The 72089-nt window shown below is 44.7% G+C and overlaps 1 protein-coding gene across 1 annotated transcript; it reads right to left on the bottom strand.

The window, feature by feature from the left end:
- Positions 1-13437: 13437 nt before the first annotated feature.
- Positions 13438-62508, bottom strand: NT5C1B (5'-nucleotidase, cytosolic IB). The gene is made up of 6 exons (XM_073674120.1): positions 61898-62508; positions 61652-61819; positions 33251-33380; positions 30347-30469; positions 26693-26877; positions 13438-19069 (listed from the first exon to the last, which is right to left on the bottom strand). Exons 1-6 carry the CDS (start codon positions 62036-62038, stop codon positions 18653-18655), a joined length of 1164 nt encoding a protein of 387 aa, XP_073530221.1. The 5' UTR covers positions 62039-62508; the 3' UTR covers positions 13438-18652.
- Between the last annotated feature and the right edge of the window lie 9581 nt (positions 62509-72089).

The raw sequence follows: 72089 nt of genomic DNA, 5'->3' as shown, positions 1-72089 counted from the left end.
GAATCGTGACACAGGCCATGAAGGTTGAGTTCATTACTTATACTTTTCTTTGAAACAATTGCACCTGTTGATTCCAAGTGTTTCTGTAGCTCTCCACAGGAGGTCCTTGGCTCTTGGACAACTCTTCTGATAATTATTGTCACTCTTCTTTCTGAAATCTTAGAGCACCTGGTCCTGGCCAATTTATGGTGAAATTATGTTATTTATACTTCCGGGTTATGGTCCCAACAGTGCTCATCTGTAACCAATGCCATCTGTATGTTTTGCAACAATAAGGTTGTGAAGGTCTTTAGACAGCTCAATGATTTTACCCATCATGAGATGTTTCCTGTGTGGCATCTTGGTAATGAGACACCTTTTTATAAGCCATATTTGAACCAGCTGATATTATGTATCACTAAATGGCAGGATTGCTTTTTAATTATTGATAGATTTAAGCTGGTGTCATGACTTTCCATAGCTTTTCGCACCTTTCTTTCTTCGTGTGTTCAATACTTTTTCCCTGTGTCATTTCTCATTATTACACATAACTTAACTTATGAACATCTATGGTTTGATTTCTTTGCTTGTGAGGATTAGATGAATTGTTACCGACGTCTGGTGAGAATTTCTTGTCAATAGCATCTTTAGAAATATATTTTCTTAGAAAATTGGTGACGTGTTCAATACTTTTTTCACCCGCTGTAAATATCTTGATGTCCTTGGAAATCAAGATATTGGCTTATAGGCAAGTTGGCTTATAGGCTACTTAGGCACATGAGCCAGATATGACTGCTACCTCTGGACCCTATGTAGCTATGTACCAGTGTACATTGTATATCACTATATAATATTATTAAAATTAAATATTAAAAACTATAAGCAAATAGTAAACTACTTTTACAATTCATTGGTGAGAAGTAGAACTTACTGCAGAATTTCTTTCATTCACCTATTTTTATTTTTTATTTTTTACTAGGTATCGGATAGCCTGACCAGTTTTACAAGTTCATTTCAAAACGTCTTCGGAGGAAAGAGGAGAGTTTCATCTTTCCAGTGCATTTTAGAACTTATTTCCTCTGGCTTGGATTTTGGGACTTTAGTGTCATCCTTGCGGTTGCACAAAGGCACATAATAGTCAAGGAAATTCATGTACAATATTGGCCAGGATTCTCTCCCCAGTGTTACTTCTAGGAAAGACAACGCGTGATCTCGGTAACATGCCTTTCTAGCTGGAGAATCTCCATTGTTGACCTTGGAGTGGTGCCTTCATTTCAACAGCTTTATAGGCAATTCTCTTCTCTTTAGAGCAACAGTACAAAGCAATATCTATAACTTCTCTTTGTGTTTAGTTGGTTTTCTCTACCTGTGTTTTTCAGTTATCTTATATAAAGTGTTTATTGTTTTGATTGTATTATATGTATTTTATTACTTTTATTAAAAGCAGGTATATTATATTTTCTACCCAATCTTATCAAAGAGCAGAAAAAAATGGAGAAAATACGCTTGAAATATTAAACTTCCTATGAATTAATTCAGTATTTTATACTTTTTTTAAATAGCTGTATAAATGCCGAAAAGACTGAGAAAGTATATGCGTTTATCATCCCTCGCCCACCTATAAAGAAAGCCTGTCAATTCAACTTTCCCCACCCACTTATAAAGACAGCCTGTGAGTCCAGCTTACCCAACCCACTTAGAGAAAGCCTGTGAGTCCTACTTCACCCAACCACTTATAGAGAAAGCCTGTGAGTCCTACTTCACCAAACCACTTATAGAAAAAGCCTGCGAGTCCTACTTCACAGCACACTTATAGAGAAAGCCTGTGAGTCCTACTTCACAGCACACTTATAGAGAAAGCCTGTGAGTCCTGCTTCTCCTTCCAACTCATAGAGAAAGCTTGTGAGTCCAGCTTCCCCTGTCCACTTATGGTAAAAACCTGTTAGTCCAACTTCCCTGCTCACTCATACAGAAAGCCTGAGAATCTAGCATCCCCTGACCACTTATAGAGAAAGCCTGTGAATTCAACTTTCCCCACCCACTTATAAAGAAAGCCTGTGAGTCCAACTTCCCCCACCCACTTAGAGAAATCCTGTGAGTCCTACTTCACCCAACCATTTATAAAGATAGCCTGTGAGTCCTACTTCACAGCCCACTTATAGAGAAAGCCTGTGAGTCCTGCTTCCCCTGCCCACTTATGGTGAAAACCTGTTAGTCCGACTTCCCTGCTCACTGATAGAGAAAGCCTGAGAATCTAGCATCCCCTGACCACTTATAGAGAAAGCCTGTGAGTCCTGCTTCCCCTGCCCACTTATGATGAAAACCTGTTAGTCCGACTTCCCTGCTCACTGATAGAGAAAACCTGAGAATCTAGCATCCCCTGACCACTTATAGAGAAAGCCTGTGAGTCCTGCTTCCCCTATCCACTTACAGAGAAAGCCTTTGAGTCCAACTTCCTCCTTCCATTTATAGAGAAAGCCTATAAATCCAGCTTCCAACATCCACTTATAGAGAAAGCCTGTGAGTCCAGCTTCTCCCACCCACTTGTAGAGAAAGACTGTAAGACCTGGTTCCTCACCCACGCACAGTAATTGATAGCTTTTTGTGTGTAGCAGCTTTCTGTTACTATACAATGTACACAGAAAGCAGCCAATCAGTGGTGTGCGTGGGGATTTACACTCAATATCTCAGCTCTGCTAAATTTGCAAAAGAGAAAACTGTGATGCTATCACAACTGCTGCACCCAGTAAGCTAAGTGATACCTCGTTGGAATCAGGCTCTCTGCCTCTACATCATGCTGCTGTCAGATTACATAGCAAAAACCTACAGAATGACTCATTTTAAGAGAGTCTCTTTCCTTTTTGTTGAATACTATTGTGGTGACCCGAGGGTTCGGCCGCTACAGGGGTATGCACCTCAACCAGAGGTGTGATATTCCACTCTCAGTTAAGGATGGAGTGTGGACCAGGGCTCAGTTAGCTGCACACACACATACACACTCACCCCATTTCCGGGGGACAGCTCGACGGTGCTCCCATATAATTGCAGGCACAACTGACTATGTCCCTGGCTGGAGTGGGGAGGGGGGGAGGGAACCCAGTGATGTAGGAGCAGTAGGGGACGGTTTCTGGAGCATAGGAGGGAGCTCATTGGGTGCAGGTCACCTGAGCTCAGACACAGAGAAGCAGATAAAAGGTGGGGGCCATGTTAAGTCAGAAGAGAGTGGGAGAGTTCAGTCAGAGCAGCAGAGAGAGAGAGAGCTGACAGGGAGCTGTGGCTCAGCCTGAGCTCAGCTCCACGAGGCAGGCCTGGAGAGAAGGCCGGGGCCAGAGAGGAGAAGAGAAGAAGGAGAAGGAAGGAAGGAGAAGAGACAGAGGAGTAGAAAGGCTCCAGAAACAAGAAGGCAGAAGGGACCCTAAGAGAGCAGAACGGACAGCAACCGTTGCAAGCCCGCGTTATATCGGGTGAAGGGTCAGGCCGTGGAAGGGTACCAGAGTCCCAAGTTGGTGGAGGTAAATCATCCCTCAGCCAAGAACCGGAGGTCGTGATCATTTATTGGTGCGACCCCTTGCTGCACCTGCTAGGAAGGCACCACATAGGGTCAGGGAAACTGGCGCCAAGTTTCACCAGAGAAGGCCCGAGGCAGCCGGACAGAAGTGTGGTCATTGGTGGGGCACGAGAGGCCAGAGAAAGGATAAAAGGGGGTCCTGTGCCACACTCCTGAGTTGCCTGGGGGTTGACTGAGCCCCTCACCTGTAGGACGCAGCACGGCTTGGGCAGTCATTGCTGACAGAGGTGACTTGGATATCAACTGTGAGTAAAAAGGCCTGAACTGCACCATTGGACTCTGCGTGATATATGCTGCGCCTGCACCATCACCCCCAGCATCCTCTTACACTGCCCTGAGGCTACACTCTTCCTGTGGGGAGTTATCCTATCCCTGTGCTGCACACCAACACCAGCCTCAGCGGTCTGCCTTGCAGCAGCGGTCATCCCTGACCGCAATCCACAGGTGGCGTAGTCGGACATTCTCAAATCTATAAATAGACTGCCACAGCATTTGGTCTGACCGCCCTGAGCCACGGGATCGGGTTTCCACTACTACCCCCAGCATCCCACAGAAGCCCGGTTCCGGGTGCCCCACGGCCCAGGGGGCGAGTCACTATATAGTGAGATTTATGCTTAAACCTTTGGTTTTTAAAGGCTATGCTTTAAGTTTTATACTGTTTTAGCTCCTGCTAATGTTTTTTGTTTTTTTAGCTCACTAGTCTTCTCACAGGTTTAGTTAGAGATGCGACGCGACTTATGCACGCACCGTATGCTTGACCACCAAGCCAGGTAAAAAGACATTTGCTTGGGTCAATCAAGGGGATCATTTAATGGGCAAATAACAGGAAAGCTTTGGTAGCCAATCCGTTACCAAGTTGCCCTATTTAAACGGAATCTGTTATGACAATGACTTTTCAAACCTAGCACAAGCCCTTCGTGCACCCCTGCTGTGGCCAAGCAGCTCAGTGCACTTTCTTAACTAATTCTGTGCATCCGTCACCACCATTCTCTTCCCTGACTGACAGCTCTGGCTTCACCGGACCTACAGAAGGGCATAAATAGATAGCAAACAAGTAGGCGAGAAGGTGCACTGAACTGCTCCATCACAGCAAGGGTGCACCATGCGCTTGTGCTTGATTTGAGCAGTCATATTGCTAACTCTTTACGTTTTTTTGTTGTACCCAACACCATCTCTTATATTGTCTTATATTCTATTTTATGCTGCATGGTGAGATATTCTAGACTGTTACCTAGTTTTGTGACCCAAGTGTTTATTCCAAAGTCTGACCCATGACAATAAGTCGGCTATTGGGACTACCTTTTTTTTTTTTTTTTTTTTAAAAAGGTCTTCATCTGCAGTAATAATCTCTTTTTTTTTTTTTTTGCAAATGAGCTCCTAACCAAGGGGCTAATTTGCATGTTTTCCATGAGTCATTGCCAATAAGACTATATACTCAGCTGGCCTTAAAGGGGTTGTCCTTGACTATTTTATTTTTTTATTATGGGCCTAAAAACTAACAAGCAGGTAGTTGCTAACAATAGAGGCAACTACCTTCCTGTTCCATCCGACGCCGGCTCAGAGCATTCACTGATTACCTCTGCTGGTGATTCAGTTGTTCCACGTCAACAGCGCAGCTTTTCCGGGCTGCTCCATCGACGGGGCGTGACTGCTGACATCATGCTGATTAACAGTCCGCTCTTTGCAGTTAGATAGCAGGTAGTGTTGAGTGAGTATGTTCTGTTAACCCTTTCGTCGAGTATGCTCGGGCCGAGCTCCGAGTATTTACAGCTGCTCAGTGTTATGTTTAAATCACTCCCGTGTGCATGATTTGCAACTGTTTGCCAGCTTTAATACATGTGAGGAATGATTGTTTCTTTTGCATTCCTCACATGTATTAAAGCTGTTAAACAGTTGCAAATCATGCACACGGGAGCAATTTAAACATAACACCGAGCAGCTGTAACTACTCGGTGCTCGCCCGAGCATTCTCGGCAAAAGGCTTAACAGAACATACTTGCTCATCACTAATAGCAGGGAATTGGCTGTCAATCAGCATGACATCGGCCGTCACGCCCTATCAACAGAGCAGAGCGGAAGAGAAGCAGCTGCTCTGTCAATATGATGTCAGTGGAGACTGCAGAATCACCGGCAGGAGCGGTCTGTGCCGGCAGATATCAGTGCTGGGCACAACAGGCAAGGTGATTAGCAGCTACCTGCCTGTTCGTTCTTAGTCTCATAGTATTAAAAAAAAATAGTCCTAGATAACCCCTTTAAGGAATGAAAATCTCTGACCAAAAACTTTTTTTGTTACGAATATGTCTTCTTGGAATATGAAATTGTTAATTTTTTTTTTACATGGAACAAGCATCATATGCATGACAGTGATTTATCAAACTTGAGGTTCTCAGTGAAAAAAAAGTCTTACTCCAAATATTGGTGACAGCTCTTGTAGGAAGAGGACGATGTGTTCTGGCATGCCGGATGTGCAACTTGGGCATCAGTAATAGTGGGCTTACACTCTTTATAGTAGGCTTCCGGATAACAGATCCCATGTCTTTCCAGAATTCCTGAAGATTAGACCCTAGAACACAACCCGAAATCACATCATCTTTACAGCCTGGGAAAGCACATTCTCCTGATCCCATATTTCATCAGTAATATTCTGTTTGATATAGTGATTCTGTCACTGATCCATGGGAACGTTTACTTCAATCCTCCACCTGCATCAATAAATTGTGAAAATAATCCTTTGTCTAAATAAGGATTTTCGGTAAAAAAAAAATAAAATTAAATTTTGAAACTTTTTTTTGGTTTTTAGTTGAAGTATGGAACAATGATGAATACATTTGCATGATCCTAATGCTTTTTACTCTCCCCCTGGTTACATACCATTTCCAAAAGGCTGATTAGGATTTGGAAGTCTATTCCCTAATAAATTCTTAAGTGGAAATAATAGTCTAGTGAACATTTTATAAGATAGACGTAATTGAATGTGCAAGTACCTGTTTTATACAGCCAGGTTCTTTTGCTCCAGGTCAACATACCAATGCCAAATAAAACAGAGGTTCTTGGCAGGGGCAATGATCTTGGCTTTTTTTGGTTAACCTCACATAATACCTTTTAAAATATGTGAAAAGAGAAGCCCTACACCTGCTCAGACATCTCCACTTTAAAGGGAATCTATCACCAAGTTTTTGCTATGTAATCTGAAAGCAGCATAACATAGAGATAGAAACCCTGATTCCAGCAATGCATCACTTACTGGGCTGCTTGCTGCAGTTTTAATACAATCATTGTTTTCCTGGCTGCAGATCTAGCAGTGCTCTGAATGCTGAACTCTGTATAACCCCGCCCCCGCCACTGATTGGCAGCTTTTTGCGTACACTGTGTATAGGCAGAAAGCTGCTAAATCAGTGGTGGGGGCTACTCTGACTCCATTACTAGGCTGATTATGTGGGGTGCTGAGAGACCGTTTCTGTGGCTCTCTATGTACCGTTACTCACAAAGTGATTTCATCAGATTGTTTGATTGCAGAGGCAGGTGTGAAAATTTCAAAGACAGATTTCTTATCCAGCTGAAATTTTGTAGTTATGCACAATTACAGTAGGTAAAAAGATCTTTTTCTGAACCAGAGATACATACACGTGTTTTTCTTAACATGGCTGACATACGGAATGAGAAAGATGGGAGGAATTACTGACATCACAGCTACAGGGAGAGAGGAAGGACAGACTTCTAAAAGCGGCAAACCTTGTTGTACAGCAACTAAACAGCAGCACAATGATAATAATAAAATAATAATATACTGTATGATTCCCAAAGTTGCGTAAGCGTGATAAGTTTATATTGAACTCTGTATTGAATGGGCAACCAATACAATGACTGGCACAGGGAAGAGGCATCGGAGTAGCGGTTGGCGAGGAATATGATCCTGGCTGCTGCGTTCAGGATGGATTGGAGAGGGGAGAGTTTAGTAAGAGGGAGCCCGATCAGTAGAGAGTTGCAATAGTCAAGACGAGAATGAATAAGAGCTACAGTAAGAGTTTTTGCTGAGTCAAAGGTGAGAAAAGTCCTGATTCTTGAGATGTTTTTGAGGTGTAGATGACATGAACGAGCGAGTGATTTGACGTGAGGAGTGAAGGAAAGATCTGAATCAAAAATGACCCCAAGACAGCGGGCTTGTTGCTGGGGAGTAATGGTTGAGCCACAAACGGAAATGGCAATATCGGGCACAGGTAGGTTAGTGGAGGGAGGAAATACGAGTAGTTCAGTTTTTGACAGATTCAGTTTTAGGTAGAGGGAGGACATAGTGTTAGACACAGCAGAAAGACAATCACTGGTCTTTTGTAGTAATGCCGGGGTGATGTCCGGAGCAGAGGTGTATAATTGGGTGTCATCAGCATAGAGATGGTACTGAAAACCGAATCTACTGATTGTTTGTCCAATAGGAGCGGTGTATAAGGAGAAAAGAAGGGGGCCTAGGACTGATCCTTGAGGAATCCCGACAGTAAGAGGAAGTAGAGAGGAGGAGGAGCCGGCAAAAGACACAGAGAAGGAGTGGTCAGAGAGATAGGAGGAGAACCAGGAGAGAACAGTGTCCTTGAGGCCAATAGTGCGGAGCATAGTGAGGAGGAGCTGGTGATCCACAGTGTCGAATGCTGCAGAGAGATCCAGGAGAATCAGCAGGGAATAGTGACCGTTAGATTTAGCTGTTAGTAAATCATTAGAGACTTTAGTGGGGGCAGTTTCAGTAGAATGTAAAGAGCGGAAACCAGATTGTAAAGGGTCAAGAAGAGAGTTGTCTGAGAGATAGCGGATTAGACGGGAATGGACCAGGCGTTCCAGGAGTTTAGAGATAAAGGGAAGATTGGAAACAGGTCTGTAGTTGACAGTGCAGTTCTGGTCGAGGGATGGTTTTTTAAGTAATGGTTGTATGCTGGCGTGTTTAAAAGAAGAGGGAAAGATACCAGATGAGAGGGAAAGGTTGAAAATTTTAGTTAGGTGAGTGGTGACAGCTGGAGCAAGGGACTGAAGGAGATGTGAGGGAATAGGGTCACTGGTGCAGGTGGTAGGGCGAGAAGATGCAAGGAGCCTGATCACTTCATCTTCCGTGACTGGTTCGAAGTCAGAAAATGAGCAAGATACAATGTGGCGGGGGAGAGCATGCATAACATTTGGGGATTGGGAGAAAATTTCCTGTTGGATATGGTCAATTTTTTCTTTGAAATAATTGGCCAGATCGTCAGCGCTGAGGTCGGTGGTCGGGGCCCGTGTTGTTTGATTGAGGAGAGAATGAAACGTGTCAAAGAGTCGCTTAGGATTATTGGAAAGTGAGATTATGAGGTTGTTAAAGTAGGTTTGTTTGGAGAGGTGAAGGGCAGAGTTATATGTTTTCAGCATAAATTTATAGTGGAGGAAATCTTCGGGCAGATTTGATTTTCTCCACAGCCGTTCAGCGCACCTGGAGTACCTCTGTAGAAGACGTGTTTGAGGCGTGTGCCAGGGTTGTCGCCGTCTATGCCGAATTTTTCTTTGTGTAGGAGGTGCCGCTTCATCCAGGGCACATAGCATTATTTTGTTATAATGCTTCAATGCAGAGTCGGGACATGAGAGGGAGGAGATTGGGGCCAATGATGATTGCAACCTTTTTATAAATTTCTGGGTGTTAATGGCGCGTAAATTTCTATAAGTGTGGACGGTGGGAGTGTCTTGAGTAGAGTCACAGTTCTTGACAGAGAATGAAAGAAGATTATGGTCAGAGAGTGGAAGGGGAGAGTTAGTAAAGTCATGTACTGAGCAAAGCCGGGAGAAGATCAGGTCCAATGTGTTCCCATCCTCATGTGTAGGAGAATTTGCAAGCTGTGAAAGGCCGAAGGAGGAGGTTAGTGATAAAAGATGCGTGGCAGATGGGGAAAGAGGATCGCCAATTGGGATGTTAAAGTCTCCCATGATTATCGTGGGGATGTCGCTGGATAGAAAATTTGCAAGCCAGGCAGCAAAGTGATCCAGGAATTGACGGTGGGGACCTGGAGGGCGATAGACAACCGCCACTCGCAGGGAGAAGGGCCGGTAGAGTCTGACTGTGTGGGCCTCAAAAGACGGGAAGATAAGGGAGGGTACAGGGGGGATAACCTGAAAAGTACATTTTGTTGAAAGAAGCAGACCAACACCTCCCCCTGATCTGTTGTCAGGTCGCGGGGTATGAGAGAAGTGTAGGCCACCATAGGAGAGAGCTGCAGCGGCGGTGGTGTCTGACTGCTGGATCCAGGTTTCAGTGAGAGCCAGAAGGTTGAGGGAATTAGAGAGGAAAAAGTCATGGATGTAAGAGAGTTTATTACAAGCTGATCGTGCATTCCAAAGGGCACAGTTGAATGAGACAGAAGATATGCAGGGAATATTAATGAGATTAGCAGAGTTTCTGAATGTAACAGGGAAAGAGTTAGTGTTATTATTACTGGAGGGTCCTGGGTTGGGAGAAATATCACCTGCGACTAATAGAAGGAAGATACAGAGAGTGAGCAGATGGTTGAGTGATTTGTGAGAGCGTTTCCTGTGTTGTATGGTGGGAATGAATGGATCTGTGTGGTATAACATTGTGAAGAGAGCATGACAACTGTACATAGGAGAAGAGAGGAGTGAGGGATTAATATGGATGAAGTGTGCCGCATTTGTGGGAGAACGGTGAATGTGTATGATTGTAGCGACCAGAAAATAAATGGCACAGATACAAATGGTGAATACTGTTTTCCAAAAACAAGACCTGAAAGCAAGTTTGTTTGTTTGTCTTGCATGTCTTACCTGTCTCATGCCCTGTCCAACTGCCATTTTCTAACTGCCAGGGCACTTTGATAAATTATGCATAAATGCCCCCACATAAATGCTGCCCCTAGACTAAGTCTCAATATATAGGGACGTATCTGCTTAGATCTACACAGATTTAACTCGTTAGCAATCAATCACTAGCTTAAAAGACAACAGGAGACCATAAAGTGCAGGGAAAAAAAAAAAAAGAAAAGAAAAAAAAAACAGACTAACAAACTCGGCATGGATCATAAACTCTTAAAGTAAGTGTGATGACCTTTACGTATCATGGAATAAAAAACGTAGAGGAGTGGAAAAATATATACCAGAGATTGATAGGCTGCAGAGCATTGCATGGAGATACAAGGCAGTTTTCAGGATAGAACACACAAGCAGTGAAAAATATATACCAGAGATTGATAGGCTGCAGAGCATTGCATGGAGATACAAGGCAGTTTTCAGGATGTATTTATTTTATACACTATTTTTCATCTTTTTTGCACATTTTTATACAGGATGTGGCCAGGCCTCTTTAGTATTGGTTGGGTGAATTTGGGGCATCTGTCCTTTGGGGTGCGCTTATATAATACAGGCCAGCCCGCCTGATCTAATTGTATGGGCGTCATCAATAGGCTGCAAGCCAGACACTGTGCATCACACGTATCTGTGTGACTGGGCCCTTATGCTGACTCCATCGGTGTGCAGGTATAATACTACACAGCCACCCCCTCCATGAGTTGGTAGGTTAGTGAGTGGCTGTCGTATCAGTATTTTGCACATGTGCTGCCCCCGCCTTTATCATGGAGGTCTGCTGCATACAGTTAGTGCATTGGTAATCTGACCTGGTGTTGGTAAGGCTTTATCTTTTTACGTGGTGTTTTTTGAAAGTTTGTCCCATGTTCGCCATTTACGGACAGATTGGAAAACCATAATGAATCATTAGGATTATAAGTGATACATGTCTACAGCCCATAATTCTGATGTGACAACATAAGCTGCATTCACTGTGTACTGTAAAATGATAATAATGACAGTCATAAAAAAAAAATCTGAACGAGCTTCTCTAGTTTCCAAAATATTACAGAAGCATTAAATTTTTTTTAAGGACTGTGAAAAAAAAAAGGGCCCAATTTTTACAGACTGTCCAGGAATTTCTGGACGGTTGGCAATCCTGGGCGAGGTTACACAGAGCAGGAGGACTATACAACACGAGAAAACTAGTCCTCTAGTGATAATCTCTGTTAAGGCTCACCAATTGAAATAGACCCGCTAAGCCTGAGGTCCTGTGGGTACACAGATCCTGGGCATTGATGCAAGCCGGCAGCGAAGACACAGGAGTCTCAGGACAGATGAAGTGGAACAAAGTAGGGATGAATGCAAGCACAAACACAAAAAACACAGATTGTGGAGCACACCAAACATAAGATTAGAGTCTCAATCCAATCCCAAGACACAGGTGTGAGCTTAAATGGGCCTTAAATAGGTCTAGGGAGATACACTCCGGGCAACTTGCAAAACCCAATGTGGAGAACAGCAGATGGAAGCAGACGCAAGGGAAGGAAACCGTATTGTGAAGGACCTAGGAACCTACTGGAAGCTCAAGCCCCCTTGAGACCCAGCGCACACATGGTCAGACATCACCCGTAATAGACATGACCCATCTGCTTATACCTTTTGTCCTACCACTATTGTATTTTCATATCTGACCATTATATATGTATAACCCTTGTGTATATAGTGTATTGTCTAGTGTGCCCTTAAGGTGATTAAATATATAATTTAACCTTGGGCTGCTATTTTATCTCGATTCATCTTTCCACACGTCCGTGTCTCTGCTTAACTTTCCACGCTACCGGGGCTGGTTTCTGGCCTGATATAATTCCCATTAAAGGACCGGGCTTATATCGAACAGGAACTGGTGGCAGTTTTACCAGGCTGATTCACTGGGGCTAGTGAAAGGGGCCTCTCGGTGTTGTGAGCGAGTGTGGTGCCACGTCAGTGACTACTTGGGCCACATCCTCTCACTCCCAGAGCCTCCCTGGGACCGTGTGGACAGGTGGTGTCTGTATAAAACTGAACCAATCTGACCTTATGTGTCCCCAAGGGGTGCGGAACATCACATTGGTGCAAAGTGCGGATCCGTATCACATGATCCGACGGATGTAATAGTGACGTCAGGTGGGGTGGCGAGGGGCAGATTAATCACACACCCACTTGTCAATTAATTTATATATTTCTAGGAGGAGCAACAGAGAGGTCTTACAACACAGAGTTTTTAGAAATAACACTCCAAAATTTGTTATTTTATGAGTAATACAAGTACTTACTATACTATTTACTAATGTTAGAAGTGACATATGTATCCTCTTCAAATTGATCTTTGATTTTCAGAAACATAATCAAACTGACATTGTTGAGAAGTAAAATTATTTTTCCTATACGAGGCAACAATGGTCAAATTTCATCTTCCCAACAAATCTTCATTTTGCCTTTCTGTAAATAAAAGTTAAATTTCATTTGGTCTGTGAAATGGCCATAGTGTGAAAGTGGTCTTACGCATTGCACATATACCAACTTATGCCCCGGCTCATTTCTTTGGTTTTGCTATATTTATTTGTACTTTGCACAAACATGGGCATGACCCTCCCTTTTGAGCTGGCATTTATCTATATAGCTTCCCATGGACAGGTGGCTGAACAGTCGGGTCCCAGTCCTGCTCTGCCCTTATTCACATTGAGGTCGGCTGACACAAGGTGAGGTTTTCATACTAGAGACAGGCTAAAACCATCCCGATTGGGTTCACCTTATCGCAGTGGGATGGCGTTTATGCTTTTTTGATCAAAATAGTGTTAACTAAGTACCCTATGTTATTTACATGCATTATTACGGTTTACTTTTTTTACTTACTATAGTATATATGCGCAATTTGTTTTTTCTTGTTTTTTGTCTGTGAAATGGCCACAGCGTGCATATGCTCTTATGTATTTCACGTATACCAACGAGCTCCGACTCTTTTTTTTTGGTTTTGTAGTCAACTTTCATGTATATGTATATATTTTTTTTCATTCCAAAAACACGAAACACAGAAACCAAAAAAGATACCAGAAAAGTATAGATTTTTCTTTTATTTCTATTTTAAAACAGCATTACAGAAGATATCATGTGATGTAGAAAAATATTTTATTTCCCCCCAAATATTCGCAATATTTTAAGATGAAAAAATATAAGTGTGAAAAATACCAAATCATTGTACGTTAACATTTTTTTGGGATCTTTGGTATTTCGTTTTGTAAACATTACCGATTGTGTCCAGCCCTGGTCAAAAAGATCATAAAATGTTGGGCGATCTGTTACCGAAGGTGTACGCCAACTTGGCCAACTACCGTGCAGGTAGTGCTAGGACCTGCACAATTAAAAAGCTTTGCAGAAAAACTATCCACTAGAAATGGCAGATCCCAAAGAAGAAGCTATATTCTTTCAAAAATATTGGGTATTTATCCTCTTTATAGTTTATGTTCCTATGTTCACCATTTACCAGATTGTATCCACGTATATTTTAAATACTATGAATTTTGGCCAGCACTGCAAATGAATTGCATTGATGCACACAGTAATGAATATTGGAGACTAAGGACCAAAATGTCTCATTGCTACAGTAACTATTCTGTACCATATCAGCGGAGTTACTGGGATGCATTTTGGGACTTTTTTTTCTTTTCTTTTAGGAATAGGTCCTTTAAAGAACATTCAACGTATTTGTACTTGAAACTAACAATTAAATGAACAAAGCAAAAAATATGTACGTATATTTATACTATGTAATGTCAATGTAGATCACAAGGAATATTGAACTTTTACCCATTGATTATCCTAATAAACAGCCCCTCAGTGCAGTATGCGGTTTACTACCAAACCCTCCTAATACATAAACAGAAAATGTAATACAACTTTGAAAACAAATTTACACCATGTTCTCCTCCCTACCCTGTTCTCCATTGTAGCTTGCACCTGAATAGCCGGAAAATGCAATTCAGATGTGCCACTGATGTTTCCATTGACTTAAAAAGAATCTGTCAGAAGGTTTTTGCTAGTTGCTCTGACAGCAGCATGATGTAAGGACAGAGACGCTGATTCCAGCGAGGTATCACTTAGTTTACTTGGTGCAGCAGTTGAGATAGAGTCACAGTTTTCTCTGCTGAAGATCTAGCAGAGCTCGGAAGGCCGAGCTGTGCATAACCCCGCCCACACCACTGATAGGCAGAAAACTGCCAATCAGTGCTGGGGGCGGGGTTGGAACAGGAGGCTCTAGACACCTAGTCCTATATCGATAATCTCCTGCTGATAATAAAACACTGATTTTATTGAAACAGCAAAACACAGCTTAGTAAGTGACACATTGCTGGAACCAAGAGCATTGGCTGCTCTCGGATTCATAGCAAAAAAACTGCTGACAGATTTCCTTTAAACAGGCATATAGACTCTCAAATATGAAACTTTGGACCTAATTTGGCCTTCTATCCTTTTCAGAGATAATAATTTGGTAGATTACTCTACTCAGCCTGGCAAAAAAAATCCAAAAGACCATAGTTTCTGATTTTAGAAGATGGATATGTTAAGGGCCATACCTGCAAACTACTTTTTGGCTAAATCAGAGAGGAAGGTGGCCCGAAAGTCAGAAATGAGCGAAACTAGGTCATCAATAAATAGATAACCCCTTGAGAAAGGCTCACGCCGAAACGCGCGTCGGGGGACGTGTGCTACATGGCCAGTCTGGACTCTAATCTATTAAAGTAATACAATACAATGGTGATACTGAAGTATTTTGATAAATGTTCACATGGAGTAATATAATCTATTTAGAAGAGGGTAACAAAGAATATTTAGCCATATGACCTGTAGGTTAGTACATGATTCATCATATGTACATTATATACCGATTACATCCATTATATTCATGTATAACTATATACAAGTCTGGCACCTGTCACTATGTGCACTTTAGTCATTTTTATTATGTATTTGTCTGATGCACTTTTTTCTACCTACCTGTATCTATGCAATTAATAAAGTTAGTACGGGTTATCTATTTATTGATGACCTAGTGTCGCTCACTTTTGACCTTTGGGCCACCTTCCTCTCTGATAGTGTTTAGAGCAATTGGTTTATATATTAGTCCACATAGTAGCATAAACATATAAATTGATATGGTTATTGCCCATATGATTCTGCTACGTTTTTCTCGAAGTTATCTACTACTTTTTGGCTAATCAGACAGAGTGCTCCAACAGGGTGGTGAGTAGGGAGGGCAACATGCTGTGAACCCAACCTTTAACAGCCAATCCCATCAGCATTTTTATATCTTTAAACAATCAACTAAACCACACGACCTAAACTAAAAATTCTGTAATGGGGGAGTTCACTCTTCAATACTGTTTCCATGTTTAAATAGTTTCTTTTTTACTCTGACAAACCCAGTGCATAGAAGAAATAGGTTGCGCTCATCAAAAGATCACTAAACGAACCTGCCTAAGTTAAAACCAAGGTAGCAATTAGCTGAAAGCACCAAAACTACAGAAACATATTGTAAAAGGCACACACTACAGGGAGAGACGCCACCACCTGGATGGTCCTAATGAAGCTTATGTACTATATTGTAGGGTGTGAAAAATCTAAAAAAACAAAACAAAATATCAATGTCCTACCACCGGGGCCAACTTATTTGGATTTTCGACAGCTCTGTCAACCTTCCTAAGGGCTTGTACAGACTACCGTATTTTCAGATCGAACTCGAACCAATGTCAGTCTATGCAACCATGCACATGTCCGATTTTTTCCTCGGACAGAGCCTGCAGGAAAAAAAAAAAAATCGCAGCATGCCAGAGTTTGATCAGATATTCGGATCACACACACCCATACAAGTCAATGAGTGCATGCAAAACATCGGACTGCACTCGGATGACATCGGAGTGCAGTCTAACTTCTACAAACTGAAAGAATTGAGAAGACGGAGAAATTATTTTCTCCGTCTTCTCCTCATCCGAGAGAATCGGATCACACTATGTTCACTCTCTGATCGTTTGATCAGTGTGATTTGCATAGTTGATCCGATTCTGTTGGATGAGAGAATATACGGTCATTTGCACCTGCCCTAAATGCTTCCCATTGGCCAAGTTAAAATATCCACCCTGTATATGGCCCTAAATCTCCAGGGACCTCATGTAAGCGTGTCTTCTTAGTCCTTGGATCTCCAACCTCCAAATTGGAGTCCACTATCTGAGACGATTAGCATGTTTTTATTTTTTAAACTATATAATTTTCGACTATTTTATTGGCAACAGCCAGATTATAGAACAACCAGTAGTCTACAAATCCACTGGGTACGTCAGAGGCATTTTGTGCACCATGCCTCATTAATGTTTAATTTGAAATTAAAGGATTTTATCTTTTGAAGGAACAAAGTAGAATTTTATCTTCTTGACAGAAACAACTTCAATTACGAATATTTTAATATTTCAAGAAGAAACTCTATATAGAATCCCTTCCCTGTATGTTTGCAGGCTGATTGTACAGCTGACGCCATGCTCTAAAGACCAGAATCAGAGCTAACCCTTTAGATGCTGCAGTGTATGATGACCATGGCATTTAAAGAGGACCTGTAACCAGGTGAAAAGTGACCAGTTTTTGCACTGGTTTTATTCCCGTTGCGCTCCTGAGTAATCTGTATTTTGTTAAATCCACTATACAGTTCCAGAGATATGGACCTTTCTGGTAAGTGCTAATTTTTATGGTCTTTACGAAGAATAGTCCTAACTAGTAATGAGCGAGCATGCTCGTTAGTCGAGATTTACGAGCATGCTCGGGTGTTTTCTGAGCATCTTCGGCATGCTCGAATGTTATGTTTCAGTCACTTTGTGTGCATGATTTGCGACTGTTTGACAGCTTTAATACATGTAAGGAATGCCTATTTCTTTGACAGCTTTAATACATGTGAGGAATGCCTAACAGTCGCAAATCATGCACACGCCGTGACTCAAACATAACATTCGAGCATGCCGCAAATACTCACATGCTCGCCGAAGGGGTTAACAGAACACGCTCGCTCATCACTAGTCCTAGCTAAAAAATGATCAAATCTCTGGAACCATGTAGCGGATTTAAAAACAGACAAATGGTATACTCAGGAAAGCAGTAAGAGTAAAATAAGAACTAAAACTAGCCACTTTTGACCTGCAGCCAGATGGAGAAGGCTCCCTCAGTCATCCGATCATTGCCTCCATGGCACTCTTTCAGGATGCTAAGCACCAAAGAAAAGGCATAATAGGCTGCCTATCAGTGTAAAGTTGACAAGCATAATTTAGCATAAGTAACATTAAGGTCCAACACATCCTTGTTAAAAAAAAAACAATACAGTTTCTTTATTGAAGACATTTCTTAAAAAAAATATCAGCCCAGATCTCTTGATATTCAATAGCTCTCAACATGTGACGTGCTTCGAACTGGTATCTTTCTTAATCAAATTCTTTATTCATACTGGTTCGAAACGCATCTGATGTTCAGTGTTATTGAACTTCATGAGAACTGGGCTGGCTAATTATTTTTAAAGAAACTCTCCAATAAAGAAATTGTCATTTAAGAAATTGCTGGACCTTGATATTTCTTGTAAGTTTGTGAACTGGTGAAGCCAATGAGAGGACTGAGCATTTCAGACTACAAGAAGGCACACGTGTTAAAAGGTTGATGAGCATGACAATAGATTATGCCATATAATGTACACCAGAAATTGACGTAACTTATGGCGCAAATCTACGCCAGCCCATGAAAAACTAATTGAAACTCTATTCGTCCTACTGCTTTTTCTGTCCTTGTTAGGGTTGGTGAATGACTACCGTAATAAACTATTGGCTTCAACTTAAGAAAGGTTTATGGTTTTGTTTCCGTCCAGGCAATTTCCTTTTTTATTAAACATGAAGGACAAGAAGACAAAAACATCACTATTATTTAAGTTGAACTAGTAGAATGATGATGGGTGCCTCCACTAAATGACTGTTTTTGATGTAAGAAGGCAATAGCTGGCCATAAGTGACCTGATTCCCCCACATTTGCCAGATCCCCGCTGTAGTGCCAATACATCTGGGCTTCAAGAATGTGTTGATGTCTTACTAATAGTTGGTGTTGGAGACACATCAGCTCATCCATACCTTCCTCAAGACAAAATGATCAATTTCTTAATTGACTCAAACAGTGGATGGGATATTTTTTTTCCATCATAAACTCCAAATTACCCAAATTATTTACATACAAGAGTGCCTAAACATAGTATCTTTATTTCTTTTCCGGTTCCTTCTTGGCTTCCTCCTTTAAGGCTGGTTTATTTTCCGGTTCCTTCTTGGCTTCCTCCTTTAAGGCTGATTTGTGATACTTTTGACCAATACCGTAGGGAACATGAGCAGCAATAGTACCCAGCTCATGAGCACCTTCGATGTGAAACATCTGGTCATCAAAGAAAAGATGAGGCCGAATTTTGTCTAAAATTGGTCCTTTTGGGGCCCCGGCAAGGAAAAGTGCTTCATCTATCTCCAGACCCCAAGCACGCAAGGTCTTCAAGGCTCGAGCGCCAGAGCTGGCAGCACTTCTGGCGGTGACAAGGTAGGTCCTTATGGGGCACTTCAGACGGGCATCTTTAGCGTAAAACTTCCTTTGCATCTTCCCTAATGCTTCTAGAAAGCATTTCAATGGACCCTGTAGGAGACACGAGTATGTTTTCCATTAAACACTATATACATGTTTTTTGTGGCGACTGCAACATTTACATCTATTGAGATTCTGGGCAACTCGGGTTACAAAATCTCAAGTACATTGCGAGGAATAATCACATTATAATTGTAATATTTGCTAATAGAAGCTGTTTATAGCAGGCAGCTTGGATTGTGTAATCCTGTCTGGCACTGGGCATAGACTTGGCACCGGGCACTGCGGCACTAAAATCACATAACAATTCTGCTCCAGTGTTGTGAAAATGTAGAATAACAAATACTCAAAGCGTCGTATGATACTCGCTACATTGTACAGGTCTCCGCTAAATTAATGCAGCTCGTAGTCACAACATTGCAAGAATTAGCAGCCTGGGCCCTTACAGGACTTGGAACCACGTGCATATTATAAGGCGCCTGAGTCACGGACAGGACACCGAGCAGTGAGAAGTCTACAATGTAGGAACAGGCATTGTCCACATACACCTAGAGAAAAAAAATAACCAGTGTAAGATGTACAGTACACAAGCGTCATAATCTGTCCATAACCAAGTGATGATTGCTGTAACGGACTCATTCTGTGGGGTCCAAATGCAAAATGATAGACCCTAAAAGCCAATACTGCAAGATGCATGTCCTCTCCCTCTCTGAAGAGGCAATCTTTTATCTATCTTAGACGTATCCCATAGGGTCCTTTCTCCTATTTATCTACCTATTTCATATCTATCTGTCTATCTTAGAGCTATCCAATAGGTTACATTTATTTTGTTTATCAATTTATTTCATATCTATCACATATCTATCTGATATCTTCAGGCGCTCTCTCATATCTACTATCTATTTCCTCTCTCATATCTATTATCTATCTATCCATCTATCTAAAAAAAACTTACCAGCACCTCCATATAGTGTGAACAGGTGCAAACTACAAGGACTGCATAACATACAAAAAAAGAACACAGCAGCACCCTGTATTGGTCAAGATATATGCACACAAAATGAACACATGAGATCTAAACTATATTGTTGCTAAATAAAATGTATTTACAAAAAATGGAGGTTCTTAGCGCATAAATTGGCCAATTCATGTATGCCCATCAATCACAGCACGGTGACCTCCCTCTAATGGGTACCTATCCTAATACCTATCAAACATGCCTCTCTTGAGCTATAGGCCTACAGTTTAAGTGGGCAGATAGGAACAAGCACTAATTAAAAGCACCCTTGGGGTGATGGGAGGAGTGCACAGTCAGAAAGGAGGCAGTCACAACCTCCAAAAATGACCTGGGAAAAACAAAGAAACTGACCAGCACCTTCTTTCTGACTCTACACTACTCCCATCTGCTCAAGGGTGCTTTTAATTAGTGCTGGTTCCTACCTATCCATTTAAACTGTAGGCTTATCGCTCAAGAGAGGCATATTTAATAGGTATTAGGATAGGTATCCATCAGAGGGAGGTCACCTTGCCGTGGTTGATGGGCATACGTAAATTGGCCAATTTATGCACTAAGAACCTTCATTTTTGTAGGTACATTTTATTTAGAAATTATGCAGTTTAGATCTCATGTATTCAGAGTATGCATATATCTTGGCCCTCACGGAGTGCTGCTGTGTTCTACTTTTGTATCTATCTATCCCATCTCTATCTATCTATCTGTAAAAATATAGGTGCCGCACCATCAGAAAAAAATTGAGGGTGCCGTGTCTCCAAGGTAAAAACCAATGCTTCAAATTTATAAAAAATAAATAAATGGAGGCAGCACGCCAGTTGAAAAATTAATAAAAGGCTAACTTTTAATAGCCTACAATGGCGACATTTTGGTTCCTAATGCAAACCTTTCTCAAGCCTTTTTTTTCCTTGAAAAGGTTCACATTAGGAACTGAAACGTTGCTAATATGGGCTATTAAAAGTCAACTTTTTTCTTACATTTTTTCGACGGGTGTGCTGCCTCCATTTTTTCTATCTATCTATCTTTCTGTCTAATCTTGAGGGGTCATCCATGAGAAAGCTGGGTCAATCTTGATAACCATAGCTTTATACAATACAGTTGTCCTCTCGTCGGGCTCATCTGTGGTGTTATTGAGCTCACAGTGCCCCTTTGTGGTCTCTAAACAGAAGAATATTGTCAGGGATTTATGACATCTAAAGCCAGGCGAGAATTGTAATAATTGCTCATAGTAATTGTTTAGATTCCGGATCTCAAACTTCCTGAGATTCGTCACTGCTCCATTGATAAATACATCTCGCTGAATGTAATCGGAGCTTTTTTTCAACGCTATCAGCAGTGGATTTGCCAGAAAAGCAGATCAACAACTTTCTAATCTTTTGTTTTAATTCTTACTAAATAGTAAGATATTCGCTTGCTGCCAGTGAATAGGAGCACTCCTATAATCATATGCTGCATAATCAGCAAAAAATGCCCAAAACTCAAGACTGATACATTGTAACAGACCAGAGATTTGCACTGCTGCTGTTTCATCTCACAGAGCATTGTCTGCTCTGATACATGGTATCCATTTCTCGGCTGAGAGCCGGATACGTACATTGTTTCCAGCTGTGTGCTCATTCACTGACAGCAAAGAAATATCTTAAAAATGGTGAGGAATTAAAATACAAGAGGCCCTGATTCATTAGGACTGACATTTTGTATGACAGTCTAAAATAAGGGAGCATTGGAGTAAGATGCGCCAAATTGATTATGGGGCGTGCACTTCGTAATTAATTTCTTTCAGCCTCTGCTAATCACAGTTTGCCATAGGCAACAAAAACCCCAACTAAAGACCCTAAAATGTAACTTTCATTTATAATATTTAAAGGAATAGAAAAATTAAAATCTGCAATAGTCAGTATTCTCCTGGGACATCAGCTGCTAGCTATTCATTGGATTCATTGATCCTTTAAACGTCCCCTATACAGTCTTTATCATTTAGTATATGTATTCCAATGGATAGTCACGGTGCGGCTGCTACTAGAGATGAGCGAATGTTTCAATATTCGATTCGGATTACAATTGCAGAGTTTGCGATATTCGCCGATTTATTTGTCGAATGTTCGACGAACTTTACCGAACGCCATACGATTCAATGGGGTGTTGGCCAAAAAAATTCATACGCCACACCTAAAAACCGGCCCAAAAGCTGCCAAAAAGCATCAAATTAGGGGTAGAAAGTGCCATCAATTGACCCAGAGTACAAATACTATAATTATTATTACTATTACAGCGACATTTATTCCATGGCACGTTACATGTCAAAGGGGGTCACCGACTGGTACAAGAGGAGAGAGGACCCTGCCTGCTAGGGCGCACAAACAATACCTTACCGCAGATTGTACGCTTGTCACAAGAAGTGGGTCTTCAGCTTCTTTTTCAAGGTTTCCACAGTAGGCGACAGTCTGATATGTTTGGGTACAGCGTTATCACAGTAGGGGAATGCACGCGACAAATCTGTCGAGAGCCTAAATCAAATTAAGCTTCCAAGAGCTCACAACTGAGCAGATTAACCCCTGCACCGACTTATATGAAGGCGTAAGGCTTCTTTTTAATGACTGCAGGAGTGGGAGGAATCAGACGCTGAGATCATCTGGCTCCTCTCTGTCACAGTAAACCCGTGACACCTTGCAAGCTTCAACACAATGGTCACAAGTTAGACAGCAGCGGTGGTCGGTCTCCTAGACAACGAGCTAACTCCTTTATGATGATAGAGGACAACATCTGCAAGCAGTTTGTATGTTCTCCCGGTGTTTGCGGGGGTTTCCTTCAGGTTCTCCGGTTACCTCCTCAGTAAAAATGGAGCCATACAGGAGTGATCACAAATCAAAAAATTAGGGCCTGACACCACTATTTCCATGGCCAACAGATTGGAGATGGTGGATTTACACCTCTTAGCTTTGTCATGTGTGGGAGGAAACAATTTTTTACGTGACCACAAATGCGGGACCGAGGGCTGGCTGCGGTGCTGAGAGAGGGCGGAGTACAGTGAAACGGACAAACTGCTGGACTGCGAGTGAGGTGCAGGGGGACATGTTAAGGTGGATTTAGAAAGATGTGGTGTGCTCAGTGAAACAAACACAGCAGGCATGTCCACTTCCATTACAGCTGACGGCCTCTCCCTCAGCCTGACTGGAGCAAGTAGAGAAGCAGAGGTTCTGCAGTGTGAGACCTGCGTGCCAATAATTGGCATGGTAACAGAGGAGGAGGAAGAAGCAGCAGATGTGGTTGATGGGGCAGCTGATGGTTGTTGAGGTCCGCTGGTTCGCATTTTATCGCAGTGAGATTGCTACAGTAACATATGTTGATTGCGCATGTGAAAGTTCATGCATGTAGTAGTCAAATTATTGCACTTTTTCCCTCTACTGAGTTTTTTATAGCAGTTTTCAGATAACGTGAATTGGCTCATCCTTTGCGGTCTCAAAAAAGGCACAGGCTAGGCAACCCTTGCTTCCCCTGCGAGCTGCAGACTGCGACCGCTGCTGGCCACAGCCACAGTTGTGGCTAAAGATGCAGTGCTCCTCGTGCTTGCATCACTCCGTGTCTGCGCCTTAGGGTGGAAGGTAACCTCCTCGTCTTCCTCCTCCACCTCCTCAGATGGCCTACTCGGGTGCGTGACTCTGGGTTCACACCAAGTAGGATCTTCAACCTCGTCATCATCCATTATGCTATCCCATTCCTCGCCCTCAGAGTGACCCTTCTCCTCTTGTTGCCCTGACAGCACAGTACAGTCCGCATCAGCCTCAGGTATCGGAGTCTCAACAGGATCACCTCCCTCCCCGGTGGTTAACGTCTGGTGACGAGGGTCAGGAACCTGCTTGGATCCTACTCCGTCCTGCCCCGAATACAACGTAAAAACATTTTAGGCACCGGTGCAGTTGCTTTCCTCCTCTTCTTGACTCTGTGAATGTTTGGAGAACACTTCTGATGCCCATTGTGTAGAACGGGCGAAGAGTTCTACAGACTCGCCCATCTGTGGTTCGCTGCAGTCAGTTGGTCACCTGGACAGTTGTGACACGGGGGGGAAGCATGGGTAATTGGGGTGCCACCTCTGTGGACTGTACTGTGTGTGATGTTGAAGTGGAGGAAGGAGAGGAGAGGGCACTGGAAGCAGAGCTTGCCATCCACTGGAGCACTTGCTCTTTCTGGACCTTATCAACAAGGCATATCGCTGTGCGGCTGCCAAAGAAAGGGAGTAGAGTAGCCCGTCCAGTAACAGAAGTCGTCAGTTGTCTTTGGATAAGACATGACGGTGTTGGTTCACTAGTGCTTTCACTAACATTACCACCTACACCACGTAGACCTTGAACACAAAGCCTATTCCCCCTTATACCACGACATCTCTTTTTCCCACTCATGTTGCTCAGATAGTGTGGTAGGAGCACGCTATTAGCAAAACAAAATTAGATTTTTTCCTCTGCCACAGCTCTGCACACACCTGAATTTCAGCGGCACTAAATGACAATGTAAGATATGTCTTGCTGTATAACAATACTAACCGAACAAAGTAGTTTTTTTACTGGAGATGATGTCTGCATAACATAGGAGATATTCTCCAGACTATTTCAAACTGAGATGTCCTTGTTCTATAACATTAGGAACCAAACAAAGTATTTTTTTTAATGTGGATGAGACCTGTATAACATAGGAGATATTCTCCAAACTATTTCAAACTCAGATCTAGGCTGCAGTATAACGTTAACAACAGTAAAAAAAATATTTTTTTGACTCTGCACAAGCTCTGTATACAGCTGAATTTCACCACCACTCAAAGCATTAGGTGGATTATAGCAGAGTGTAACACGTCTGCGACACAAAAAGAATCTTTGGTGGTCTGTGGCTAGCAACAGAAAAAAAATATTTTTTTTTACTGTGCACAAAGCAGAAATTCATCCACCAAAAATAATGACAAACTGGGCTAACACAGCTTGCACTATCATATTAGCAAATGAAAAAAAAAAGTTTTTTTGTGCTCTGCACTCAGAAGCTCTGCACTGACAAGCTCTGCAGAGAGCAGAATTTCAACCCCCACAAAAAGAAAAAGTGGCCTACTTGCTTGCTAGCTTTATCACATGGAGCACAGACAGTACAACCGGTGCACAGCACTGTTCTGAGCCATAGACCCTGCTCTTTCTGTGAGAATCCCAATAATTGCACAAAAAAAAAAGGCTGCAAGGTCGATTGAACATGTACACAGCACAGGACTTATCTACATTATCTAACTTCCACAGAAGCGCCCATCTATCTAGCTAATATCTCTCATTACACAGGACAGAGCACACTGAGCAGCGTCTATTTCCTTCAGTGACATGCATAAAATGGCGCTGAGAGAACATGGCCGGTTTTTATATAGAGAGGACATGTGATTTCAGCAGCCAATTGCAGAAGCCTTTGAGTCTGGGATACAGTGGATGTTTCCTGCGCTCTGATTGGCTAGCCGCGCATTCCTGACTTAAAGTCACCGCCTACAGGAAAAAAAAAAAAAAAACAGCCAGCCTCTGATCTGACCTGTTCTGAGATTTCACCAGCTCCCCCCACTCATCTGCCACGTCTCCCCGCTCATCATACGCAAGCACTATGGTAGCAAAACTGTAAAAAATGCAGTAGATTACCCTGCAATCACGTAACCACGTAAATTTGCCGAACGTTACAGATTTTCCCGAATTTAACAAATTTTGCTCGCCTTTCCGATCACGAATCCGAATGGGCCACATTCGTGTCAAACTTAACATTTAAGATCGGATTTCGAACATATTCGCTCATCACTAGCCGCTACCTATACTATCGTATCATTATTATTTATCATAGCTGACGATTGCATTTAAAACATAGTCCTAAGCCTCCCCAACATGTTTCATCAGAGATCTGGTGTCATCAGGGAATTGAAGCTATAAATAATGATAATAACTTATAGCCTCAATCCCCTGATGACACCAGATCTCTGGTGAAACATGTTGGGGAGTCTTAGGACTATGTTTTAAATGCAATCGTCAGCTATGATAAATAATAATGATACGATAGTATAGGTAGCGGCCGCACCGTGACTATCCATTTTAATACATATACTAAATGATAAAGACTGTATAGGGGTCGGTTAAAGGATCAATGAATGGCTAGCAGCTGATGTTCCAGGGGAATACTGACTATTGCAAATTTTAATTCTTCTATTGCTTTAAATAATACAAATAAAAGTTAAATGTTGGGGCTTTTAGTTGGGATTTTTGTTGCCTATGGCAAATTGTGATTAATATTGATGACCTCGCGCTGACTGGCTTGAACAGCATTATCAGTATGTTATCTTTCAGCCTTTGTGCACCAGCATCAGGGGCTGGAGTACATTCCTGTTATAACTTACTTTTGGTGGAATAGATGAATTAGTCGGGGGTCACTTGACCACGCCCCATCCCAGCTCTGCCCACTTAAAAAATAACCAGCAAAAGATGCAAAATGTAAAGCAAATTTGAGTCGCGCAAACATTTTTGCAAAATTTCAAGCAGTTTTACGCCAGAATTCTATTAAGTCTGTTAGAAAAGTTCCAAAGAACCTTTCATTATATAGTAATTTATATGATACAGAGAGCCCCGTTAGACGTCCCTATGGATAACTTGTATAAGACGCCGTACCTGCGCCAGGGGCTTGTTCTCAAATTGTTTCTCGTGCTCAAAGAAAGAGTCCAAGCCTCTTTCTTTAACTATTTGCTCAGACTCATCAGAAAACAGGACGGCGTCCCCATCAAAAGCCACCCGCAGCTCCTTCTCTGGGAGAGCGACGTCTCGCTTTGCAATAAACATGGTGGCGGCTGCGATTCCTGAAATGAGAAAGTGAATAAGGTGGGTAAGTGCAATAACACAACCGCTAAAATAAGGTCTCGGCGCTGACAGCACAATGTTGTATGGCTAGTTTCATACTAGTCACTCTGTGTGACTGCAGACTTATGAATCCCCCCAGCCCGCTACGATGATTCAGCGGTTTCTGAGCCGGGACCAGAGGGTATGTAGGAGTTATACATATTCCCGGCCAGAGCCAGTCTAGCGGGCGCGGCCTCGCTCCATACACTTGTATTGAGCAAGGCCACGCCCTGACCAGTGACACAGCCGTCTAGTGGGCGTGGTCGACTAGAGGGAGCAGCCTAGCTCCATACAAGTGTATGAAACGAGGTCGCGCCCTTTGGCCGGCTGCGTGTATAAAGCATACGTACCCTTCGTTTGCGGATCAGAAATTGGCGAATCCCCTCAGCACACAGTGCGTGCGCTGGGGGGATTCATAAGTCTGCAGTCACACAGAGTGACTGCAGACTTATCAATTTAGACTGGACAACCCCTTTAAATCTATCATATCTATCTTTCGATCCTCAGCAGTAATGTGCGGAGGGGTCTGCTGTAGCTCTCGAGCTGGCCTGGCAGACATGGCCTCTCTGAGATAGCTGCTTTCAGACCTCCTGTTGTCTGGCCCGTCAGAGGGCCTGAATGAGCCTCCTGTTTGGTCCTGACCCTGACGGCAGAGGTTTACACCACAGAAGCCGGGCCGCCGCGTGTCAGCCCCTCTGATGTACCTTTCGGTGGAATATGTTGCTACTACAAGAGTTCGACGGTGCCAAGAGAAGGATAACAAACTATGTACAAAATAATATACACGTAAAAGCCATTACACAATCCCAGCGAGTGACTGACAGGCTCTGGAAAGTCTCCAAAGTGACCCGGCTTTCACACTCCTCAGACGGACACTTCTTACAAAGGGCTTCAGGATGAGACTAATTCAGCACCTAATTTTGAGGGGCAACTTAGATTTTCGGCCTCAAGGTAAAAGCTGTCAATGTGTCCCCACCGACCATGAGCACTGATTAGCAGAATGGGGGACAAAATGCCTTTAGCTACCAAGAAACCCCAATAGTCTGGTGTAAAGTGGTCCTCCGGTAAAGTGGTCATTTCAGTGATTTTTTTTCAGCATCTAGAATTTAAGGTGGCTTTTTTTTTGTATTTTTAAGGCCACGGCCCCACTATCAGTATTTGGTCAGTATTTTTCTCAGGAGTGGGAGCCAAAATCAGGAGTGGGTGATAAATGCAGAATTGGTGACTTGTTTCTATTATACCTTTTCTCTGATTGTTCCTCATCTGGTTTTGGCTCCCACTCCTGAGAAAAAATACTGACCGAATACTGACCAAATACTGATAGTGGGGCCGTGGCCTAACATTAATGTGTTTAAGTACCTGCATTTCTTGTTGTGTTTTTAACATCACACATTATTTAATTCACAGATCATGTGCTTCATAGACTCCTCATTGAATCACATGAGCTGTGATGTCAGAAACACAAAAAAAGTCATATGTGGCTCGTGGTTTTTTTAAACAAAAAAAAAAAATTGAGGTCTATGGGAGAAAATTGCCAAAAACTGACAGAAAACACATCAGACATAGAGCATGCTGAGGATTAAAAGAAAAAAATAGCCACAAGCACAAAAAGTTAAAAGAAAGACATAAAGAAAAAACTGTTTAAAATTTGCATTATATAAAACAATACCAAGAAAAACCCTCAAAAATTGCCGCTACGATGCTGTGTGGGAAGGCATCCCTAAGCCATGTTATAGGCAAACGTTGCAATTCTTGGACTGGTCACAAGTAGGTGACGGGGGTCCATGTAGACCTCAACACGCTCATTTACACACTGGACCGATGCAGGAGTTATCTGCTTAAAGCCATGTTCACACGTTCAGTATCTGGTCAGTATTTTACATCAGTATTTGTAAGACAAACCAGTAGTGGGAGATAACTACAGAAGTGGTGACGTGTTTCTATTATACTTTTCCTCTGATTGTTCCACTTCTGATTTTGGCTTACAAGTACTGATACCAAATACTGACTGTGTGAACAGGGCCTTATCCTAGTGCTGTGCTGCCATTGACTTTTCATTTGCTGTCATTTGCGCATAAAGACACCGTAAGATCTGAAAAAAGCGCTCTTCTAAATTGGCCCTTAGACTTCATTGAATGCCCTATTTTTGAGGGTTTTTTTGCGCTTGTGAAAAACGGAATGATTTCCATCTGAGTGATCAGATTTTCATCAGTGTTTCGTCAGTATCAGTTTTTACCAGAGTTTCATCAGTTCTTCATAAATTCAATAAAAAGTAAAAAAAACTATGGGAGTTTTTCAAGCTTCTCCTACTTAAAAATGGAAATTATTAGGATTGGATGGCGTCTCTGTGCTGAGTTTTTATAGAGACCCATAGACTTTTTAGCGAGTTTGATCCGTGACTCAGATCGACAGCAAATATGTCTGTTTTTTTTATTTTTTTTGGACACTCAGTCCACAAGGAATCATAGATACATAAACAGCCCTATTGATTAGAGTGGGTACAATAAGGATGGAACACGTGAAAAAAGGACAACTGAATGAGGCCTAATGCAGGTTCTCCTCTTACTTTACCCTACAAAGTCCTATCCATCTCAACTCACATATGCTCTTCTAACTAAATTCTACAAATCTTCTCCTTTCCTAGACCCTTCTGACATACGAGACTTCTCCAGTGCTGCCCCTGTCTCCTAGAATCGTCTCACTCATTTCACCAATCCTACAAATGCTGCCTCAATACTTAACGCTTGCAAAATACTTGTAACCTGGCATATAGAGTCCCCCAATTCCTACACCTTCTCCACCTGACATGACCATAGCTGCATAAGCCTCTCTCTTTCCTCTTGTATCCACCCTCCATTCTTCAGATACCATAAGCCGATATAAAATAGGTGGGCTTTTACCTAATGCACTGTGCAAAAATTGAATGTGTTAACCCCACCCCACCCCCAAAAGAAATGGAAAGAGCTACAGAATTGTATGGCAACGGAACAGACATAACTTGTCTCCATAGGTCTGGGTGAGTCAACGTTCTCGAAGTAGTCACCGACTAAAGTGAAATCAGCGACCTCTTGCTGACCAGTCGCATACAAATGCCCCTGTTGTGTCTGGTTCTATTGACTTAGAAGAAAATGAGCGATTTAGTTTTAACCCTGAAAAAATGAGATGCGGAGATGAAATACAAGACCCAGGTCAAGTGCCAGGAGGTGAATGAATAGGGGTCTTGTGAATGACATGGAGAAGGCGGGTATTCGCCACCTCCGGTCATATAAGAAGCTTCATTTTACACTGGTAGGGCAGGAGTTCATTGAACGTGCCCCATGACACACTGCCCTAGTGATCTGCACAGGACTGCGGGGAAAAGACAACATTCATTCACAGACTTTTCCAGACTGCGGCAATTGGCTTTCCTGTTTGGAGAACGAACCTTACCTTCCTCAATGGCCTCTTGTACCTTCTCCGAGTCTGACGACAGGTACAGGTTGGTGAGGTACGCCTTCAGGTACCCGATTGGGCTCTTCCCTCCTGTCATGCAGAATCTTTCAATGTTCAGGTCTAGAATAGAAAGGGTTAATAGCAAGAACATCAAGAATACAGAATTTCAGATAAACTCGCCGGAACAAATGCCGCAGAAAAATTTGATTATTGGTATCGGATCCTCAGTAGAGATGCCTGAATGTAAGACACAAGGTCAGAGACTGACGGCAGCGATCACATGGGAGTAGGAGACATCGCTGGCTGCAGGAAAGCAAACAAGCAGGGACCATTGGAGCATCAGAGCTGGAGCGACGGAGGATTGAGCAGGCCAGTAGTGGAAATCTTTTGGTTTTATCACATTTTTTGCTTTCTGCCTTTTTTTTTTTTTTTTTTTAAACCTCCTTCCTGATATCCTTTTACGTGACACATGTCGGGTGCAGTAGTATGGAGAGAGTCCACAACATACCGGTGAGTGCCAGCTGTGTTATACAGCCAGCACTTGCCACTAAGAGCAGTGATCGGAGCTAGCTGGGGGGTCCTGATGGGTCCTGATGGGTTGCCAAGGCAGCTAGGGCCTACTAAAGGCTCCTCAACGCTGCCAACTTTGCATGCCTATTAAGCCCAGCCTGTGGCTGGGGTTCATAGGAGATTGTTAATTTCACCATATAAAATGTAATACTATGGGTATTGTAGTATGAAGACCTCTAGGGGACTAAAAAAAAAAAAAAAAAAAAGAATAAAAAGTAAAAAAAAATAAACTTTAAAATAAAATAAAAAAAGTTTGAATCACTGTCTGTTTCCCAATAAAGAAATGTAAAGAAATAAAAGATCACATTTGGTATTGTTGCATTTGCACAGATCAAATATATCAACATAGTAAATTATTTTAACTCGTGCAGTAAAGGACGACAAAAAACTGAACCAGTGTTGCTGTTCTTTAGTTACGGCACCTACACTTAAAAATACAATAAAAACAGATCAAAATGTTGTATGTACACCTATAGTATACCAATGAAACTACAGACAGTCCGAAAAAAATAAAACAAGCCCTCACACAGCAAAAAAATAAAAAAAGTTGCAAGTCTCAAAAAATGGTGATGCAAACCAGTTAAAAAAATAAAAAAATGTTTCAACCATTAAAAAAAGAATAAAAACAAATGACAGAATTGCTTCTTTTTACCATTTCACTGCACTTTGATTTTTTTGTTCCTGTTTTAAAGAAAGTTACTTGGTAAAATGAATGGTGTTATTCGAAACTACAACTCTTTGCATAAAACAAGCCCTGTTATGGCAATGTGGACAAAAAAATAAAAAAAGTGCAAAAACGAGAATTGACTGGGATGGGAAAAGATGAAATCCTGGATCACTGCTCATATTTCCTTGATGTTCCGAATGGCTTAGTAAAAACTTGAGCAAAACCAAAGAAATGAGCTGGAACACATATACCATAAGGGTAATGTGTAGGCCGACATTCACACTGTGTCCATTAATAAACATAATCTAGGATAAAAACAAAAATGAGCAAATACCTGGTAGTAAGTAAATAGTAATAGTACATCTAAGTAGCATAGGGTACTTAGTTAACACTGTTTTGATCAAAAAGGCGTAAAAGGCATCCCACCACGACAAGGTGACCCAATCAGAATGGTTCTAATGTAAAACCTCTCTATGTGCCAACAATAGACGGAGGCAGAGCAAGACCCAGACCGGACTGCTTAAACACCTACCCTTGGAAAGCTATATAGACTAAATGCACAGCAGAAAAAGGGGAAGTCACGCTGCCCCTGTATGTACAAAGCACAAAAAACTAATGCAAAATCAAACAATTGAGCTGGGGCACATGTTGGTATGAGTGCAATGTTGAAGTGCACATTCACAGGTTTTTTTTTTTGACGCATCTTGCTCCAGCATTTTTTTTGCAACTTTCTATATATATTTCTTGAGTTTGCCCCAGTCATGATTCGCTTGCGCCATTTTGAAGAATGTGGTCTAAAAAACATGTCAGCGACTATCGCAAGACAAAAAAAAGGAAAAGTGACTCCAATTAATCGCAAATGATGAATCGAACCCCATAGGTTTAATTTTTTGGGGCTCACTGTGTGCACCTACTAGTAGATTTGGCGCATCTTATTCCATCCAAGGTACTGTTCGTGAAACACCAGTATTAGTGGATTTTAGCTGAATGTTTGCAGACCCAACAATTGGGCAGAAGTGTTCCAGGTCGTAGTCCTATGCTCTGTCGAAAAATGAGGAATCAATTCTAGAAAAATAAGTCATACTTTGAAGCTACAACTGGAAACATCAGGACTTGTACTGTTCTCATCGGGATATTGGCGGCGCAGGGTTTACTTTGTGTTCGACTTGAACTAGCAACACTTGAGCTTGTTATTCTTCATTTCTTGACATAGGTGTCATGATGAAAGTCTTCAGCGAGACCACCCCGGGGGCAGACACCGATCCTGATTAACTCCATCCAGAGCTCTATTTGCTGACCTCACATTTTCTAAGCCATTTCTTCCGCCAGCTGGTCATCGGAGGTCCTCTACTCTTTTATATCTCCCCCGACCCACCGGCAAGGGGGAGATGTCATCATTACTCACCACTTGGGACATCTGCACTTAATCCTCCTGTATCTTTTAAAATGGGGAGGGGGGTGTTTTTTCAATGGAGATAGGGAGCCTCACCATTCAGTGTGACAAGTTAAGTCTACTGTTCTGGAATGAAAGCTGAAAAATGTGCGTTGTCGTCCATACCCTGACATAGGCAAATAAACATATGGACATTAAAGAGGCGTCCTATTACACAGAGACGAGGCTGCTCCTCTCTATCTGATCTGGAAAGAGACATTTATATACTTACCATAGTGATTGATGCTGTTTATGAGCCGTACGCCGACCTGGGCATGGTTATTGGTCATCAGTACAATGTCAAAGAGCTCCTCGCTCTCCGGATAAAGCAACCTCAGCTGCTTGTTCACCTCTTCCACTGCCTGTGTAAGGGGACATGAATGATACATATGGGTTAAGGGATGACGTGAAGGTGAAGTTGGCAAAACTACTCCATCATTAATAACTTATAAATACATATGGGGTCAATCCCATTTGACAGGGCTACTAAAGCCACTAAGGGTGCTTTCACATTGCGTTTTGGCACCCGTTCAGTAGCCTCATCACAGTAGACTGCGTCTGGTTGTCTGCCTCCAGTAGGCATATATGCCCGAAAATAATGCACGTCAGAGCGTACATTTACCCTGTTGGCACCACTATAGTCTTTGGCCTCGTCGGCGCATACATCCGAATCCTGTTTTGCGGGGGGTTCGGACGTACGCCCCAAGGGGGCCACTGAACGGGTGCAAAAATGCAATGTGAAAGTGCCCTAAGACAAAGCGGTGGGAAAGGGTAGGTTATTTGTAAAAATTTAGGAAATTGAGGTCAGGGTTCGCTAATCAAAACAGTTTGTGTGCAAGCATTTGATAGCTGAAGCAAGCGGTTAAACATTCAGCTCCGAACTTTCCATAAATTTGCTGGTAAAACTGAATAATTTTCATATTTGCTTGAGTACCCATGTTAAAGGGATTGTACACTTTTTACATACCCATTCAGCTATAAAAAAAGGTCCCCGAAAATAAGCCAACAGCTTGTCCTGCTGATGGTGCACCCTATAACCAGCTATGCAGGTGAACACAGGTTCCATTTCCCTATAGCGCCCCTACAGGTGATATGAAGTATTACATTGAAATCAATGGGTTTTCCATGTGATGTACAGAGGCCTCATTTTGTGTACGAGAAAAAAAATCGATTATTTTCCATCATTGATGGATCCAATTTTCCTCCCTTTTTGATCTTTGTGTCCATTTTTGCCATCAGTGTGACATCAGTTTAAAAAAAAAAATCCTAAGCTTCTGCTACCCACTAAAGAGTAAAAACAGACAACACTTGTATGACACACAGATGGCGAGTTTTATCTTTGATTTGAATGGGCGAGTTTTATCTTTTTTTTTTTTTTTTGCAGACTATTGATCTGCAAAAAAATCTAAAAAACAGTGTGAACAACTTCAAACTATATTGAATACATGTTTAGTAAGTAAAAAATACTAATAGAACATATAAGCCCCACTCACAGGAATACCGGGGAACGCTGATTTTATAGTCTGGTTATATGGCCTGCCAAGCAAATTCTGGACAGTTGATTTTCTGTATATTTTCTCGGCTCTTACAACCTCCTAGCCTCCCTTTTAAAAAGGGAATCCGTCACTAAGTTTTTGCTCCCTTATTTGAGAGCAGCATGAGACCCTGATTCCAATGATGTGTCACTTACTTGGCTGCTTGCTGTTATTTTTTTTTAAAAAAAAATCACAGTTTTCTCTGCTGCCGATATAACAGATCTCTAAATGCTGAGCTCTGTATAAACCCGCCCACACCACTGATTGGCTACTTTCTGCCTATAAACATAAAAAGCCACAAATAGTGATGGGGGTGGGGTTATACAGAGCTCAAGAAAATGCTTGACTACCTGCCAGCAGGATTTGTAGTCAGCTAGTGATAATCTCCTGCTGATAAAACAGTGATTTTATGAAACTGGATTAAGCAGCCAAATAAGTGCTGCTCTCAGATTAGATGTCAAAAAACTGGTGACAGATTCCCTTTAATTTATGACACCCTGTAGCATCGGCGTCTCTGCCCCGTTCTAGGCAGAGACGCCGTCCCTCTCACCTCCCCGCTCCTGGCGCGGCGTCCTCCAGCGCTTCTCTCCCCGCTGCTTCCGGCACGCGCTCCTTCCCCGGCAGTGTGCTTAGGGCGCGCGCGCGCTCCCCCTCTCTTAAAGGGACCGCGCGCGCTGTCCTAAGGAGTCCCCGGCCAATTGCCGGAGGACCTCCCATATAAAAGGCACCTCCTCCAAAATGGAGGTGCCCGAGCAATGTTGTAGCACTGTTCACTACTCTGCTTCAGCCCTCAGGTCCCGTTGCCAGTTACCTGCCAGATACCTGCCAGATTCCTGCCAGTCTGCTGTCTAATTCGTGCCTGATATCCTGCTACCTGCCTGCTAGCCTGAAGTCCGACGGTCTGCCTTCCAACTCCTGTCAGTCTGTCTAAGGACCAGCTTGCCCGCTCACCTGGGAGCGCACATCTTCTACCTGCCTGCTTGCCTGAGGTCCGACGGTCTGCCTTCCAACTCCTGTCAGTCTGTCTAAGGACCAGCTTGCCCGCTCACCTGGGAGCGCTCATCTGCTGCCTGTCTGCTAGCCTACCAGGAGGCTCTGCCGTCACGTGCTGTGACCACCCGCCTGTCCAGAGACTCCTGCCCGCTCACCTGGGAGCGCTCATCTGCTACCTGTCTGTTGGTCTTCCTGGAGGCTCCGCCGTCACATGCTGTGACCACCCGTTTATCCAGAGACTCTCGCCTGCTCACCTGGGAGCTCAAGTCTATCATCTGCCGCCACAGGTCGTACCAATCCTTTATCCAGAGACTGCCCCGGTCACTTGCTGTGACCTCCTGTCCGTTCATCCAGAGACTGCCCCGGTCACTTGCCGTGACCTCCTGCCCGTTCATCCAGAGACTGTCCCGGTCACCTGCTGTGACTGCCTGCCCGTCTACCCTGGTCGCCACCCGCTCCCTTACAAGGACCGCCCCCTTGTATAGTAGCTCAGAGGTTCCGCCTCCCAGACCCGTTACAGTTTGCTCGGGCCATGGAACCCGGTGGCACCCAAGCTCCCTCGCTCTCGGACCTGTGTCATGAACTGTCCCGTCAGAGGTCCCAACAGGAGTCCATCCTGGGTCACCTGCGGAATGTCAATTCTCGCCTGGACACTCTGACTGCTCTGCCTGCATCCACCGCCAGTGCCATGACTCGCAATCCGGCAGCTCCACTGCCCACTAATAACATGGTATCCTACCCCAGACCCCGGCTTTCTGCACCTCCTCGTTTCGGAGGCGACTCCGCCCAGGCTCGGGGCTTCATAAATCAGTGCACCCTGCACTTTGAACTCCTGTCTCACCAGTTTAACTCCGACCGGGCCAAAATTGCCTTCATCATGTCCCATCTCACCGGGGAGGCCCTGGCCTGGCTAAATCCTCTATGGGAGAGAGGAGACCCCCTGGTGTCCGACTTGCCTGCCTTTCTCACGGCTTTCCGGAAAGTCTTCGACGAACCCGGACGGAAGACCTCATCCGCATCATCTCTGCTACGCCTCCGTCAGGGAAGTCTCACCGTGGGCCAATATGCCATACGGTTCCGTACCCTTGCCTCGGAGCTGGCCTGGGATAATGACGCTCTGGTTTCCGTCTTCTGGGAGGGTCTGTCCGGCCGTATTAAAGATGAACTTGCCGGTCGGGACATTCCTACCACTCTCGATGACCTAATATCTCTTGCCACCCGGATTGACCTGCGGTTCCAGGAGCGGGCCAAAGAGGTCACCCGTGAGAGGAGGTTTCCACGTCTAGCTCCTACTTTTCAGAAACCCGTCACTCCCTCCGTCTCTCCTCAGGTACACTCTCCTGAGCCTATGCAGGTCGACCAGACCAAGATGGTCGGTTCTCGCCGAGAATCTCGCCGAGCCGAGGGAACCTGTTTCTATTGTGGCAGTATGAAGCACTTCATCCGTTCCTGCCCGGAAAAGCCGGGAAACGCCACTGTCTAGGACCACTCGGAGAGGTCATCCTAGACAAAAGTAAGCCCTCTCCGTCTCTGACCTTACCGGTCTCTATTGCTTGGGGAGAGAACCGTCTCTTTGAACTCGCCCATCTGGATTCTGGAGCTGCTGGAAACCTCATCTCCCAGTCTCTGGTAAAGAGATACCATATTCCCACCAAGTCCCTGGCTGAACCATTGTCAGTCACCTCCGTGGATGGAAGACTTCTCTCGGAGACCATCCTGCTCGTCACTGAACCCATAACCCTGCAGGTGGGAATGCTGCACTCTGAGGAGATCTCATTCCATGTGCTGTCCGGACTTTCTCACTCCCTGTTGCTAGGTCTACCTTGGCTCCAGACACATGAACCCGTATTGAACTGGCGGTCCGGTGAAGTACTCCGATGGGGTCCTGACTGCCATAGGACCTGCCTGGTCCCGGTCCGTCCACTTCGCCCTCAGCCTACTCCAGCTAACTTACCTGGTCTCCCGGCTCCCTACTGGCCCTATGCGGACGTCTTCGGTAAGAAGGAAGCTGAGACGTTGCCACCCCATAGGCCATACGATTGCCCGATCGACCTGGTACCTGGCACCACTCCTCCCCGTGGGCGTATCTACCCGTTGTCTGCAGCCGAGACCCGAGCCATGTCTGAGTACATTGAAGAGAATCTGGCTAGGGGATTTATCCGAAAATCTACCTCCCCGGCTGGAGCCGGATTCTTCTTTGTCAAAAAGAAAGACGGCTCGCTACGTCCCTGTATTGACTACAGAGGACTCAATCTCATCATGGTAAAAAACAAATATCCCCTGCCACTCATCTCCGAATTGTTTGACAGTCTCAAGGGCGCCAGGATCTTCTCCAAGCTGGATCTACGAGGAGCGTATAATCTGGTCCGTATCCGTCAAGGAGACGAGTGGAAGACGGCATTCAATACCCGGGACGGTCACTACGAGTACCTTGTGATGCCCTTCGGTCTCTGTAATGCTCCCGCGGTCTTTCAGGAACTAGTCAACGACATCTTCCGTGACCTCCTGTATTCCTGCGTAGTGGTATACCTGGACGATATCTTGGTCTTCTCTCCGGATCTCCCCACACACCGGAGGGATGTTCGTCAGGTCCTGCTTAGGCTTCGGCAGAACCACCTTTATGCCAAATATGAGAAGTGCCTCTTCGATCAGACCTCCCTTCCGTTCTTGGGCTATGTCATCTCCCAAACAGGTCTGCAAATGGATCCCGAGAAGCTCTCTTCCGTTCTAAAATGGCCTCGTCCTGAAGGTTTGAAGGCGATACAGCGATTCCTGGGCTTCGCTAATTACTATTGTCTTTTCATCCCACACTTCTCGTCTCGGACTGCTCCCATATCTGCACTTACCCGTAAGGGGGCTAACCCCAGGACATGGTCGCCTGAAGCCGAGGAGGCCTTCCTTTCCCTAAAGAAAGCCTTCGCCTCTGCTCCCGTCCTGCACCGTCCGGACTGTAATAAACAATTCTACCTGGAGGTTGATGCCTCCTCCTCCGGAGCCGGAGCGGTGCTCACCCAGAAGTCTTCTATCGGGAGAATGGTAACGTGCGGCTTCTTCTCTAAAATCTTCTCCTCGTCGGAGCGCAACTACTCCATAGGAGACCGTGAATTGCTAGCCATCAAATTGGCACTGGGAGAGTGGCGCTATCTGCTTGAAGGGGCTCTCTACCCGGTAATTATCTACACGGATCACAAAAACCTGGCATATCTCCAAAATGCCCAGAGACTCAATCCTCGCCAGGCCCGGTGGTCGTTGTTTTTTGCCCGCTTCGACTTCATTCTTCATTTCCGTCCGGCGGACAAGAACGTCAAAGCTGATGCCTTGTCCCGGTCCTTCCTGTCCTCCGATCAAGAGGAGGAACCTACGCACATCATCGACTCCTCCAAGGTGATGCATGTGGCCCCCTTGGATCTGACTCGTCTTCCACCCGGTAAGACGTTCGTAGCTGTGCCAGATCGGGAGAGGGTTCTTCGCTGGGGACATTCTTCTAAACTAGCTGGCCATGCTGGCCAAAAGAAGACCTTCCAACTCATTACCCGGCATTACTGGTGGCCTACCCTGCGTAAGGACGTGGTAGACTTCGTCGCGGCCTGTTCATCCTGTGCCTGTAACAAAGTTCCCCGACATCTACCTGCCGGCCATCTCCTGCCCCTTCCCGTACCTGCTGCTCCTTGGCAACACATCGCTATGGACTTTATCACCGACCTTCCAGTTTCTGCCGGTTGTACTGTCATTTGGGTTGTCGCTGACCGTTTTTCTAAGATGGCCCACTTCATTCCCCTGCCTGGTCTTCCGTCTGCACCCGAGCTGGCTAAAGACTTTATCCGCCACATCTTCCGTCTCCATGGTCTGCCCCTCCACATCGTGTCGGATCGTGGGGTTCAGTTCACCTCTCGCTTCTGGAGAGCCACATGTAAGCTGCTGGACATTACCCTGGATTTCTCCTCCGCTTACCACCCTCAGTCCAATGGTCAAGTGGAGCGGATCAATCAGATCTTGACCAGCTACCTCCGGCACTTGGTTGATGCTCACCACTCGGACTGGGTGGATCTCCTACCATGGGCCGAGTTCTCTTATAACAACCATGAGAGCGAGTCCTCTTCCAAATCCCCGTTCTTTATAGTCGGTGGCCAACATCCCCGGATTCCACTTCCTGTCTCCGTTTCTGTGGACAACCCTGCTGCGGAGTCTCTTGTCAGCGAATTTTCTACTATTTGGGAGAGCACCAGGTCCGCTCTTCTTCTCTCCTCTGAGCGGATGAAGAGATATGCTGATAAGAGACGTCTGGATCCGCCCCAATTCCGTCCGGGAGACAAGGTTTGGCTCTCATCCAAACATGTGCGGCTCAAAGTACCCTCCTACAAGTTGGGTCCTCTATTTCATCGGCCCCTTCGAAGTCCTCAGGCAAATTAACCCTGTGGCCTACAAATTAAAACTCCCGGCCACCCTACGGATCCCCAACTCCTTCCACGTATCTCTCCTCAAACCCGTTGTCTTTAACTTTTTTTCCAAAAATCCAGGTGGCCCTCCTGCTCCGGTTTCCGCTGATGACATCTTTGAGGTAGAGAGTATTTTGGCCTCCAAGAGGGTAAGAGGAAAAACCTTTTTTCTGGTAGATTGGAAGGGGTTTGGTCCTGAGGAGAGAACTTCGGAACCCAGGGAGAACATAAACGCCCCGCTTCTCCTTGAGAAATTTCTTTCTGGCCAAAAAAAGAGGGGGCCTAAAGGGGGGGGTACTGTAGCATCGGCGTCTCTGCCCCGTTCTAGGCAGAGACGCCGTCCCTCTCACCTCCCCGCTCCTGGCGCGGCGTCCTCCAGCGCTTCTCTCCCCGCTGCTTCCGGCACGCGCTCCTTCCCCGGCAGTGTGCTTAGGGCGCGCGCTCCCCCTCTCTTAAAGGGACCGCGCGCGCCGTCCTAAGGAGTCCCCGGCCAATTGCCGGAGGACCTCCCATATAAAAGGCACCTCCTCCAAAATGGAGGTGCCCGAGCAATGTTGTAGCACTGTTCACTACTCTGCTTCAGCCCTCAGGTCCAGTTGCCAGTTACCTGCCAGATACCTGCCAGATTCCTGCCAGTCTGCTGTCTAATTCCTGCCTGATATCCTGCTACCTGCCTGCTAGCCTGAAGTCCGACGGTCTGCCTTCCAACTCCTGTCAGTCTGTCTAAGGACCAGCTTGCCCGCTCACCTGGGAGCGCACATCTTCTACCTGCCTGCTTGCCTGAGGTCCGACGGTCTGCCTTCCAACTCCTGTCAGTCTGTCTAAGGACCAGCTTGCCCGCTCACCTGGGAGCGCTCATCTGCTGCCTGTCTGCTAGCCTACCAGGAGGCTCTGCCGTCACGTGCTGTGACCACCCGCCTGTCCAGAGACTCCTGCCCGCTCACCTGGGAGCGCTCATCTGCTACTTGTCTGTTGGTCTTCCTGGAGGCTCCGCCGTCACATGCTGTGACCACCCGTTTATCCAGAGACTCTCGCCTGCTCACCTGGGAGCTCAAGTCTATCATCTGCCGCCACAGGTCGTACCAATCCTTTACCCAGAGACTGCCCCGGTCACTTGCCGTGACCTCCTGCCCGTTCATCCAGAGACAGCCCCGGTCACTTGCTGTGACCTCCTGTCCGTTCATCCAGAGACTGCCCCGGTCACTTGCCGTGACCTCCTGTCCGTTCATTCAGAGACTGTCCCGGTCACCTGCTGTGACCGCCTGCCCGTTCATTCAGAGACTGTCCCGGTCACCTGCTGTGACTGCCTGCCAGTCTACCCTGGTCGCCACCCGCTCCCTTACAAGGACCGCCCCCTTGTATAGTAGCTCAGAGGTTCCGCCTCCCAGACCCGTTACACACCCTATTTTAGTATCTGGAAATTAGCTTTATAAATCTACTGTGCTATGACATCAAGGGGGTCTAGAACATCCCATTTGGAGATGCTACTAGTAACTCACCAATAGTCATTCAGTCTTCAGTAGGATAATCAGGCACCTCATGGAGACACCAAATATTTGAATGTGAAGTACTTACTGGTCTATAATACAGAACTATAGAGACCCCATATGCAGCCATATACATGACCCCTATTTTTTTGCTCATCCAAAAACCATCAGCAAGCTCCTGCTGACAAAACTTTTACTCTTAATATGTGTCTGTCATTCATGCACTGAATCAATCATTATATATTTTATTTCCTGGCTACAAAGTTAATGATAACTAAAGTTGTATTTTTTCTTTTTACATTACAATCCTCTGCCATATGCATCAATTGGAGCAGCATGTGCAGTTTCACATCACTGGGTTGTTTGCTGCAAGCATCAAACGTAGCTCAGATCTGCTTGTTAGCTCTACTGATCTTAGTTATTACAAGCTCCGCTGTGGAGGAGTGCAGAATTGTCGAGCTCTGCTGAAAATCGGCTAACAGATCAATGATATAAAAACACACAGACAGCTATAAATGATGTAGATGGCAGACCAGGCTTAGAGATACACAGGAGAGGGAGGAAGGGGTCTGCAGCACGGAGGAAAAGAAAGTGCTGCTGGGAAATGCAGTTTGATCTGTGTAATAATAGGACAGCCCATTCAGCTATGTGAAGTTGGATGCAGGGAGGAGTAGATAGAGATGAAAAAGACACAAAAGTTTAAAGAAATATTATACTGCGCTTAGTCTGTATGTTAACAATAGGAACTCATTTACTGTGCTTTGAAAAAAATAATATAATTTGGGAATAACCCCTTAAAGGCTCCTATAAATGCTTTCTGATTGTCTTCACATTACAGACTAACCTATGTAAAATTGCCAACCAATAATTATCTTCTGGTCCCTACAGAACTGTACATTTAGTATGATTATACATGAACGCATATTTTGATGGGTGTGACTGGTGTAACATCCTTATATATTACCACTTATTAAAGTTTACTCGTGCTGGTAAAAAAATAGTAATTAAAAATAGCTGAGTTAGCTATCTGCTGCTGGGAAAGTTAGATGACCTAGCTAGGAAATATAAATGGTGAACATTATAGAGGAGGATTCCCTGCTTTTTTTTTACCAAATGTGCAATACCACATTTCTCCTGTAGTGGTCAGTAGAGAAGAAATGTGCTGATGTCCACAGCCTCTTCTGGCTTTTCACTGCTGATCAATGGCAGGTCTGCCAACCTTGGTATCCTCAGTAAAATTACAACATTTGTTGTCACCCAGGTTTTTAAAGGGAACCTGTCATCAGATTCATGGTGCCCAAATCATATGCAGCACGCATGAGAAACTGGCTGCAGCATTTCAGAGAAAACATGACTTTATGTCTCAGCTGACAAGTCCAAGAGGCAGGTCCATAGCGGCTTAGCCCTTCCCCAAAACTGTTTGACTGACAGGTGTGTACACAGAAAGAGTCAAAAAGAGCAGGGAGGGGAGAAACTGCCAAGGACCACAGAAAATTAGTCGGCTGAGACCCTTTCCCCGGCCGGATTTTCAAAGTATGCTGCGGCGTTTTAAAACAAAACATGCTGCCAGAGGGAGGTTCCTTTTAAAGAAAGAAATGCTCTTTGAACCTTCTTTTTCTATAATGTGAAGTATCAAAACTGTATATTACCATTCCCATTAACAAAATATAATGAGCAAATAAATCCCATATCTTATCTTATCTAATTCTACAGGTCGGGACTTGCCGCCAGGTGTGACCTGCAACTGACATATGTGTGCAAAGTCCTGATCACATAAGGAGTCGGTTTACGCTACTTAATCCGCCGTCAGGGTGAGACAATTAATAAATCAAACTAAAGTCCCTAATTCATAAACTGGGATTCTCATAAAACGTAGATCAGATAATCCAGTATAATTTGTAAGGATTAAAAATAAAGTGTCTACAAGAAACTAATAAAAGCTCAGAGTTATTCAATCAGGTCTTTTCTTGAAATATTAATCACTTCTAAATTTCCAGTGCATTTTATCTACACCGATCCCCAAAAATGTAAAATGCAAAAAAAAAAAAAAAATCATTTTTTTAAAAAGAATTGTTCCTCCAAAAAAGTAATAAATTTACTTGTTATACTGCGTCATGCTCACAGAAGTCAAGGAAAATGAGATACAGGTTGCTTGCTGTTTGATGACGTCTTCACATTGAAAAATAATTCATGATCACTATGGTCATAAGAGATTTACTTTCCCATATTAACAAAATTGAGATATTAAAGGGGATCGGTCACCAGATTCCACAATACAAATGCTTACCCACTTAGACTGAAGCTCCAGTGTCTCTCCTACCTGCTGCTGCTAAATATTCATCCACATAGCCTTATTCACAGTCTCTCAGTGTCCCTCCTCCCTGCTGCTGAATCTCCACACACCTTACCTGACTCACAGTCACTTAGTGGCCCTACTCCCTGCTGCTGAATTTCCACCCATATACCCTAACTGACAGCTCCTCAGTGTCCCCCCTCACTGCTGCTGAATATCTACTCACCCAGTCTGAAAGCTCCTCAGTGTTCCTCCTCCCTGCTGCTGAAACTCCACCCACCTAGCCTAACTGACTGCTCCTTAATGTCTCTCCTCCTTGCTGCTAAATCTCCACCCACCTAGCCTGATTCACAGTCTCTCATTGTCACTCCTCCCTGCTGCTGAATCTCCACCCACCTAGCCTAACTGACAGTTCTTTAGTGTCTCTTCTTCCTACTGCTGTATCTTCACACACCTTTCTTGATTCGCAGTCACTCAGTGGCTCTTCTCTCTGCTGCTAAATTTCCACTCACCTAGCCTAACTGACAGATTTTCAGTGTCTCTCCACCCTGCTGCGGAATCTCCACCCATCTAGCCTGATTCACAGTCTCCCAGTGTCTCTCCTCCCTGCTGCTGAATCTCCACCCATCTAGCCTGATTCACATTCTCCCAGTGTCTCTCCTCCCTGCTGCTGAATCCCCACCCATCTAGCCTGATTCACAGTCTCCCAGTGTCTCTCCTCCCTGCTGCTGAATCTCCACCCATCTAGCCTGATTCACAGTCTCCCAGTGTCTCTCCTCCCTGCTGCTGAATCTAAACCCATCTAGCCTGATTCACAGTCTCCCTGTGTCTCTCCTCCCTGCTGCTGAATCTCCACCCATCTAGCCTGATTCACAGTCTCCCAGTGTCTCTCCTATCTGCTGCTGAATCTCCACCTACCTAACTTGACTGACAACATTTCGGCGTCTCTCCTCCCTGCTGCTGAGATCTTACACTGCTCAGTACAAGCAGCAGCTGTCAGTCAGGCTGGATGGGCAGACACTGAATACACTTGGTCTCATGAGATCTTGCCCTCTATACCATAACTGGGCTCATAAAAATGCTTATTTTAATATGATTATACAGCCATTCTGACTTGGGTTTTCAAAGCCTCGTAACGTCTTAGAGGTCTATTTAAAGTTGTATACAGTTTGTAATGTCAAATCTAGTGACAGATTCGCTTTAAAAGGTCTCTGAGCAGAAAATAAAAATTACCCTACACAGCCTGGTCTAATTAGACTTGTAATGTAAATTAGACATATAGTATTTGAGTGAACTCAGAACTGAAATTGTAAATTATCAATACATTTATATAGAGTATGGTCTTCCATCTGGGTAATTTTTTTATATTAATGCCTGTATTTTTGGCTAAAAACATTTTTTGCATTGGGTTTTATTAAGATTCTTGGACTTCTACAGCCTCTATATATCAGTTTTCATTCATCAGTGAACTCGTTCTGACGGCAGGGTCCAACTTTGGGAAGTCATGAATGAGAAATATTTACAAATAAAGCGGATTGTGATTTCCTAATTTATTCTTACAAAGGGTTGTCCAAATTATCTTTCGAAAATAGCACTACAACTGTCCATAGGTTGTATCTAGTATTGCAGCTGAGCTGCCCAGAAGTGGCCCTATGTATCCACATAAAGGTCCCACGTTATGCACCAGATAGACAGGAGGCAGGACTACAGACAGGTCCTAACAATTATCTACAATGATCTTCTCACTTACACCTTGTTTATTCAGCAGCTCCTGACACAGTACATGGAAAACCCCATAAATTCTGACTACATAAATCTTTGCTCGATCCTCTTTAATCTCTGGATAAAAACACCTATCAGTAACAGATTTACGGGACCTTAAATGGGGACTTGTGAATGATCCGTAGACGGAAAAATGACAATATTTATGGTACGAACAGAAGTATCTTCTATTTATCCAACCTGTCAACATCATCTCAAAGTAATAATAAGGTTTCCAGTTAATTACCCATAACCCCAGGGGAAGGCGAGTTTCTACTGACTATGGTGAGTGAACAAGTAGAGGGGGGTGAAATTATAAAAATAGTCATTAGATGTTCCGGGCAGTCAGAATATGATTCAAGCTCTTCTCCAGAAGGATGAAAACGGCTTCTTTAATGCCACCTATTGCATGTAATTGCCAGGGGCGGACACAGACAGAAGACAGCCCTGAGCAAGAACAATATATGGGCTCTTTGCAGTCCATTAGCTCATCATAGTGCACAATTCCACCTGCTTTGGAGTTAGAAGTGGTCCTTCTTACCTCTTGGGTCCCTATGCGGCTGCATAGTTACACCAATAGTATGTTCACCACTGGTAGTTAGCCTGTATATGTCCAACAAATATAAACTAATTTTCTCTCCTTATGGAGAAGTAACTTGCGTACTTTTTTCTACATGAAGTCTCCATACTGCAGCTGGATCTATTTAATGCAGTGGCAAAGAGTCAATTGCAGATCCTAGGACAGCGTTTTTGCAGTAGCTTGCTTTTATATGCCATATACAAGCAAGGTTTGCTAACACAATTCAGCTCAATAGGACTCTGTCATGTACTGACAAGGGACTGTGGCACCTACTCAATCCCTTGAACTAGGGTCACCCTAGGCTATCCCTGTCCGGACCGGGATTACCCCAGATGGTGGAGACGTAGGGATCTTGTACCTTGCTATGCTCCTATCTTAACCCTTATCTGTTCCCTCCCCCACGCAGGGAGATGTGAGGACAAAGTGTATTGGAAAGCACTAACCAGACAGACAGGGTTAAACAGACAGGGATAAAAGCAAATTTCAATCATACAAATACACTCACAGAACCACAGAGTGGGAAACAGGAGAGGAATAGGAGACACAAACCAAATGGGAGAAGATAAGGTTAAACACGCAAACCAACTCCACGCAGAAATCTCTTGAAAAACTCTCCAACCGCCTACTCCAAACACTGAACTTCTCCTTCAACTACTAACCAGGAAGCGGAAAAACTAATCACTGGCAACTCCCAGTGGCGGACATATATATACCAGAGGAGAGTGGCCAACACAGAACAGCTGAAACAATCCAGGATGGAGAGCTTCAGGACATCAACTGAATGTGCAATGACAGAGCAAGGAAATCATGCACTGTCATAGGATGGAGAAGCAGTTCTAATTAGTGCAGGAGTTTGTGTAACCGGACACCGCAATCTTCTGGCCCCTCTCTGTTGTGGTTACCTGTGACAAAGACACTTTTGTTCAGCATATGAAATTATCTTGGCACCACTTGATGTGACCATGGGCTTACGCTATGTGCATTCTGATTTTTTTTTAACGAGTCTGTTCCCAAAAAAAAAAAAAGGCCTAACAAATCACTTAAAAAACTACATCTTTCACTAGTTTTTGCATGATAAACTGGACACATCATGGATTGATACTCATGCTGAGTATGATTACAAACACCTCCAGCAGCTTTCATCTCACAGCAATAATTATAGGGGGAAGGGAGATTAGAGCACAACTGAGTGTGATTATAAACATCTCTGCAGCTCTTTTCCCATGGCTTGGTTAGCTCATCTATATCCCCCTCACCCCTCAGACTGCAGTGAGATGAAAGCTGGTGGTGTTTGCAATCACACTCAGCTCTGTTCTATACTACACAGCAGGTGCAGAGTTCAGGATTGAGAGCAGGGCTGTGTCATTACATGTCTCACAGGAGAAGGCACGTTCTTCTGAACTTCTGGGGGTGTGTTCTTTTTCCACTGCATGACACCTTCAGCTTATGATTGGTCAACATCATGCAGAGAGAAAAATACACGCCCCCAGAGTCAAATCTTTTGAAATGCTCTTTTGAGCTTATTATAATTTATAAAATAAACTCTGCAAGCTAATAACTTGCTTAATATCAATCTCTGCTCCCTCCTTCCTGGTTTAACAGTTCTGGCTATACAAGAACCAGAGAAGGTTCCGTCCATGTCACTTGCTGTCCACTGCCTGTTGTAACATGTAATCCTTGTGACCAGCCTTGTGATCTGCTCTCTGTACCGTTGTTTTTAAAGGCCAATTATTTAATAAAGAAGAAATAAATCTTATTTGGTGAGCACCTCACTAGGTTTTTCTGCTTTGTGGAATTGTTATGTGTAATCTGTCTTTGGCAGCATAGACCCATTGATGGATTACAGAAAGTGGGGAAAGGCATTGTTTCTCTGCTCATGCTCTCCTGTCTGTCAGACCCGATTTGTTTATTCAATTTATTTTACTCACATATAGCACCATTAATTCCACAGCGCTTTACAGACATTATGGGCACTGTCCCCATTGAGGCTCACAATCTACATTCCCTATCCTTATGTCTTTGGCGTGTGGGAGGAAGCCGGAGAACCCAGAGGAAACCCATGCAAATACGGGGAGAACATCCTTGCAGATGTTGTCCTTGGTGGGATTTGAACCCAGGACCTCAGCGCTGCATGGCTGCAGTGATAACCACTGAGCCACTGTGCTGCCCCATTCAGGTATAATTAGCGTTGGACTGGAGTAGTTTAGGCCCACCATATATAAGCGGTACTAAAAGCAGAGTCTGCCCTTATCTTAATCTCCCGTCTTGTCAAGCTGATAATCGGGGAATGAACATTCATAGCAACGATTCTTCCCAACTATCGACTTCCAGTAATCACCTGACAAATCAGCAAAACGCCCATATGTCGGGTGCAATGATTTTTAAGCTTGCTTTAAAAATCAGCATTCTCGGCAGAATATCATTTTGTGCAAACAGTAAGTAAACTGCTGCAATGTAGTGCCTGCCAGGGCCCACCGGAGGATCCTCCGGTCTTCTGGTGGGCCAGTCCATTGCTGGGTATAACAGAGGATCAGGCTTTCAGTTCAAGGCAGACAAACCATTTCAAAATAACAGGAGTAATGCATACTAGGAAGTGACAAAAAGGAAGGTCCAGACCCAATAGTGCTGTCAGAATTCTGATTAAGAGGAACCATTTGATAAAAAAGGATAAATGGCAGACTACACAGCATGAGAATAAGGACAGTTTCTGGATATATTAGAATGGTACGTGCACTAAAAGCTGTTTAAATTTGTTGTGGGGGTAGATGGCAGAAAGACCATGCTTTTCCACATGAATTATGTGTGAGAGGACAGGTATGTTTTAAAAGGGTCATCCAAGTTTGAGATAAAAGTCTGCAGTCACTCTTTGTGACTGCAAACTTTTGAATCCTCACACCACATACTGTCAGGATTCTCTGGTGGCAATGGCGAGTGCTGGCGGTCACGTAACCGCAAGTATGCGATTTGCCCATTGCAGTGTGTGTGGCCTCGCTCAATATAAGTGAACTGAGTGAGGCCACGCATGTCTAGTCAGCACGTGACCGCATTTATGCAAACCATATACAGGTGCAGCTCACAAAATTAGAATATCATCAAAAAGTTAATTTATTTCAGTTCTTCAATGCAAAGAGTGAAACTCATATATTATATAGAGTCATTACACACAGAGTGATCTATTTCAAGTGTTTATTTCTGTTAATGTTGATGATTATGGCTTACAGCCAATGAGAACACAAAAGTCATTATCTCAGTCAATTAGAATACTTTATAACAACAGCTTGAAAAATGTTTTTAAAATCCGAAATGTTGGCCTACTGAAATGTATGTTTAGTAAATGCCCTCAATACTTGGTCGGGCTCCTTTTGCATCAATTACTGCATCAATGCGGCGTAGCATGGAGGCGATCAGCCTGTGGCACTGCTAGGGTGTTATGGAAGCCCAGGTTGCTTTGATAGCAGCCTTCAGCTCGTCTGCATTGTTGGGTCTGGGGTCTCTCATCTTCCTCTTGACAATACCCCATAGATTCTCTATAATAGATTCTCTATGGGGTTAAGGTCAGGCGAGTTTGCTGCCAACCAAGCACAGTGATACTGTTGTGTGTAAACCAGGTATTGGTACTTTTGGCAGTGTGGACAGGGGCCAAGTCCTGCTGGAGAATGACATTTCCATCTCCAAAAAGCTTGTCGGCAGAGGGAAGCATGAAGTGCTCTAAAATAAAATTTCTTGGTAGATGGCTGCGCTGACTTTGGTCTTGATAAAACACAGTGGACCTCCACCAGCAGATGACATGGCTCCCCAAACCATCACTGATTGTGGAAACGTCACACTAGACCTCAAACAGCTTGGATTGTGGCCTCTCCACTCTTCCTCCAGACTCTGGGACCTTGTGGAGTGTGTCAATGACTGCCTTCTGGACATCTGTCAAGTCAGCAGTCTTCCCTATGATTAAGGAGCCTACTGAAACAGAATAAGGGACCTGTTTAAATGCTTAGGAAGCCTTTGCAGGTGTTTTTGTCAATTATTTTAATTTACTGAGATAATGACTTTTGTATTTTCATTGGCTGTAAGCCATAATCATCAACATTAACAGAAATAAACACTTGAAATAGATCCCTCTGTTTGTAATGACTCTATATAATATACGAGTTTCACTTTTTGTATTGAAGAACTGAAATAAATTAAGTTTTTGATGATATTCTAATTTTGTGAGATGCAGCTGTACTTGTAGTCACGAGAATGCCCACTCTTGTCACCAGCAGTGGAGAATCCTGACAGCACGCATTGTGCACACTCTGAGGATATAGACGTCTGCAGCCACATATAGTTTCTGCAGACTTTCATCCCAATCCCGGGCAACCGCTTTCATCTAAGCAGGTTACAGATATTTTCTCCATTTATAATTTTGGGACAGTTCTTATATAGAGGTCTTTTTCTTACTAAATATATTTATATATTTTTGTGTGTTGGTTATGTATACTTTTAGTAGCATGTTTCAAAATTTTTGCTACATTTTCTAATTATAGTTTTGTTTTTTATTTGTACAGGCAACAGAAGTTGTAACAACATCGCCTTCTAAACCCTTGTGAGACACAGTTGGGACGTCGATAACATTTTTCCACCTGTTTATGGAATCGCTGACCTGGACTGTCACACCAATGTAATCAGGGGGTGGGTGGACACAAAAATGTTGTAGAGCAAGTGATTACTCGCTGCAGGCAGCATCCATCTGAGCTGCTGCTATTATTATTTCTGCTACACAAGCGAAAGCTAATTAAATAATAGGTGTATGTACCATAGAGGCGCCATTGGAGATTGGGGGGCCTATATGTACCTGTCCAAAATGCAACAAAGAAAGTGCATTGTTAACAAATATAGGGTAGGAAATTGGTCCAATGGTCCTGGAAATACCACCATGTGGCCTCCTTATTATTATGGGGTGTTCTTTATTCTATGTATGATGGAAAATTGGTTCTCAATAAGTATAGGGCTACATTGTGACATGTGTCCCATGTCTGCAGCTCTCAGAAAAGTCGTGCAAGAAAACCATTTTTGCCACTTTTCTGCGACTTGTCGTAGCGCGACTATTTTATGACTGATATTTCTAGATATAAAACAGCCAATTTGCAGACAAGTCACCTATCACATGCGGATTGTAACCAGAGATAGAAAATCCAACAGATTTGGAAACATAAGCGACTCTGAATGGCAGTATGCCGCAAGTCGCAACGATGCACCATAGGACATCCTTCCATCCAATGTTGCATGTCACAATCATAGGCAGATTATAATGAGGGCAATCTGGGCTACCGCCCGGGGCCCCGGGGGGTCCATGGCCAGATTGCCCTCATTATAATATGTGCGGCGCCGCGGCACATACCGGCAGTCAGAGGCGATGGGAGCCGGGGGATGGTGAGTGAGTGAGTGTGTGTGTGCAGATATCATTGTGTGATGTCTGTTCATATGTATTTTTGTGTTTCAAATGTGTGTATGTATGTATATGTCTGTATATGTTTGTGTGTGTGCGTGACTGCGTGCGGCCTCCCGCTGTCTCTGGGGGGGGGCGCTGTGCGGCCTCCCGCTGTCTCTGGGGGGGGGCCGTGCGGTCTCCCGCTGTCTCTGGGGGGGCGCGGTCTCCCGCTGTCTCTGGGGGGGCGGCGGGCGGCTACCCGCTGTCTCTGGGGGGGCGGCGGGCGGCCACCCGCTGTGTATAGATGGCTATGTGCGGCCTCCTGCTGTGTATGGGAGGATTGTGGCAGCTCATATTGTGTGTACAGTCTCATACTGTATATAGGGGATGTCAGCATACTTAATTGTACTCAATATTAAGTCATACAATTAATGTAAAAAAAAAATATTATAATATATTAATATTGTGCCAAATTAATTTCACGTGAACTATCACATGATCTATCACAGGGGATCATGTGACATGTGATACATCAGGTGTGTGTGTGTGTGGGGCCCGCGCTTTCTAAACTGCCCGGGGCCCTTGTTACTCTTAATCCACCCCTGGTCACAATGTGTGATTTTAGTGTCGCACAACACATATGTGTAACCTTAGCCCTACAAGGTACCGTGCCACAGTCAAATATTTTCCCAAATTTCTTGAATTTTCTGTCGCTTGTTGCAAATTGCACGCGATATTCACTTGCCATAGACTTCAATGTAACTCCCAGGCGACACACTTGCCATAGATCTCGATGCACGTTGCACGCGACATGTGACATGCATTCAGCTTGTCTGTTTTAAATAACAGCATAATCACAGTTTTAATATTGTCGAGAGACAGAAAACTTTTCTGAAAGCTCAAATCCCAGAAAGACAGAAGAGTCTGGAGATTCAAACTTATGACACATACTGACAACCTGTGACACAGGAATGAATGTCACACAGATTTATGTTTTATGTCTTTCTTCATCAATTCTGGAATGTGCTCCTCAGACTTCCTGGGGGCATCACAGCCCGACCAGACCTCCATTAGCGGACAATAAAACCTTTACACTCCTTATCTATGAACTGCAGGAATATTTACAGCCACGACGGTTTCTCTCCTCCCCATACTGATAGCTCTACTTCACATCACTTGTCTTTTTACCTCACTATTCCTATGTCTTTTTCTGTATAAATATGTGACGTTTTAGATATTGCGTTCAAGGCATTGTCCACATTGTGCATGCTGTCAGGATTCTCCAGAGCAGGTGAGTGAGTGACTGCAAGTATGTGATTTGCATACATGCGGTCACGTGCAGACTAGACGTGCATGGCCTCACTCAATACAAGTGAATTGAGTGAGGCCGGACACGTCTAGTCAGAGTGTGGCCAGAAGTATGCAAATCACATAATTGCGGTCTCATGATCGCCTGCTCCCGGCACCAAAAAATTGTGATGGCACACACTGTGCGAGCTGTGAGGATTCACAAGTCACAGACTTAAGCCCCAAGCCTGGATAACCCATTAAAGAGCAGTCTATAACCACCAAAGCTGAAACTGTACTATTTAGACATTCATATAGGGGAACTCAGCCCCTAAAAATATCAGACTTGTACTGAAGATTTTAGTAATTAAGTTTTAAAAAAACAGTTTTATTACATATGTAAATGAGGGAGGGGGCTTTGGTGTGCAGTTCACACTGTCACAATTCGGCAGTGCACAGTGACTGCAGACTTTTATCTTCAGCCTTCATAAACCCTTTTTAAAAATAGCCTTCTTCTAACTGAAGGTAAAAAAAAAATCCACCTTGGCACCACTCATGGCTGAAACTATATAATGCTCTCATCTGTAAATCCAGCAAATGACTGGGCGTAATGACCCTGTTCTACCACTAGCATACACAGAAGTACAGATGGGCCTCAGGCTTAAAGGCGTTTTCCTGAGCTGCTACGCATTTCACATGTCCAGAGAAGCACCTATAGACTCGTAGGCCCAGATTCATCAAAGAGTTTATGTGGCACCCCAGGGGTCTGGTTTCCACAGTAATGCAATGTTATGTCTGAGAGCAGGTGGGAGGTCTCTTGGTCAGGAATCCTATGCATGCCACACCTCCTGCCCAGTCCTGGGAGGGGAAGAACTTCCCCTATATAAACCTGGGGCTGAGGCAGGGTTAGAGGGTTGAGAGGGAGAGTTCAGCCAGGAGGGCTGACAGGGAGCTGTGGCTCCGGCTGGGCCCAGCTCCTGGGCCATGCCAGAAGTAGAGAAGAGAAGCAGCATAGGAAGAAACAACAGGAGCTCTGTGGGAGCAGTGTTACAAAGAGTCAGGGGCTGGCAGCTGCAGAGCTCGCCCTGACTGAGAAGATTTCTTACCGGACCCGGAGTCCGAGGCTATGGGGACTAACTCCTACCCAGCAGCAGAATCCGTCAGGCAGGGGATTTCAGGTCCTCTGGCCAAGAAACCCGAAGGCACGGTCACACGCATGGGACCAGCACCGCCGTCGTGGAGCGGAAGCTACTAGAAGGCCCCGAGTCACCGGCCATACGGGTGAGCACCACACGGTACACTCAGGGACGTGGGCTACTTATATCCGCCTCTAGCAAGGTAGCCAGAAGAGTACAGTTAGTTTGGGAGGCCTACAGCTCCGCCTGGCCAGGGGAGATCCCATCTGCTCAAGGACTGACCAGGCCCCAATCGCTAGCCAGTACTCCGGGAGGGTCTATCTTTGTCACCAGTAAAGACCCTGAACTACACCGCATCGTCTCTGAGTGGTTCCTGCTACCCCCATCATCCACGTCGGCTGCCTTGAGGCCATACCCCTCCCGTTGGGGGTTATACCATCCACGCTGCACCATCCTTCCACCGGCCTCAGCGGTCTGCCCTGCAGCAGCAGCTCCTTAGCTGTACTCAACGGGTGGCGTAGTCGTCCAACATCTACCGCTGATACAGCGCCACTTAGTCTGACTCCCTGGGCACGGACCGGATCACCGCCACGAGACTACAACCCTCAAGAGATCCGGCTCCGGGTAAGCTCCCGCATGCGCAACGCAGCGCGACACAGGCCCAGGGGCGCGTCAGCTTTTGGCGTAGTCGGCAGGATTTCGTGCCCGCAACCACCGGGTACTGCATGCCTGAAAAAGACTGTTCAAACTTACCAGTGGTGAAGATTCCCGCCATCCGGCGCCATCTTCTGTCTTCTTCCCGCCATCCGCGAAGTTTTCCCGCCATCCGGCGCCATCTTCTGCCTTCTTCCCGCCATCCGTGGAGTTTTCCCGCCGTTGGACGCCATCTTGAAGACGCCGCGCGGGAAGAAGAGGGGCGTGGACTCCGAAAGCGCGCGAGAACTGAAGCCCCGCCTCACGTCCGGACGTTGCGTAAGGTCCTGGAAGGAGCCCAGCAGACGCCGACGTCACAGGAGCGCGACGGAAGGTCCTCAACCCTGACGATCCACTGCGGAGCCGCGGCCTACGGAAGAGGATCATCGCAAGGTAGGCCACGGTCCACTAGGGGGGAGAAGGATGTCGGATACGGAGGAGAGCTTCACCGCTTCAACCCCCGCCAGCGCCACCGCTGTTGCGGTCATGCCTTTCACCATGCCCTATATCCCGGGGGCAGCCTGGCTACCCCAGTACTCAGGGGAGTCAGGGGAGTCACATACCCTGCATGACTTTAGAGAAAAGCTGGATAGCCTCTTCCAGGTGTACCCCCTCACAGAGGAGCAAAAAGTGAGCATCCTGGTGGCCCAATTAACCGGGGCAGCCCAAAGGGAGGTAAAGTCCTGGCCACCTGGGAGGAGGACTGTCGCAGAGATACTAACCCAGCTAACCGAAGAGGAGCTGCAGTACTACCAATACGAGGAAAGCCAAGAGGACCCGGACGGGTCTGAGGACTACCCTCAGGAGGGAGCACAAAGAGGACATAGCTACTGAAGGGAAGTAGCGTGAATAAAGAGCTGTAAATAGTTACCCGTAAGGGTACAAGGACTGCTGCTAATTAAAATATGGTCCCCGTTGGGATTAGTGAATTGTTCCCCATGTGCCACTATCTTAAACAAGGCTGAGGACTGTGAGCAGCCATTCCTTATCCCCACTGGCCGAGGACTGAGAGCGGCCATATCCTGTAAATAATTATGTGTTTCTAGTAATTTATAGGAGTCCTTGGTGGATTTACTGGGAATCCTTTGTACAGTTAGTGGAGCGTAACCCAACCCAGGATGGACTAAAAGACTGTTAAGGACTCGGGGCAGGACAGACCCCTACCTGGTTACGTCTCCCTGTTTTGGTGAAATGGACACCTTTGTTTCCTTCAAAGACTGCACCCGGTTGCGGACATGCCGTGACCACCTTTATGTGTTTTTCTTATTGTATTATTATTGTTATACCCTGTTATGTCTTTCTAAAAAAAAAAATATGTTTAGTCCCGGAGTACTAAATTTCACTAGGGGGGAATGTGGCACCCCAGGGGTCTGGTTTCCACAGTAATGCAATGTTATGTCTGAGAGCAGGTGGGAGGTCTCTTGGTCAGGAATCCTATGCATGCCACACCTCCTGCCCAGTCCTGGGAGGGGAAGAACTTCCCCTATATAAACCTGGGGCTGAGGCAGGGTTAGAGGGTTGAGAGGGAGAGTTCAGCCAGGAGGGCTGACAGGGAGCTGTGGCTCCGGCTGGGCCCAGCTCCTGGGCCATGCCAGAAGTAGAGAAGAGAAGCAGCATAGGAAGAAACAACAGGAGCTCTGTGGGAGCAGTGTTACAAAGAGTCAGGGGCTGGCAGCTGCAGAGCTCGCCCTGACTGAGAAGATTTCTTACCGGACCCAGAGTCCGAGGCTGTGGGGACTAACTCCTACCCAGCAGCAGAATCCGTCAGGCAGGGGATTTCAGGTCCTCTGGCCAAGAAACCCGAAGGCACGGTCACACGCATGGGGCCAGCACCGCCGTCGTGGAGCGGAAGCTACTAGAAGGCCCCGAGTCACCGGCCATACGGGTGAGCACCACACGGTACACTCAGGGACGTGGGCTACTTATATCCGCCTCTAGCAAGGTAGCCAGAAGAGTACAGTTAGTTTGGGAGGCCTACAACTCCGCCTGGCCAGGGGAGATCCCATCTGCTCAAGGACTGACCAGGCCCCAATCGCTAGCCAGTACTCCGGGAGGGTCTATCTTTGTCACCAGTAAAGACCCTGAACTACACCGCATCGTCTCTGAGTGGTTCCTGCTACCCCCATCATCCACGTCGGCTGCCCTGAGGCCATACCCCTCCCGTTGGGGGTTATACCATCCACGCTGCACCATCCTTCCACCGGCCTCAGCGGTCTGCCCTGCAGCAGCAGCTCCTTAGCTGTACTCAACGGGTGGCGTAGTCGTCCAACATCTACCGCTGATACAGCGCCACTTAGTCTGACTCCCTGGGCACGGACCGGATCACCGCCACGAGACTACAACCCTCAAGAGATCCGGCTCCGGGTAAGCTCCCGCATGCGCAACGCAGCGCGACACAGGCCCAGGGGCGCGTCATTTACACCAGAAATCACTTTTGAAAAGTTGCAAATTTTTTATGCAACACAAGATTTTGTAAAAATTTGCAACTTTTGACGTTTTCACGCCTATTTCAGCCATTTACTTTATCATTCAATTTACTGTACATCCTTTTTCGGGCGTAGAGAAAGTAAGAAAAATAATTCCGACATGGTTTTTGTGTTTTTTTTTCCCACTCCGTTCACTACGCAGTATAAATTGACTTACATTTATCTTACGGGTTGGTTCGATTACGAATCAAATATGTATATTTTTTCATGCTTTAGTATTTTTGGTTTCTCCGCCAGTAAATGGCCAGGAGCAGAGACTTCTACACAGAATGCCCGTCTGTCACCCATGGGTGTCTAACAGCAGACATTCTGTGACTGTGTGATCTTTCTGTAATCATCGTACATCATGGAACCAAATGCAAGATAATGCATTACATACGATTACGTCCACGTATACTTAGGCTTTGGTGAGTTTTTGATGTTGCAGATTTTTTGCATCTATTATGTATTAGGTTACGCTCGTTTTTTACATGCATTTTTATCGCGCTTTTGACTCTGCGTGTTGTCTCTTTTTGGTATACCATGCCTTAAATAAAACTTCTTTGTGGCCCTATAGACTCTAGGTTCTGGTTGTAATCGATACCATCGGACTTCCTATATGTACCTGATTCCAATATAAACACGTCTGCCAACAGTCCTGATTTTGCCGGGACAATCCTGAGAATTGGGCCAAAAAGGGACATATATTGGCAAACTTTTTCCCAAAATGGCAGGTTTGGAGTGTTCCTTTGGCGAAGCTTAATTGTTTTGATTTTTGCCTTCTAAGGCCTCATTCAGTTGTTTGTTTTTCACGTCTGTATTCCATGTTTTTCACATATAGAACATGAACCCATTATCTATGGAATTGTTCATATGGGCCTGTTTTTTTATGGACAGTATGTTTGCAAAAAAATGGAGACCTGTTTGTTTAGGTTTAGTGTCAGGAATCAAAATTACCCATACAAGTCTATGGGTCAGAGAAAATCATGGACACCACACGGATGGAGATCAACAATGCAACGGAAAGGAGAGGCTTTGTAATTTATTTTTTCATACATGAAAAATCACTGATGGTAGAAATTACCATAGGACCAAACGCTGATGAAACATGGATTTTGTTTTGCGTAGATGAAAAATCAGACGTCAGAACCAGGGCTGTGGAGCCGGTAAGCCAAACCTCCGACTCCTCAATTTCCATGCCACCGACTCCGACTCCCTCATACACGGCTCATGTTTAAGTGATAAATTTACTCTAGCGCAGATTCATCTCAGCTAAAAGTCTAGACCCTTAGATCAGGAATAGGACAGACATTTATTGGACATTTCATAACTTTCCCAAATTCTTATGAAAAAATATTCCCCACAAACTGCATTGAACTGCTGTACCTAATTTTTTTATATATTTTACGAGTTGGAGTCGGTCCATTTTATACCGACTCAGACTACACCGAAATGGGCTCCGACTCCGACTGCACAGCCCTGTTTCAAAGAAAAATATACCCGTCTGCAATCATGCAGCGAAGCTCTGATTCATGATGTCCATGTTTGGGCACAATGAATAAGCCGACAGGTCTCTTTTCATACTTTTCTTATCTTTGATCTCCGAGCAATGAGTTGTAAACAAATGTGCAATGCTTACAAGCTCTTTTGTATAGAGCTTATAAGCACTGTTTTTAAGTTGGCCAGGATCCCTGGATCTTGTAGTTCTTACAAGCTGGACAGCAGCAGTGGTCGGTCTCCTAGACAATGAGTTGTAAACAAAATTGTTAATATCTCAACAAAATCCATCTATGAAGATGGAAATAACCCTTTAATGTTAGGCTGAAGTCAGACGTTCATATATCCAGTGCTGTGGAGTCAGAGTCGGAGCCCATTTTGGTGGAGTTGGAGTCGGTATAAAATGGACCAACTCCGACTCCAACTCCGACTAAAATGTATAATAAATTGGGTACAGTAGTTCAATGCAGTTTGTGGGGAATATTTTTTCATAAGAATTTGGGAAAGTTATGAAATGTCCTATAAATGTCTGTCCTATTCCTGATCTAAGGGTCTAGACTTTTAGCTGAGATGAATCTGTGCTCCAGTAAATTTATCAATTAAACATGAGCCGTGTATGAGGGAGTCGGAGTCGTGGAGTCGGAGTCGGTGTCATGGAAATTGAGGAGTCGGAGTCGGAGGTTTGGCTTACTGACTCCACAGCCCTGCAAATATCATGGGCTTAGTATGGACCACAATGTGATGACAGTCTCATAGGCATATATGAGGCTGTCAGGTTTGGATCAGGATACCCGCGGCCAATAGTGCATCGCAGTCTGTACTCGGACCATGAAATATGGACGTCTGAATTGGGCCTCAGTAAGTAAGCATGCACAATGTTTCAATTTAAGCCTTATAAAAAGGGATGAGTGAACCTGTAGAAGTTCGGGTTCATCAGGTTCGGCTGAACTTCAGTCCAAAGTTCGGTTCGGGTACCAAAAGTTGACCTGAAATTGACCCCGGACCTGAGCCCCATATGAGTCAATGGATACCCGAACGTTGATGCTGTAAAATGGTTGTAGTTAGGTTTAGGGGGCTGCAAAAGGAAGCAAGATGAGGGTAAGAGCAGGACAATTGTCCTGCAAACAAATGTGGATAGGGAAATTGCTTAAAATAACATAGAATATAAAAACGAGGAGGTGGAGCAGTGCTCTGCTTGTGTAGTTTACTGTACTGGTTATTAAAAATAGGGGGGACACCACATCATTTTTTTTAGGGTCCCCCTATTTTTAATAACCATCAAAGGCAAAGCAGAGAGCTGGGGGCTGATACTAATAGGCTTGGAAGGTCTATGGATATTGGCCCCTTCCCAGGGTAATAAGACCAGTTCACAGCTGTCTGCTTTTCCTTGGCTGGTTATTAAAAATAGGCGGGGGGGACCGAACGTCGTTTTTTTAAATTATTTTTTTTACACTGTCAGACTGGGTCACATGGTGCGCCGGCCAATCACAGTCATGCCATTACTTGCCAGAAATGTCACTGTTTCTAGCGCGGCGCACGCCACTGAGAAGATGCGTTGAATCTCTTAAGTGGCGTTCCTCTGATAACGTATTGGCGCATCTTATTCCTGCACGCCCCCTCATTAAGTATGGAGTACAAAATGGCAGTTTTAATTAATCAAGGCCTTAGTTCTTTATACAAAGCTTTCTTAGGGTGCAGTCAGTGCACAGACTGGCCGGCGGCTCTACTAACCCGAGCGTGACAGCTTCATGTATTTCTATGCAGCTGTCACGCTCGGGATGGGAGAGCTGCGGCCAGTCCGTGCACTACGATCCGATCTTTCTCCGATTTACACAGCCGTCTGACTGCACCCTTAAGATGATACAAGACATTATGAATATGTCCAGAACAGACACTCCCAAGCCAAATTCTTCTGGTGGGAGCTGTCAGTGATGAGCATAGTCCACCACCCCCCATGCCTGCAGGTTGTGTCAGTACTGCTGTATTTGGTATGTGATTTCTGCAGCTGAGGAAGAAGAATGTCAAGAAGGTGAGATAGGAAGCAACTTGCAAGCAGCGCTGCTGGATGTGACATATGAAGGGGGGGCGGCTGCATACACAGCGCTGGGAGGTTAGGCCGACATCTAACCGGAATGACAACCCCCAACAGCCACCTTCCTCTAACCTAAGACAGATTATCACATCCAGGCCTCTAGACCTGGACACATGGAATCTACAGGCAATATCCCTTGCATCTGCTGCTCAGTTAAATGTAATTTATTGTTCCCTGTTATCAGCCAGTCTAGGATGAGGATGAGATGACTAACAACACGGTGCCTCCTAACACTCTTACACTTTATAGCTCGGGCTACACAATTGTGGCACGACAGCAATTCTCAGATAAAGTGCAAAAAAAAAAAAAAAAACACTTTTTTTTTTTAGAGTTGCCATTTTTGCTGAAAAATAAACTAAAAAAAAAACACCCAAATCTCAGAAAAGTTGCAGCTGCATGTGATTTCCATTGAAGTCTATGGCAGGAGAGGCACGTGGGCTTCCGACCAGTAACAAACACTTTTGTAAAATTTGTATACAATAGTAAATCACTAGATGTGATGTTGCAATGTGATGCTGCGATCTCAGTGTCGCGTTACTGCATAACCCTAACCGAAGGATGTGGAGAAAACTGCTGCTGATTTTGTTGCAGAAATCTTACTGACTTGCCTTACAAGGCCGATCCCCTGAATAAACTGACATGCCGCTGATTTCACCAGCCACGGACTTTCTGGCGCGGTTTTTCACCGCAGTGCGTTGGTTGCATTTTGTAAAGTCTTTGGTCGTGTTTCACGGTCCCAGTACAGACTGCGATATGTGGACTGCAGGTCTCATATATGCTGATGAGGCAGCTGAGCTCGGGTTAAGAGACATAGACCTGTGGTCAGTCTGTACTTGAACCATGAAGGACAGAATATTTGTGCTACACAGTGGATTGTCCCCCATGCCAAAAAAGCCACTGCGTAAATGCCCAATGTGCACACATAGTGAGGTGTGGTGACTGGGTGAAGTGTAGCTAAGGATAGAGATTACCTTCACGAAGGGAAATGCAGGCCCAGGCATCAGGGGTTCCTCTTCGTGTTCCTGTTGGTACAGCACATATTTCTCCACACCTTCGTCTTCATACAAATTCCTCTCCTGAACCATGTTGAACAAAACCCGGGATGACACCGCAATGGTTATTGCATTCTGGGGCTTGGGCTGTAGAGAAAAAGCAGAGAATTATAATATGTTCCTTTGATTCTGCACCGGTTTCTTGCAAATACGTGGCCTACTTACCAGCTTGGGCTTCTTCTTGGGTGCAATGCTGTCGTAGAAGGCCTTGGCCGCAGAAGAGTCATGCTGGCCTTTATTTTCTTCTGCATTGGCGGGTGATGCTTGGGTCGCGTCCGGTGGTGAGTTATCCTGGGCTCCGCTCATTGTGTCGCTCTGTTCTTGGACAGGGTCTGATGTTGCAGGTGCTTGGTTGTCGATGGACTGGAAATTCACCACCAAAGAAATGGGGATGAACTGGGGATTCTCCACCGATGGACTCGGGATAGACTTGGGATTCTCCACCAGTGGACTCGGGATGGACTGGCGTTTCTCCAACAGTGGACTCGGGGTGGACTTGGGATTCTCCACCAGTGGACTCGGGATGGACTGGCGTTTCTCCAACAGTGGACTCGGGGTGGACTTGGGATTCTCCACCGATGGACTCGGGATGGATTGGAGATTCTCCACCAAGGGAGTAGGGATGGATTCTACAAATCTCTTGGCTGTAAATAATGACAGCGAGGGTTCAGCGAGAGCCGGCTCGGCTGTACGTTTACAGAGTTAGGACACTTCCTTGTTACTTACGTAAAAAGACAAGACATGAATAGGAAGCTGAACCAACGCCCTCTGCTGAGTGACTCACCCCAGGAGGGAGGGTTAATGTGCAAACTAGTATTGGAGAAAGTAATGGAGGCTGGGCCAGGGAGTGGCGAAACTCAGGCCTTACACATACCAGGCAATTAACATGCCATAGGGCGGGTATAGTGGGCCAGGGCTGCTCGCCCCTCCTGTGTTCTCCTACAAACATTACCCACCCCTCTGTATGACATCCTGCCATCGTCAGCTGCCTGCCCTGGGCTTTCTCTCTGCTTGCTAACAAAGACAGAGAGAGCTACATAAAGAGAAGTCATCTGCCACTGGTGACTCTATTGTGAAACTACAACTCCCAGCATGTCACAACAGCAGCGAGACAGGAGTTGTAATTTCACAACAGCTGCAAGATCATGTAATCAGTTACTGCAGTCCTATGTAAACGTGCTGACACATTGGAAGGGGTTTTCCAGACTAATGATATTGATAACTTATCCTTAGTATATCAGAGTCCCCAAAGGCCCCTCTTCCCTTTCGACTTTTCTTCGTCGCCTTCAAAGAGCACAATATCTTTTTAGTTTTTGGTCAGTAGTGTTGCATTGGACTATGTGTTTTTGCAATGCGAGCTGTAGTTTTGATTGGTACCATTTTGGGGTCCATATGAGTTTTTGATCATTTTATTCCATTTTTGGGAGGCGATGTGACCCCACAAATTTTTTTTTTTGCATTGCAGCTTGCATAACTGCCTGAATTAATAATAAAATTCGGATAGTTATGCATGCTGCAATGCAAAAAATATTATTTCTATGCGTTGCAGGAAAAGTAGGATAATATAAACGGAAGCTGTTACCAGAAAAAAACACTATTAACCTGCAGATATGGGTATAGAGAGCAGCAGCTGTAACTGCACCCCTGACACTGACTGACAGCCGGCCCCTAGGCAGAGCGAGGGTCAGTCAGGGCCAGGGGTGCGGTTACAGTCGCCATTCTGTATACTCAGAGCGATGACTGAACCAGCACTGGCGTTGCCTCCCATGACTGAAACAGGAACGCTGCAGGGGGTGTGGGGGTGTGGGAGTCAATTTTCTTCTATCAGCGTTCGACTAAGTGCTGGCGACGGGCAGGTTAGTAATGCTATTAACCTGCAGATTAACCCCATATCTGCAGGTTAATGGCGTTTTTTTCTGGTGACAGGTTCCCTTTAAACCACCTGCTGGGGTTTAAAAGTGTACAAACATGGCAAACATGGGCTCATAGGTGTACAAAAATGGGCTCATACGGGTACAAACATGGGCTCATAGGTGTACAAACATGGCAAACATGGGCTCATAGGGGTACAAACATGGGCTCATAGGGGTACAAACATGGCAAACATGGGCTCATAGGGGTACAAACATGGGCTCATAGGGGTACAAACATGGCAATCATAGGCTCATAGGGGTACAAACATGGGCTCATAGGTGTACAAACATGGCAAACATGGGCTCATAGGGGTACAAACATGGGCTCATAGGGGTACAAACATGGCAAACATGGGCTCATAGGGGTACAAACATGGGCTCATAGGGGTACAAACATGGCAAACATGGGCTCATAGGGGTACAAACATGGGCTCATAGGGGTACAAACATGGCAAACATGGGCTTATAGGGGTACAAACATGGGCTCCTAGGGGTACAAACATGGGCAAACATGGGCTCATAGGTGTACAAACATGGGCTCATAGGGGTACAAACATGGCAAACATGGGTTCATAGGGGTACAAACATGGCAAACATGGGCTCCTAGGGGTACAAACATGGGCAAACATGGGCTCATAGGTGTACAAAAATGGGCTCATAGGGGTACAAACATGGGCTCATAAGGGTACAAACATGGCAAACATGGGCTTATAGGGGTGCAAACATGGGCTTATAGGGGTACAAACATGGCAATCATGGGCTCCTAGGTGTACAAACATGGGCTCATAGGTGTACAAAAATGGGCTCATAAGGGTACAAATGTGGCGCCCCTGAGGGTTCAGTCTCCACAGAGGTACTGCATCTCAACCAGAGGTGTGGTATGCCACTCTCAGGTAAGGATGGAGTCCTGCCCGGGACCCTAACACCCGCATCCAACACATCAACTTCAGTAGGACAGGGCGAGATTATTCCTAAGGGAGAGCACAGTCCCTGGTCCCTGTCTGGAGTGGAGGGGAACCAAGTGAGGTGGAACCATGTAGTGGGTGTGGGTGGAGGACGTAGTTCAGGGGAGCACAGGAAAGGAAGTTGTATAAAAAGGGGAGCCATCTTGTATAGACAGTTCAGTTGGAGGAGGAATGTGAGGGGAGCAGGGGCTCTGCACAAGCTCTGCTCCAGAGTGGGCCTAGGGAGGGGCCCAAGATTGAGGAGAAGAGAGGAGCAGGAAGGAAGGGTCCAGGAGGAACGAAGGGATCCTAGGGGTACGGGCAGTGCTGGAGGCCACCCGTACGCCCAAATCTACCTGGTGTGGAAGGATCAAGTCGCAGAAGGGACCGGCCCTTAAACTAGTGGAGAACTACAAGGCTCAGCTAGGAACCGGAGGCTTCTGTACTTTTAGGGTGCAGTTGCCACAGCCACAATTACATCGCTGAGAAGGTGGTCACAGAGGGTCCAGGGGACTGCAGGTTGCCCATCAAGACCCGAGGCTACTGGATTGGGACACTGATTGTGAGGCGCAGGGCAGGAGGGTGAGAGCCAGCGCAGGAAGACGACTGAGGAAGGCACATAGAAAGGGGTCCCGTTAAGTGCTCTGGAATTACCTGAGTGATTGCTGAACCCCTGCCTGGTGAACGCAGCGCGACGTGGGAGGCTGTAATCTGTACAGTGCAACCTGAGGAACTGAACAACTGTGAGTAAACTCGGAAGACTGCACCCCACTGTCTCTGTGAATTACTGCTGCGCCATCACCCCCTGCACTACACTGCACTACAACGCCCAGCAACATCTACAGCATCTACACTGCCCTGGAGCTAAGCTCTACCTGTGGAGAGCTAAACCAACTCTGCTGTGTCAACACCAGCTCCAGAGGATCTGCACCGCAGCGGCGGCTCCACATAGCCGCATACCACAGGTGGTGTCACGAACTTTATATAAAAACTATAAATCCCCTGTCAATAATCCCCTTTGGATTGACCGCCCTGGGTCACGGACCGGGTCACCGCCACTGTGACATCTCCCCTAGCAACGACCGGCCCGGCACCGAGTACCCCACGGCCCACGGGGCGCGTCACAAACATGGGCTCATAGGGGTACAAACATGGGCTCATAGGGTTACAAGCATGGCAAACATGGGCTCATAGGGGTACAAACATGGCAAACATGGGCTCATAGGGGTACAAACATGGCAAATGTGGGCTCATAGGGGTACAAACATGGCAAACATGGGCTCCTAGGTGTACAAACATGGCAAACATGGGCTCATAGGTGTACAAACATGGCAAACATGGGCTTATAGGTGTACAAACATGGCAAACATGGGCTCATAGGTGTACAAACATGGCAAGCATGGGCTCATAGATGTACAAACATGAGCAACCTTCAGCAGAGCACTTGTGGCACCCTGCTATTACAGGTACCACAGGACCCAAAAGGGTGCATGGATGGACTTCTCCACAAGAGGCCCTCATTACATAACAGACACCTCCTCCCTTCCACCTCATACCACCAGAGGGAGCCCTGTTAGGGATATATATACTGGAGGGTGGAGTTAGGCAGGCAGAGTGTGCTGGCACTAGAGATCAGTGAAGAGGCAGCACTTGTTGTGCTGCTGTGCTGAGGGCAAGCCAGGGCCCAAAGCACGTGCTGAAGCCTGAGGGCCTAGAGTGTGGCAGGAGGCAAGGAGTGAAGAGAGGAGTTAAGGGGGCAGAGAAGCATCTGAAGCTCACCCCAGAACACAAACCGGACACCGGGTCTGCGCTTACAGGGTCCTCTACACCCAGTAGGGACAACCGGCATACCAGGAGGATTACAGACCCCTGGTCAACCTGAAGCTATAATCATTTACAGAACTAGGAACCACGAAGGCCCCAGCATGCAGGGATAGTGGTTGCCAGAGAAAAGTTCTACTACCAAGCCGACAGGTGAGAGAGTGAAACAGCACAGAAGATAGGCCCAGTTCCAGGCTGGCCAGGAGCTTAGAGAGAGGAAGAAACGGATCAGGAGGCCTTATACCTGCTCACTGGGGAGAGTCCAGAAGTGCACCCTTCCTACTGAGTACCCTGGACCATACCTGCCGTTACACCAGTAAAGGTACTGAAGCGAATCCCCTGTGTGCGTGTGCATCATACCCTGACCCGACCGGGCCACCTCTCATCTGCATCCCTTCCATCAACCCTGCCCCGGGGGCCCGCTCCGCCTGTGGGGAGCCGAAGCATCCCAGCTGCCATCCCATCACCCCCGGAGGTCTGCAGCAGCGCTGGTACCCATTACCAGGAACCACAGGTGGCGTCACGAGACAAAACTGTTATTCATCCCTTCAAGTAACAAGCCCCTTTTAAAGAGTGACCCCAGAGTACGGGCCCGGGAGCCGACTGCCGTGACCTCCCAAGAAGGTAAAGGCCCGGGTACCGAGTCCCCCATATCCCCCTGGGCGAGTCACACTCACCTGCCATGGCAACACTATTGGCACCACTTTTCCAGCCTCACTATTGTCAGCAGCATCTAAGGGGTTAAATTGCTGTAATTGGAGTTCAGCCCCCAGGTGGGCTCCATATATACAGGGAGCGCTGGAAGGGCCCATATTTACAGCTTACGCTGCCCAGGTACTAATCATATATGCGCCACATTAAGGCTACGTTCCTACAATGACTTTTGAGCTTTTGGTGCGTTTTTGACACTGCAGATTTTCTGCAGCTATTATTTCAATTAGGTTACTTGCATTATTTCATTGCATTTTTGACGCTGCGGTTTTTGTCTCTATTTGGTGAGTCATGCTTTAGATAAAACTACTTTGTTTTTGATACTTCCTGGTATTTGGCTTTGACAACTTTATTGATATACAGTACTTAGGTACTGATTACATGCGCTTTTGATGCGTTTCCGCAGCAGTTTTTACCTGCATGTTTTCCTCTTCTAATGCAAGTCGATGGGGAGAAACCGCCCAGAAAACTCAGCGTACCAGCAAGAGAAAGTGACATGCTAAAGGTTTGAAACCCGCACCGCAGCTCAGTTTATGCTGCTTTAAAAACAAGCCCGGTGGGCATGAGATTTCTATACATCCCATCCACTTTGCTGGAACTGTAAGGTGCTGCGTTTTTTGACGCAGCATCAAAAACACACCAAAGGCTCATGGAGGGAACATAGCCAAAAGGTCCATTTAAACTCACCAATTATTGGTAGGGTTTACTCATTTTAGGACAACTGCATTTCTAACTGATTACCAGTTGTGATGCTGTAAAAATAAGTGTTATCAGTACATCTACCAAACTCTGGTGTCAGTGGTGTGGACTGTGTGTCCCATTGTGACGCCCAGCTGCGCTTGGTATCACAGATCCTAGAAGAGTGCATTGATGGATTCCTCCACAAGAAGCCCCCATAAACATTCACACATCTCCACCTTCCACCACAGACCAGCAGAGGGAGCCCGTTAGGGATATAAGTAGGGAAGGTGGAGCCAGGCAGTTGAGTTCCTCTGGAGAGTTCAGCAAGGACAGGTCTGAATACAGAGTCGAGCTCAGTCTAGTCGAGTCTGTTGAGAGAGTTCCTGCAGTAAGCGTGCCTGAGAAGAGTCAGCTGCAGTGGAGCACAATCCAGACTCAGTTGTAGCTCAGAATAGTGAGCTTTAGGTGTGCCGGCGCCATAAGATCGGTGAAGCGCGGCAAGCTGCCGTTAGTGTGTATAGCCTAGTGAGGGCCCGAGTAGGCCGAAGGCGAGTGGAGAGTTAGTACATAGGGGGCAGAGGAGCTTAACCGTCTCACCCCGAAGAAGTTACCGGACACCGGGTCCGAGCTTACCGGGATCTCTATGACCCAGTAAGGTATAAACGGAATCCCTGGAGAACTAAAAGTCCCAGAATCGCTAAAGTGCTGATACGTAACAGAGCCAGGAAACACATAGGCCCCGCAAGCTGAGGAGCGTGTATTCCAAGAAAAGGCCCTACCACAAGGTCAGCCAGCGCAGGACAGAGACAAAGTTAGGCCTAGCTCCAGGCAGGTCAGAAACTTACTACGCAGAGGCAAGAAACAGGAGGCCCTACACCTGCTCATTGGGGAGGATCCTGATATGCACCCTTCACCCTACAGTGCTCCGGGACGTGCCTGAATTTTCCATCAGTAAAACGTACTGAAGTGACTATCGTGTCTGTCCCTGTTCTTGCTCTGACCCGGCTGGGTCTCACCTGTCCTGCATCCCCCTCTCCGTACGCTGCCCTGAGGCCCAGCTCCACCTGTGGGGAGCTATACCATCGAGCTGCCTTATCATCGGCATCAGTGGACTGCGCAGTGCTGGTGATTCTCACCAGAAGCCACAGGTGGCGTCACGAACTTTCATAAAACTAAGAAACCTATTAGTCCCTTTTTAAAGAGTGACCCCAGGGTACGGGCCCGGGAGCCGATTACCGCGACATCCCCAAGGCCAGGCAAAGGCCCGGGTACCGAGTCATCCCCATCACCCTGGGCTAGTCACCATCATGAGCTCTTCTGGAGAAAATAGGGTGCTTTATTCTGCATGAAGTCTGGGATCTGTGTATAAAGATGATCACTACTCCAAATAATAGCACCATACTGTTGCTAAATACTACTACCATACACAGACTGAATAAAGCCACTACACCAAGATCTAATAATACCACCAGGCAAAGGCTGAGTAATACCGATATACCATGACCTAATAATACAACATCATACAGAGACTGAATAATACCACTATACCATCACATTATAATACCATCATACACTGAGTAATACCTGTATACCATGACTCAATAATACAACATCGTACAGAGAATGAATAAAACCATTATACCATCACATTATAATACCACCATGCAAAGACTGAGTAATACCTGTATACCATGACTCAATAATACAACATCATACAGAGACTGCATAATACCATCATATTATAATACCATCATACACTGAGTAATACCTGTATACCATGACTCAATAATAGAACATCTTACAGAGAATGAATAAAACCATTATACCATCACATTATAATACCACCATGCAAAGACTGAGTAATACCTGTATACCATGACATAATAATACCACATGATACAGAGATTGAATAATACCATTATACCATCACATTATAATACAATCATACACTGAGTAATACCTGTATACCATGACTCAATAATACAACATCGTACAGAGAATGAATAAAACCATTATACCATCACATTATAATACCACCATGCAAAGACTGAGTAATACCTGTATACCATGACATAATAATACCACATCATACAGAGATTGAATAATACCATTATACCATCACATTATAATACAATCATACACTGAGTAATACCTGTATACCATGACTCAATAATACAACATCATACAGAGACTGCATAATACCATCACATTATAATACCATCATACACTGAGTAATACCTGTATACCATGACTCAATAATAGAACATCTTACAGAGAATGAATAAAACCATTATACCATCACATTATAATACCATCATACACTGAGTAATACCTGTATACCATGACTCAATAATACAACATCATACAGAGAATGAATAATATCACCATACCATCACATAATACCACCATGCAAATACCGTGTAATACTAGCAGTGAAAAGTAAAAAAAAATGTTTTAAAAATATGAAAAAATACATAAAGTTCAAATCACTTCCCTTTTCCATTAAAAACAAAGATATTAAAAAAAAATTAAAAAATACCCATAAGTGGTATTCTGAAAAGTCCAATCTGTCTAAATATAAAAATGATTAACCCGATCGATAAGCACTGTCAGCAGAAATAAAATCAAGAATGCCAAAAGTGTTTTTCCACAAAAAATGCTGTACCCAGCGATCAAAATGTCACATCCATCTCAAAATTGTATCAATAAAAATGTCACCTTGCCCCGCACAAAAAAGTGCCACCATCTTTATCAAGTGTAAAAAAAAAAACAGATCATGTCCTTTACATATTGTATGTTCTCTACTTACTGCCAGCGTGTCCCATCGGAGATTGCAGGCGGGCGGCAGGGTGACGTTAGGCGGGCAGCAATGGAGCTTCCTCCTTCCTGTGCGGTACTGAGCGCTCTTCTATCGGTGAACATCCAGCTCTCTGATTGGTGGAGGAGATCTTGCTGACTTCTGCTCTACCAATCAGCACTGTGCACACTCTACCAATCCTGCTAGGTGTCTACCACCCGGTTTCTCTGCTGCCGGTTGCTTAGTAACAGCAGCTGTCCCTTGCCCAGCGCTTATGGCTGAGAGAGTCCGCCAGGCACAGTGGAGAACCTAAACAAATCATAAACCAAAGAGTGGTGGATGGCCGCCAAATAATACATATACACAATAGTAACGAATAAGGGACTGGAAATATGGAGCATCAAGGGACGCACAGAATAAAGGAGTGCTGCAAAAAGATCCTTCAAGATGTCCAACACTCTGCACTGCACAAATGCTGCCATATTGGTCCTCTGCTGAAGTACAGCCACAGGCTGAGCTTCATAGGATAACCGCAATTTCTCTATATACTGAAATATCGTGGTAATACAGTATATAGCATAAGACATCAAACGTTTGCAGGTTCAAGTCTCCTAAGGAGACAAAAAATAAAGTAAAAATGAGAAAAAAATTGCTGAAAATTCATACAAAATTCTATTCACCCCCATTAAAAATAAAGAAAAAATAAAGAAATGTAAAGCAAATATAAAGCTAAATAAATATAGTATAATAATATAAATAAATATATATTAAATAATATATAAATATATATATATATATATATAGATATATAAATAATACTAAGAACTAATATCAATACAATATTTAATATTAGAATACAATAATATTAATATGTTATAATATTAATAGTTAATGAATCATATTAATTAATATATATATATATAATATATATAATATATAATAAAAATAAATATATTAAATAATATATACCGTAATATATACATATATACATATATAAGAATAATAGTAATAGCTAATATCAATACAATATTTAATATTAGTATACAATAATATCACTATATCATAATATTAATAATTAATGAATAATATTACTTAATATAATATAATATATAATATTATAATATATAATACATAATATAAATAAATAAATATAAAGCAAATATAAAGCTTCATATCGTCTTGTCCAAAAAAGTCTGCCAAAACATAAAATTATTTAAACTGTATATTAGATGGCAAAAAAAAATTATTAGGACAGAACTGACATTTTTCGGTCATTGAACTTCCCAAAAAATAACAAAAAAAAAATGATCAAAAGGCCATATTTACCACAATATGGTATAGATAAAAACATCAGTTCAGAGCGGAAAAATACAAGCCTTCACACAGGTTGATAGCCAAAAAAATAAACAGGTGATATAATTTTTTTTTTTTTGCAATTTAAATAATAATCAAAAAAACTGGGCACGTTTGCTATCACCGTAATTGTACTG

Source organism: Phyllobates terribilis, unplaced genomic scaffold (assembly GCF_046119375.1).
Source record: "Phyllobates terribilis strain yellow unplaced genomic scaffold, ASM4611937v1 Scaffold_3__8_contigs__length_932513732, whole genome shotgun sequence".
NCBI classification, from domain to species: Eukaryota; Metazoa; Chordata; class Amphibia; order Anura; family Dendrobatidae; genus Phyllobates; species Phyllobates terribilis.
The sequence above is the reverse complement of the archived record's forward strand: the minus strand, read 5'-3'. Positions and strand labels throughout refer to the sequence as shown.

Bases quoted from the DNA above. Each gene is read 5' to 3' on its own strand.
- NT5C1B (XM_073674120.1), bottom strand. From the start codon at position 62,038: ATGAGCGGAGCCCAGGATAACTCACCACCGGACGCGACCCAAGCATCA. The intron at 61,820-61,897 runs GTAAGTAGGCCA...TTTTCTCTACAG, and splicing joins CCAAGAAGAAGCCCAAGCTG to CCCAAGCCCCAGAATGCAAT. The intron at 30,470-33,250 runs GTAAGTATATAA...TTTCTATTCTAG, and splicing joins AAACAGCATCAATCACTATG to ACCTGAACATTGAAAGATTC.